The sequence below is a fragment of the Molossus molossus genome, unplaced genomic scaffold, assembly GCF_014108415.1.
Source record: "Molossus molossus isolate mMolMol1 unplaced genomic scaffold, mMolMol1.p scaffold_m16_p_8, whole genome shotgun sequence".
NCBI lineage: Eukaryota > Metazoa > Chordata > Mammalia > Chiroptera > Molossidae > Molossus > Molossus molossus.
In genome coordinates this window covers 1,068,420-1,138,175 of record NW_023425402.1, presented here as the reverse complement: position 1 = coordinate 1,138,175, position 69,756 = coordinate 1,068,420, and the positions used below count along the sequence as shown (strand labels likewise).

The 69,756-nt window shown below is 51.1% G+C and overlaps 1 protein-coding gene across 3 annotated transcripts; it reads left to right on the top strand.

Annotated features, from left to right (window-relative positions):
• The first annotated feature begins 33,010 nt into the window (after positions 1-33,010).
• Positions 33,011-61,628, top strand: GABBR1 (gamma-aminobutyric acid type B receptor subunit 1). 3 transcript variants are annotated; one of them, XR_004957624.1, is made up of 24 exons: positions 33,011-33,316; positions 33,716-33,797; positions 34,450-34,653; positions 35,394-35,579; positions 36,879-36,899; positions 38,305-38,465; positions 41,671-41,805; positions 42,122-42,292; positions 45,165-45,266; positions 45,651-45,716; positions 46,158-46,349; positions 51,404-51,646; positions 52,229-52,292; positions 54,423-54,500; positions 55,685-55,835; positions 56,409-56,541; positions 57,654-57,770; positions 57,859-57,966; positions 58,324-58,417; positions 59,005-59,132; positions 59,688-59,816; positions 60,002-60,145; positions 60,616-61,117; positions 61,449-61,628. XR_004957624.1 is itself a non-coding variant. In XM_036248396.1 (23 exons), the coding sequence occupies exons 2-23, from the start codon at positions 33,716-33,718 to the stop codon at positions 60,787-60,789; spliced, it is 2,883 nt and encodes a 960-aa protein (XP_036104289.1). In that variant the 5' UTR covers positions 33,011-33,316; the 3' UTR covers positions 60,790-61,628. The 3 variants fall into 3 exon arrangements, 2 of the variants coding, with proteins under 2 accessions (XP_036104289.1, XP_036104290.1); XM_036248396.1 differs by having other exon boundaries at positions 60,616-61,628; XM_036248397.1 differs by lacking the exon at positions 35,394-35,579 and having other exon boundaries at positions 60,616-61,628.
• The last annotated feature ends 8,128 nt before the right edge of the window (positions 61,629-69,756 follow it).

Sequence of the window (69,756 nt, the reverse complement as noted above, 5' to 3'; positions counted from 1 at the left end):
TCCCCGCCCATCGGGTGGACTTGGGGGAGTTGTCTCTTGGATCCAGGAACTCAGCTTGACTTTATTTGAACTGTATTTTTTTAAACCCTCAAGGTTAAGGGTTGACAGAACCCAGGCTAGGGTGAGATAGGACAAATGGGTGGCTGTTTTTTAACTGGCTTTTCTTTTTGTGTGTGTTTGGTACGTGCCCCTAGCAGGAACCGAACCCGGCACTCTCTGGTCCGCAGGCCAATGCTCAACCACTGAGCCAAACTGGCCAGGGCATATGTTGGCTTTTCAATTGGAACTGCTTTCTGAGAGTCTGAGCAAAACCCTTCGCTGGATAAATGAGAGCTGAACTCTTTCAACTTTGAAGGGGCACACCCTGCCTCCAGCCCGAATTTCAGGTATTCTTAGGTGACTAAGAATCTTTGTGGAGATATCAGAGGTCATTCCTCAAGGAGCCCGTCAACTGTAGTTAACTGACCGGCTCATGCAAAGGAGCACCTAAGGTTTGGTCAACTCCCCCACCCTGCCCCGAGCTCTTCAGTTGTTTTAGATGCTGGGAGAGGTTGAATGCAACTTGAGGGGTGACAGCCTCATGGAGCTCAACCTATAAGCAGCACACTTCGACCTGCTACATAACATCCCTTGAAAATAGCTCAGACACTGTAGATATCCAAAGGGGGGGGGGACCCTAACATTGACATGGGAAGTTGTGCTCCAAGGCTGGGAACCTCCAGACCCCAGCCCTCATTCATGCTCCTCATAGGAAGCCTGTACTTGCAAGTGAGTTACAGAAATGGGAAGATTTAACTAGAAATAATACCAACTTAAAAAGGAGAAAATGCAGTTGTCTTTGGTGCCTAAATTAATTTTTTTGCATGAAAAAAAAAAAAAGAAAGAAAGAAAGAAAGAAAAGAAAAATAAAAGAAAAATGTTGGCTCTAAAATTAAACTGAATGAGTGAATGGAAAGCCTATCTTGATTATAAATTAGAAGCTTCTAAAGAGGAGCACAGATAAATTCTTAAGAAAATTAATAAGAAAGTTTAGAGACTGTCTCTGAACCATTCTGAAGCTAATAAGCGCCCACACCCCATTCCTCCCCTTCAGTCCCTCCTCCACCACATCCTTTGTCTCTGAGCCTCCTTGCCCAGCCGGCCGGCCCCTCCCTCCTTCCTTCCCCTGCTGTCTCCTCCACGACCACTCCTGCTGACCTGGGGGAGGAGACTGGGAATCTGACAGCTCCCTTTGGAGAAAAGCTCGGCTCAGCCAGAGAGGAACCAGCAATCCTCCCGATTTTATCCGGGACCCTGATGGTTCACCAAGAAATTTAACTGTTAGAACATGTAGCCCTGGCTCCTCTAACCTATTCCAATCAATGGACCTACTGGTTTCTGGGAGCAAAAGCGACAGGATTACTAAATAAGGTTCTCAAGAAAACTCCTGCAGAGAAGTCTGTCCACGTTAAGGACTATAGGAAACTGAAACGGGATTTAGAAAACAAACAAAACAGAAACAAGCACAGGGCTGCTCCAAGGACTATGAGATGTTTCCCCTTCTCCTTAGTAATAGTTTAGGAGGAGTTAAAATTACCATAAATTATAATTCCATATACAAGCCCCTGTAATTACCTAGTAAAGAACCCAAAAGGGGAAAAAAATAGAGATTTGTACAAAATCTCAGAGTTATAAATAAGCTAGTTATTCCCAGACACCCTGTGGCTCCAAACCCTTACACCTTATTTTCAGCCTTCCCTGTGACCGCCAGGATCTAGTAACACATCTATGTAGTGTCTTTTTCAGCATTCCAGTAGAAAAAGGCAACCAATATGTCTTTGGTTTCACCTGGGAAGATTATAGATTTACTTGGACAATAATGCCCCAGGGATATAGGAGGAGTCTCACCTATTGTCTTAGATACTAAAAGCTAATTTAAATACATTAAATTTCTTAAATATTTCATTCTAATCTACATATGGTGATTTTGTTTTATGTTCTAGAAAATTACTAAACTCCCAAAAGTACACAACATACCTATTACAGCAATTAGCTATAAAGAGACATAATTGAAGGTTCTTATTTACCTGAATAAAATCTGCCCAATAAGCCTAATTATTCTAATTGGGGCTTGTCAGTTGGCCAAAGATCAAACAGCCAGTGTTTACCCTGACAGGAGCTGTGCCTTGGTGCAGCTCGCAGCTTTAGGAGGCTGTGGAAGCAGCCAGTCTTCTTACTTTTCTAAGGCAGCCCATAAAAAATAAAACATAGACTGCAGAATTATTAGATGTCACACAGAAATTAAAGCAATTGGTAATTATCAAAATTCTAGGACATTCTACAGCTGCCACCATGGAAGCAAAAGGAATTTGTTTATTTAAATTTTTTTATTAATTAATTTTTGTTACAGATGTTTCCTCTTTTTCCCCCATTGACACCCTCCCCCGACCCCCCCCACAGCATTGTTGTCCATGTCCATGGTTATGCGCATACGCATATAAGTTCTGTGGTGTATCTCTCCCCCCCACCCTCTCTTCTGAGGTTTGTCAGTCTGTACCCTACTTCTATGTCTCCGGGTCTGTTTTGTTCATCAGTTTGTTTTGTTCATTAATTAGCTGAAAGGAAATTATTCAGCTAATGCTACAGCTAGACCTGGTTTACCATTCCCCAGGGAAATGGGCAGAGCTTCCCCGGACCCAAGCCTTTGTGCTCGCAGAGGCGACCCTGAGCTGTGTGCTGTCTGCACACTGGGAAACTACCCAAATGGGGAGAAACAGTCCAAAAATGGGTGCATGGATCTGTCAGTCTATTATGAGCTATTTAAACAAACAAACAAACAAACAAACAAACAAACAAATAAAATACTGTCCTTGTTTTACAAATACAATCTTCACAGGGCCAGAGGTATGGCTCCAGAAACAAGTCAAAGCCACCAAATCTTATCTTTGTGTGTGTGTGTGTGTGTTTGTGGTACGTGCCCCTAGTGGGAACTGAACCCAGGACTCTCTGGTCCGCAGGCCGACGCTCAACCGCTGGCTGAGCCCAACTGGCCAGGGCCAAATCTTATCTTTTTAAATGCAAGTTTCTGAGAGGTAATTCTTATTGAAAGGGGGGAAAAAATCTTAGCCTTCTAAGCAAGTCAATTTAACTTATTTCAGCTATTCCTTTTCTAAATTAGTAAATTTAATAAAAGTTATTAAATATCTATATATCTTGAAATAACATGAAATACGAAAACACTGATTGTGGAGTTCCAATGACAGGTCTTGGATTCACCTGCTTTTGGCTTCTGTTGCAGAGTCTGTGGAGTTCCTGTGGGGCTGTGAATGAATGTCTAGAGCTTTGTTCAAGGTGTGTTTCTTTCTTTTTTTTTTGGTACGTGCCCCTAGCGGGAACCGAACCAGGGACTCTCTGGTCCACAGGCCGATGCTCCAACCTCTGAGCCAAACCGGCCAGGGCAAGGTGTGTTTCTTAAAGGTGTGTTTGACAAGAGGAAACTGTTTCCAAAGGTTATGAGATGTGTTCATAGAAGTCAATCTAGGGAGTACTGGTGTCAGAACAAGGTTTTGGTTTCCTGGAATGAGAGGCTTAGGGCAAGGTTAAACGATAAGAGGCTTGGGGCAGTGATATGGAAGTTAGGCCTAACATTTCCGACTTAGTTAATATAAGTTGGAATAAAGTTTGTGTTGATTGGAACTTTGGGTTGACCCCTAGGGAGGGCCTCTCGGGCAAGAGTGTTCTTCTGTAGCTACTTCCTGCTGTTCTCCCTATGGGTTGCTCCTCCTGGGGGGTCATCCTGGGGTAGTGGGGTGTAAGTTTGGAGTAATAGTTGGTAGTGGGGGACCCTGGTGAGCACGGTCAGCTGTGCAGGTAGAAATTTCAGAGAACACGGGAAAAGCAGTAAGAGGAGAGAAATTACTATTAGTGGATCTGTAAGTGGGAGCAGGATGTTAAAGAGGGGGTTTGACCACCATTGGCTTAGTGGCGATGCTTCCTCGGGCCTGTGATCGCGGAGCCTCTCCTGGAGTTTTCGGAGAGAGGTAGTATTTTCCTCTACGATACTGATTCGCTGACATAGTAGCAGCATTTTTCTTGGAGGAAAAGGCAGGTACCTCCTTTCTCAGAGGTCCAGAGCCTGTCGGTGTTGGAGGGCGACCTCTGCTAGGGAGGTGAGTTGTCATTGTAGGGAGGCTAGGGAGGCAGCCGAGTTTTCAAAACCTCTTTCTAGATCCGCCTGAATTTGTTCAGTCATTTTAAGGCTGCAGCCGAGTCCAGCTCCCCTGATTCCTGGGGCGGCTCCGGAGGAGAAGGAGGAGAGGCCCAAGAAAGGGAGAAAGAGGGCCCGCTTCTGGCGGGGAGTTTGAAGGGTTCCGGCTCCCTCATCCTCAGTGTAACATAGAAGCTGTGGGGCGAGAACTGCGGGGATATGGGCCTGGCGAGGGGGTGTCGATGTGGCTGGTTAGAGTGTGGTTAAAAGAAAGTTCCCCTCTAGTTACTTCATACAGGGACTTTGCTAGGAGGCTGTAGTTAGGATCCATGACCGGAGGAAGCCCGCGATTCCTTGCAAAGAAAGAAGTTCCTCTTTGGTTGAGGGAGTCGGCATAGAAGCAATGACATGTTTTCTATCGGTGGTGATCGCCTTTTCCCCCGGGGTCAGTTGTACTCCTGGGTAAGTGACTTGGGGTAGAGAGAGCTGTACTTTGGAAGGAGATACCTTGTAGCCTAACCGACCAAGGAAGTTGAGAAGCTGGGTGGTATCTGACTGCGAGGCCTCCAAAGACAGGCTGCAAAGGAGGAGACCACCGACATACTGGATGATGGTGCTGTGGGGAGGGTGAGCTCGTTAAGATCTGCTGCTAGGGCCTGGCTGAAAAAGTGGGGGCTGTCCCTGAGTCCCTGAGGTGGGACTGTCCATGTTAGCTGCTGGGAGCTCAGGGTGTCTGGGTTGGTCCAAATGAAAGCAAAGATTCTGGCAATCTGGATGTAGGGGGATGGTAAAAAAAGGCATTTTTGAGGTCCAAGACAGTGAAGTGGGAGGTGTTAGCGGGATGGTAGAGAGAATAGTATATGGGTCGAGTATTACTGGGGTGATGGGGAGGACGGCCGAGTTAATAGAGTGCAGGTCCTGTATGAGTCGGTAGGTCCCATTTGGTTTCACGACAGGGAGGATTGGAGTGTTGTAGGGAGAGTTAGTGGGGATTAGGAGTCCTGAGGCTAAAAATTTGGAGATGAGGGATTTTAGGCCCTGTAGATGTTTTCGAGGAATGGCGTACTGGGGTACATTAGGAAAGAGAGAGATGTTTTTAAGGGCTTTTTGATGGGGGTCTGGTGAGTAGCTATGGAGGGCTGGCCAGTGTCCCAGACCTGAGGATTAACAGAGGGGGAAATGGGAAAGGAAGCGGAGGAATCGGAGGAATTGGGGGTGTGGCTATCGTCCAGCAAGCAGAATATTCTGATATTTTGAGAAATGATGGTAGGTCTCTTTGGAGGGAAGAGTTGGAGGGTAGTATGGAATTTGCTTAAGATGTCCCGTCCTAGGAGAGGGTGGGGCATTGGGGCAGGACTAGGAATTGATGTGTAAATGAAGTTCCTTCTAAGATACAAGTTACAGGAGGGGTAATAAGGGGGTAGGATCTCTGACCTGAGACCCCCACTACGAAGGTTTGAGAAGAGCTGAGAGGGCCATTAGATTCCGGGAGGGTGGAGAAGGTGGCCCCAGTGTCTATGAGGAAGGAGATCTCCTTTCCTGCTATGCCCAGGTTTACCCTGGGCTCCCTGTGGGTGATGTGTACTGGGGCCGGGGTCCCAGGGCCGCCTCAGTCCTCTGCCCCAGTCCCAGAAAGCCTGTTACTGTCCTAGGCGGGCCATTGTTGGGGATGGTCAACCCGAATGCCCTTTGGCGCTCGGGGCAACCAATTCCCTAGTGGCCCTCGTGGTGACAGTGCGGGCAAGGCCCCGGTGGGGGGCGAGGGTTTGGGCACTGTCTCACCCAGTGGCCCGGTTGTTTGCATTTGCAGCAGGGGCCAGGAGGATTTGACTGAGGAGGTTGTCCCCTCGAGCCTCGGCCCCTCGGGCCAGTGTTCCCTTGAGGGCCTTCGCCAGCACAAGGCAGTTCTCCTGTTGTCTTTCTGTTGCTCTTCCCTCTCCGTTCCTCCCGGTTGTTACGGACCTTGGAGGCAGTATGTAAGAGCTCTCTCCGAGGTGCCTCAGGTCCATCCTCAAATTTTTTGAGTTTGCGCCTAATGTCACAGGCAGATTGGGAGATGAAATGGGAGTGGAGGAGGGTGGTCCCTGCTGGGGAGGTGGGGTCCATACAAGTGTATCTACGAAAGGCCTGGGAGCGTCGTTCTAGGAATTCTCCCGGATTTTCTTGGGGCCTTTGAATGATTTCTTTGATTTTGTCATAATTGACGGCCTTATTGGCTAGTTTTTCTAAGGCCTGAAGAAGGTAGTTTATAAGATGGTCATGTTCCCTATAATTAGCACGGCCAATTTGGGTCATTGGGGGGGACTGCTTCTCCCCTAGAGGGAGGTTATTGTCCTGGGCATGTGCCTCATCTGCTACTTGCTGGGCAGTCACCCACACCCGATCCTTATCATGTGCAGAAAGGGAGGAAGTAAGGATGACAGAAAGATCGTGCCAGGGAAGATCATACGATTGAGTGAGGTATCTGAACTCCTTGATGTAGGTGTTGGGATCAGAGGAAAAGGAGCCAAGGCAGCCTTCAATTTGGGCTAAGTCAGAGAGGGAGAAGGGGATGGCTACATGCACTATTCCCTCGGCGCCAGCTACTTCACAGAGTGGATATAAACCAGTCTGGGGAGGTTTACGAGGGCGGAGCAAGGGGGAAATGCGGGGGAAGGTGCATCTGCTGGAGAAGAGGCATCAGATAAGGCGAACGGGGAGCAGCAACGGGAAAGGGGGAAGTATCTGGGGCAGGAGGAGTATCGGGGAAGGAGGAGGAAGAGGAGAAAGAGGTGTGGCCGAGTGGTCTTGAGGGTCAAAAGAATCTGTGGAAGAGAGGGGGGTTGGGGATCGGGCTGGAAGGACTTGGTGGGCGAAGCGGGTAGAACAGAGGGAAGGGTGAGAGTGGAGAGAGAAGAAACCTGCACGTCAGGAATTTCTGAGGCCTTGCCTGTCCGGTGGCAGAAATCGTCTAGGTCCCTTAGGATATTGAAGTCAAGAGTGCCATCTTCTGGCCATTGAGAATCATTGTCGAGTTTGTATTGGGGCCAGGCTGTATTGCAGAGGAATACGAGTTTGTGGGGCCTCAAATTGGAGAGGCGGGATTTTTAGGTTTTTCAGTAGGCAGCCAAGGGGGCTTGAGCGAGGCGGTTTCAATTGAGACGACCACATCTCGTAGAGGCAATGACAGGAGAGGGCGTCCCGTCTCCAATCAAGGCCTCGGGAGGACAAGTCTGTAGGAAGGACAAATCAAGAAGGAGTCGTCACCCCAACTTGAATGCCCGACAGTAGCGAGAGACCCAACTAGGTACCTAGATTTCGAGACGAGAGAAAATGAGCGGGCCACTCAGTAGACAGGGGTGAGTCAAAATCGAAACCGTGCGTAGGTGGAAAAATAAGGGAGAATTTCAAGATGAGAGCGAAACAGGCCGGCCACCTGGTAGCAAATCTAAGCGGAAGAATAAGGAAGCACAGGGAAGGAGAGAGAGTGTGAGACAGGGACGGTGAGCGTGCCTAAGATTTGGAAGGCCAACTGGAGAGGGGAGGGCAGGTAGGAGGGAATCAGCCAATCAGCCCAGACCACAGTCCACCCAGAATCTGGGAGTTAGCCCGGTGAGCTGCCACAGCCCACTGCTTCCCAGGTAGTAAGGGTGGTCTGTGCCGGGGATCGTCCAGGCTACCAAGCTCCCATCCCGGGTTTCGGCACCAAAATGTAAGAACGAGGCGGTGCTGAGTAACCAGAGGGTGCAGGTTTATTGAGGGAAAGACCTGCCAGGCTACCTCTAAGGAGAACATAGCAACCGGCTGGTCCAGACTAAGGATTTTTAAACTTAGGGCTGGGGTGGGTGGTCATTCAGCCGAAGAGTCATGGTCGTCCTTGATTGGTCGGGGCTGGGGTCTCCTGAAACTTGTTTTTCTTGTCGAGCGACCATTTGCAGTTTGGGTGGGTTAGGGTGCTTCTGTCATTCTGTTCCGCCTGACTGGAGTGATGGGTTTTGGTTTCCTGGAATGAGAGGCTTAGGGCATCAATATGAAAGTAAAAGATTTAAGAGGCTTGGGGCAGTAATATGGAAGTTAGAGCTAACAACTGGTTGCTTACTTTTTTGGTTATCATTGAAATAGAGATTTCTAAAAGTTAGAAGTTCTAATTATGTTGGAAAGAAACTATGGTTTTGGTACTAGAAGGCATCAGGTATGGAGATTTATTTATTTTTCTTATCTTTATTGTTGAATTACAGCTCTTCTCCTCACTGACACCGCTCCCCCACCGCCTTCACCACACTGCTGGTGTGACCATTGGTTACGGACCTTCTTTGGTTTCTCTCCCCACCCCAACACTGCTTCCCTCTGAGGTCTGTCAGTCTGCTCCCTGCTTCCATGTCTCTGGATCTATTTTGTTCATTAGCTTATTTTGTTTATTATATTCCACACATAAGTGAGATCATATGATACTTGTCTTTCGCTGATTGTCTTATTTTGCTTAACATAATACTCCCCAGGTCCCTCAATGTTGTCTCAAAGGGTAAGAGATCTCTTTTTCTTATAGTTGTACAGTATTTCATTGTGTATATGTACCACAGCTTTTTTTGTCTACTCATCTACTGATGGACACTTGGGCTGTTTCTAGATCTTCGCAATTGTAAATAGTGCTGCTATGAATATAAGGGTGCATATATTCTTTCTGATTGGTGTTTCAGGCTTCTTAGGATATATTCCTGGAAGTGGGATCCCTGGGTCAAATGGTAGTTCCTGAAAGGCCTGAGTGGTGGGAGGTCACATCCACAACGCAAGGCCAGTGTAGAGCAAAGTGGCTTTATTGCATGCGCTTGGGTGCAGGCAGGCTGAGCCGAGAAGCGTTCAGCCTCGAATTAGGGTTGGAGTGTTGGTTATATTATCCTCTTTTTAGCTTCCAGTAGTTCTTATGTATTTTATCTGGCCCATTGTCTACCATGTAGGGCTGGTCTGGTATCTCGTCTGCTGGGTTATCCATTGCCTTGGGGACAATCCAGATAGAGCTCATCCATACTCAACAGAAGTCTGAGCCAAGGTCATGCAAGCAACACAATTTCCAAAGTTTCTGCCTTTTGCAAACTTTTACTTTTACCCTTTAAGACATTACTAACCTGCCCTGGCCGGTTTTGCTTAGCGGTTAGAGTGTCGGCCTGCGGTTAAGAGAGACCCAGGTTCGGTTTCCGCTAAGAGCATGTAACTCGGTTGCAGTTTGTCCCCGACCCTGGTTGGGGTCATGCGGGAGGCAACCACTTGATGTGTCCCTTTCATATCGATGTTTCTCTCTCTCTTCCTCTCTCTCCTTCCCACTCTATCTGAACAAAAAATGAAAAAATATCCTCAGGTGAGGATATAAATAAATAAATAAATAAATAAAATCATTACTAACCCTTTCAGTTCCATGTTTAATTTTTTGTATATATTTTTTTTTTATTTATTTTTTATTTTTTAATCCTCACCCGAGGACATTTTTCGATATTTTGTTCAGATAGAGTGGGAGGGAGGAGAGAGAGAGAGAGAGAGAGAGAGAGAGAGAGAGAGAGAGAGAGAGAGAGAAACATCGACGTGAAAGGGACATATCGAGTGGTTGCCACCCGCACAACCCAACCAGGGCCGGGGACAAACTGCAACCGAGGTACGCGCCCTTAGCAGGAACCGAACCCAGGTCTCTCCAGACCGCAGGCCAACGCTCTAACCGCTGAGCCAAACCGGCCAGGGCATCCATGTTTAATTTTTTGAGGAAACACCATATTGTTTTCCATAGTGGCTGCACCAGTCTGCATTTCCATCAGCAGTGTACTAGGGTCCCCTTTTCTCCACACCCTTGCCAGCACTTGTTTGAAAATTTGTTGATGGCGGCCATTCTGACAGGTGTGAGGTGATACCTCATAGTCGTTTTAATTTGCATCTCTCTGATGATTAGCAATGTTGAGAATTTTTATATATATCTCTTGGCCATTTGTTTGTCCTGTTAGAAGTATCTGTTCAGGTCCTCTGCCCATTTTTTAATTGGATTGTTTGTCTTCCTTGTGTTGAGTTGTATGAGTACTTTATATATTTTGGAAATTAACCCCTTATGCAATTATCATTGACAAATATTTTCTCCCATATAGTGGGTTTGCTTTCCTTTTTTTTTTTTTTTAAAGGGGAAATCTGCTGAGAGATTTTATTTTTTATTTTTTCGTTTTTTGTTCAGATAGAGTGGGAGGGAGAGAGAGGAAGAGAGAGAGAGAGAAACATCGACGTGAAAGGGACACATTGAGTGGCCGCCACCCGCATGACCCAACCAGGGCCGGGGACAAACTGCAACCGAGGTACATGCCCTTAGCGGGAACCGAACCTGGGTCTCTCTGGACCACAGGCCGACGCTCTAACCACTGAGGGAAACTGGCCAGGGCCCCTTTTCATTTTGATGCTGTTTTTTTTTTTTTTTGCTGTGCAGAAGCTTTTTAGTTTGATGAAGTCATATTGATTATTATTTTCCTTTGTTTCTCTTGCTCTAGGCAATGTATTGGTGAAAATTCTGCTTTGTGTGATGTCTGCAATTTTGCTGCCTACATTTTCTTCTAGGATTTCTATGGTTTCATGACTTTTAAGTCTTTTTATCCATTTTGAGTTTATTTTTGTGTATGGTATAAGTTGGTGGTCTGGTTTCATTTTTTTTGCATGTACCTGTCCAATTTATTGAAGAGACTGTCTTTACTCCATTGTATGCTTTTACCTCTGTTGTCAAGTATTACTGGAGCATAATGTCTTGTGTTGATTTCTGGGTTCTCTGTGTGCTGGCATGTTTATAACCCCATAATTGATGATTGGTAAATTATTGTGCTGCTCCATAATTGATGATTGGGAAAGTTACTGTGTGCCCTCTAGCTGAACCTGTTTTGTAAAGACCCCCTGAACCAAGAAATTGTTGGGAGCCGGCTACGTGTCTGACAGAGTCCACAGAGCCTGAAGGTCTTGAGTCAGAGACTCGACCTCCCCCACAATCTCAAGAAATTAAGCTTGCATTGTGATTGTGCAGCTCGGGGCAAAGTGTGACCCCATGTACCTTGAATTACCTGAAATACTTGGGTGTTCCTGTTATCCGTAAGGCAAACTAATTCTGTACAGCATTGCTGTGGTCCAGGGCATTATATCAAGAAAATCCTATTTTCCGTAAGGTATAAAGGCATGTAATAAAGCATATCGGGGCTGATTCTGAAGACTCTGTCACAGGGCTGTTCGGAATCAGACGCTGGTCGGCTAATAAACGGCTCTTATTTGGACTTCAGTTCTCTAGTGGTCTTTCTTTGACTCTGTTGCGCCACAACATTTGGCGGCCCCAGGGCTGGTCTCTGAGAACTTGGGGTCAGTCGCCGGCCTGCTTTGCTCTCTATTTGGCTTTAATTTGGCTCTGGTGATCTTCGGTTCTCTTGCGCCACAACATCTGTTCTGTTCCATTGGTCTATCTGCCTGTTCTTGAACCAGTACCAGGTTGTTTTGATTACAGTGGCTTTGTAGTATAATCTGAAATCTGGTATTGTGATCCTTCAACTTTGTTCTTCTTTTTCAAGATTGCTGTGGCTATTCAGGGTCTTTTTTTTGTTCTATATAAACTTTTGGAGATTTTGTTCTAACTCTGTGAAATGTGCTATTGGTATTTTAATAGGGATTGCACTGAATCTATAGATTTCTTTGATGGTATGGACATTTTAATGATGTTGATTTTTCCAATCCATGGACATGGTATATGCTTCCATTTTTTATATCTTCCTCTATTTATTTCTTTAATGTCCTATAGTTTTCTGAGAACAGGTCTTATATCTTCTTGATTAAGTTTATTCCTAGGTATTTTAATTTTTTTTGTTGCAATGGTAAATGGGATTGTGTTTTAGTTTCTCTCTCTTTTTTTTTTATCCTCACCCGAGGACATTTTTTCTATTTTTTGTTCAGATAGAGTGTGGGAGGGAGAGAGAGAGAGAGAAACATCGACGTGAAAGGGATACGTCGAGTGGTTGCCACCCACATGACCCAACCAGGGCCGAGGTACATGCCCTTAGCGGGACCCGAACCCGGGTCTCTCAGGACCGCAGGCCGACGCTCTAACCGCTGAGCCAAACCGACCAGGGCTAGTTTCTCTTTTTGAATGCTCATTATTGGTGTGTAAAAATGCCATTGATTTTTGGATGTTAATTTTGTATCCTGCTAATTTGCTGAATTTATTTATTAACTCTAGTAGATTTTTCATGGAGTCTTTAGGGTTTTCTATGTATAATTTCATGTCATCTACAAATAATGACAGTTTTATATCCTGCTTTCCAATTTGGTTCCCTGGAGCGTCCGGCAGTGGGACTCCGATGTCTGTGGTGCACACATCGGACGTTTATGGATTGTTTCCAGTGCTCAGGGCACACTTCCGAGAAGCCATGTGCAACGTTTTAAAATCTTGCAATCATTTGTTCTTTATATGTTAAAATTGTGAATTAAATCTAAAAAATATATCTATATATATGGACTTTATATTATTCTCTATGTCATTTTACAATAATTATTATTTACCAAGAAATTATTGCCTTGGCCGATTTGACTCAGCGGTTAGAGCCTCAGCCTGAGGACCAGAGAGACCTGGGTTCAGTTCCCGCTAAGGGCACGTGCCTCGGTTGCAGTTTGTCCCCAGCCCTGGTTGGGATTGTGTGGGTGGCAAACACTTGATGTATCTCTCTCTCTCTCTCTTTCTCTCTCACTCTCTCTGCCGCTCTGTCTGAAGATAAATGCAAACATGTCCTTGGGTGAGAATTAAAATAAAAGAAACTGTTGTCTTGGAATGTAATATCTTTTTGCTGTTTTTTTTTTTTTTTTTTAATTTTAACTACCACAGCTGGAAGTCTTTTTATTTATTTATTTATTTATTTATTTATTTATTTATTTATTTATCTATTTATTTATTTAATCCTCACCCAAGGACATTTTTTGATATTTTGTTCAGACAGAGTGGGAGGGAGAGAGAGAAACATTGACATGAAAGGGACACATCAAGTGGCTGCCACCCACACAACCCAACCAGGGCCGGGGACAAACGGCAACCGAGGTACATGCCCTTAGAGGGAACCGAACCCGGGTCTCTCCAGACCGCAGGCCAACGCTCTAACCACTGAGCCAAACCAGCCAGGGCGGAATGTAATATCTTATAGAACAGTAAAGTTTTTTAAAAAATCGATTACCTTATCATCAAATCTATAACCATGCCACCTTAAGTTCTGTCATAGACAGTGATTGTTTAACTCGGATGCATTCGCGGATGTGTTACATCTTTAGAAAAAGCCATGGAAGGGACTAACTTGCTCTAAAGTACAGATTTCCAAGCAGGTCATATTTTTGAACAGGATGAAAATTTATAGAACTCTAAGGAATAATTAAATTCAGAAAATACTGGCACATAATCAGGGTAAAGAAACAAAAAAAGGCTATGGAACTAAATGAACTGAGAATAATTATTATCCTTATGACCCTGTTTTAAATATTGCTGATTTTTAAATCTTTTAGTTTTCCAAATATAAGAAAAACTAAAATGAGACATTCTGCATTATCATCAATGGCTCATTAACCAGGTTACAGGGACTGAAAATCAGTGACATTCACTCACAGAGTGCTCCCAGGAGACGAAGACGTCAAAGACCACAGCTCACAAGCTATTAGACCTTGTCCACTGGGTCTAGATTAGATTAGATTTTGTCCACTGGGAAAGGCATTGATTAAAAAGTCTCTCCCACAGCCCTGGCCGGTTTGGCTCAGCGGTTAGAGCGTCGGCCCACGGTCTGGAGAGACCTGGGTTCGGTTCCCGCTAAGGGCACGTACCTCAGTTACAGTTTGTCCCCGGCCCTGGTTGGTCATGCAGGTGGCAACCACTCGATGTGTCCCTCTTTCACATCAATGTTTCTCTCTCTCCCCCCCCCCCCACTCACTCTATCTGAACAAAAAAATGAAAAAATGTCCTCGGGTGAGGATTAAAAAATAATAATAAAATAAAAAATAAAAAGTCTCTCCCACAGTGCCACTGTGTTGGACCAGTCCAACTCTGTGTTGGAAGGGACCTCACCTGAGCAGGTGCCTAACTCAAATGGACACCTACCTCGTCCCCCGTCCCTGACACTCGCCTCCCCTGCAGTGGACAGCAAAGACTTCAAGGATGAAGGAGCCACGGACCAGAGAGGCAGACAGCGATCCCAACACGTCAGCAAGGCCCGTGTGCTCACTAATAGTGCTGCTCAAACCTGTCCTTATATCACCTAATTGTTATTGATTGAATGTACATACATGATTTTTTTTTTTTTTTTATCCTCACCCGAGGACATTTTTCCACCCTTTGTACAGACAGAGTGGGAGGGAGAGAGAGGAAGAGAGAGAGAGAGAGAAACATCGATGTGAAAGGGACACATCGAGTGGCTGCCACCCGCACGACCAACCAGGGCCGGGGACAAACTGCAACCAAGGTACATGCCCTTAGCGGGAACCGAACCCGGGTCTCTCCGGACCGCAGGCGGGCGCTCTAACCGCTGAGCCAAACCGGCCAGGGCCATACATGATTTTTATATTGTTATTATCCTCCTTATGGCTTCCTAGCAGAAACAATATCTGTCTCTCAAGGCCCCCTCCCTTATTAGATCCTAATTGGCGTTACTGGTTTATTTTTTTTTATCCTCACCCGAGGACATTTTTCCATTTTTTTTTTTGTTTAGGTAGAGTGGGAGGGAGAGAGAGGAACAGAGAGAGAGAGAGAAACATCGATGTGAAAGGAACACATCGAGTGGCTGCCACCCACACAACCGACCAGGGCCGGGGACAAACTGCAACCGAGGTACGCGCCCTTAGCGGGAACCGAACCCGGGTCTCTCAGGACCACAGGCCGATGCTCTAACCGCTGAGCCAAACCGGCCAGGGCGCGTTACTGGTTTAATATCGTTGCTTTTGTTCCTGGTATGTAAATGTTACACTAGATGCAGGAAAACAAAACTTAAGACAAGCTAGAAATATCATTGTGAGAGTGACATATAGATTGGTTGCCTCCTGAACAGGGATTGAACCTGCAGCCGAGGTCATCTGCCCTTGACTGGGGAGTGGAATCCTGGACTCTTTGGTCCATGGGCCCATGCTCTAACTGCTGAGCCAAATCAGCCAGGACCAGAACATTTTTTAAGAAGGACATATAGGATCTGCTGCCTCCCATTCACCTGCCTTTGTCTTTTGAATAATAATGATAATTTGACCTTGAATGCCATCCGAGGTTGTGGTCTTGCCCAGTACCCAGTGGTGCACCCTGTCCAGCAAGACAAACACTGGCACCGAGAATTCCCAGGAGTGAGCCTTCCCCGCGCAGTGGGGCCTCGGCATCCAACCAAAAGGGTGGTCATCAGCGCATCCTCTGGAGTGACTTATGTCCGAAAGGGGGACGTGTGGGTGAGAGGGGCCACATGAACCTGACAGGCTCAGGGGAGGCCTGCATGGTGGCCTTGCAAACTCAGAGACCTAACGTCACCACAAAGGTGGTCTGGAATGAAAACCTTTGAACTAAAAGCAGTGTGTGGGAGGCAGTCTGTCCTAGGCTGGCATCTTCCCTGACAAAGGTCAACATTTCCATTAACTGAGCCTGTCTATTGTCTTTTTGCATCTATGATAACATATCTGTGGAAGGTCGGGGTACTTTTCCTTTCTCTGGCCCCTCAGATCACAGGCACCAGTCTGTGGAGACCACAAATCCCCTCATTGATACTGAGTTAATTGTTGACTGTTAACCTGTACCCACCTACATAAAAGATGTGTGTGTCTATCATTGTACCTTTTACCCAATCCCACGTGTCCCTGCTTTACTTTCTCCTGCCCCCCTGATCCGTCACCAGTGGGTCTCACTATGCCTCCCCCTGTGATGCCAGGTATAAAGCACGGAGCAGACAGCCACTCTGCGGAGCATCATCTCAATCTGCTGGGGCTTGGCTTCTCAGCAACTGTCGCCAGTTTTGGCTCAAATAAACTCACAGAAATGCTTTGCAGGTTTGAATGTTTCTTATGTTGACCAGGATATTATGTAGTCTGAAATTCCTGGGGCTCTTTCAGAACTCGTAATAGTATCCCTGTGACACAGACGGAGGACCCTGCGTCTTCACATATAATAGAAGCTCAGACGCCAGGTCCAGCTCCACCCGAGACTGAGGCTCACGTCAGGCTCTAGGTGACTGTCCTGTGGGGAGACCTGCGACCTTGGGCAGAGAGCTTAAAGTAAGCTCAGTTTCTTCAACTGTAAAGTGAGGATTACACCACCCACATCATGGGGCTGACATGAGAATTACATGAAACAAGGTGCATGAACTGTTAGGCCTGTGTCTGGCTCTCTGTCAAAACCCACAGTCACACCCGCTGTGCGGGGACTGTGCACAGTCAGGCTGTGAGGCGGGCGCCATGTCCCCAGCACCCTCCTTGGGGTGCAGCGCGAGGGATGCATCGAGAATAAGTTCGGTAAAAGAAAAAAAAAAAGAATGAGAGACAAAGTAGACCCCATCTCTACATCCCCAATCTTTATACTCCCCTCCTTCAGGCTCTTGGGTCTGCACCCCCCCCCCCCGGGGCTTTCTTGCAGTCTAATCCCCATAAGTCAATATTCACACTTCTACTTGATCAGCCAAGTTTTAAAATTTTTTTTTCCAATTTTTATTGATTTTAGAGAGAGGGAGAGAGAAAAACATCCAGGTGAAAGAGACAGAGGGACCCATTGCCTCCCTTATGTGTCTCAAGTGATCCCCAATGGAGGTGTGCACCCTGACTGGGAATCGAAGTCACTAGCCCTTGGTGTACAGGATGACGCTCCAACCAACTGAGCTACACTGGCCAGGGCTCAACAAACTTGGTAACTCACAAGTTAGAAGTTTTGACTTTCGCTCTGGAATTCTGAATTGTGGGCTTTGTGTCCTGCGGAGGAACTTCAGGTGTCTGTAGGCTTAGAGGGAGCTACCCCAGGGGCCAGGGTGGCCTACCGCGGTGCTGATAGCTGGCTTTGGTTGCTTTCCTGGGGCCAATGGTGGGTTAACTTCAGCCGGGTCTTCTCCCCCCTTCTCCTCACCGTTCACTTCTCTGAATGCTGCTCCCAGGCCACAGCTGCCACAAAGCACAGGACCCCAGGCCTCCTGGTCGGCCAGCTCCTCCCGCTCCAGGGAGGCTTTGCCCCGGGCAGCGCAGCTCTGCTGCGCCAGGGAAGGCGCGGTGCCCACGCGGTGCTGCTCAGGGCCTGCTGGGAGAGAAAACCAAGGTCCAGAGTTTAAAATAATGAGCCCAATCAAGTAGAATTAGACTTCCTTTGTTGTTGTTGTTAACTAAACTTTTTTTTTTTATCCTCACCCGAGGACATTTTTCCATTTTTTGCACAGACAGAGTGGGAGGGAGAGAGAGGAAGAGAGAGAGAGAGAGAGAAACATTGACGTGAAAGGGACACATCGAGTGGCTGCCACACGCATGACCAACCAGGGCCGGGGACAAACTGCAACTGAGGTACATGCCCTTAACGGGAACCGAACCCGGGTCTCTCCGGACCGCAGGCCAATGCTCTAACCGCTGAGCCAAACCGGCCAGGGCTCCTTTATTGATTTTAGAGAGAGGAAGAGAAAGGGGGAGAGTGAGAGAGAGAAACATCTATGAGAGAGAACATCGATTGGCTGCCTCTGGCATGCCCCCCACTGGGGACTGGGCCCACAACCTGGGCATGTGCCCTGACCAGGAATCGAACCAGTGACCTTTTGGTGCATGGGTCTTGGTGCATGGGTTGATGCTCAACCACTGAGCCACACCAGCCGGACTCTATTGTCTTTTTGGTTTCATGGTGGCAGCTGTAGAATGTCCTGGAATTTTGATAATGCCAATTGTTCACACTCTGTGTGTGATCTGTGTGTGACATCTGACATCTGATAACTGCACCTGTTTTCCATTCTTTTTTTTTTTTTTTTTAATCCTCATTCAAGGACATTTTTTGTTCAGATAGAGTGGGAGGGAGGGAGAGAGAGAGAGAGAGAGAGAGAGAGAGAGAGAAACATCAACATGAAAGGGACACATCGAGTGGTTGCCACCTCCCTCACGACCCAACTGGGACAAACTGCAACCAAGATACGTGCCCTTAGCGGGAACCGAACCCAGGTCTCTCTGAGCCGCAGGTCGATGCTCTAACCGCTGAGCCAAACCGGCCAGGGCGGTTTTCCATTTTTTACAGGCTGCCTCAGGAAACAGAAGCCTTGCTGCCTGCACCACATTCTGAAGCTGTGAGCATCTCCAGAGGCTCAGCCCTGTCACTGGGCATATCGGCTGCTGGGTCTTTGGCCAACTGACAAGCCCAGAGTAGAATAATTACGCTTGTTGGGCAGACTTTATTCAGATGAATAAGAACCTTCAATTATGTGCCATTATGGCTAGCTATTGTAATAGATATATTGTGTTCTTTGGGGAGTGTAATAAATTTTCTAGAGCATAAAACTAAGTTAGCCACATGTAGGATTAGAGCGAAATATCTAGAAAATTTAACATCATGTTAATTAGCTTTTAGTATCTAATAGGTGGGACTCCTCCTATATCCCTGGAGCATTACTGTCCAAGTAAACTTGTCTTCCCAGGTGAAAGCGAAGAGGTATAGACTGTCTTTTTCTACTGGAATGCTGAAAAAGACACTACATAGATGTGTTACTGAGAAATCCTGGCGGTCACAGGGTTTGGAGGTGTGAGGGTTTGGAGCCACAGGCTGTCTGGGAATAACTGACTTACTTGTAACTGAGATTTTGTACAAATCTCTACTTTCTTTCTTTCTTTTTTTTTTTTTTTACTGGTAAAATAGAATTACAGGGGCTCATACATGGAATTATAAGTCCCCCTTTTATGGTAATTTTAATTTCTCCTAAACTATTAAAAAATTTTTTTTTCTTTATTGATTTTAGAGAGAGAAAGGGAAAGGTAGAGAGAGATGGAAACATCAATGAGAGAGGATATCAATTGGCTGCCTCCTGCATGCCCCCACTGGGGATCTGGCCCACAACCTGGGCATGTGCCCTGACGGGATCGAACCAGTGACCTCTTGGTGCATGGGTCGACGCTCAACCACTGAGCCACACCAGTGGGGCACTTCTCCTAAACTATTACTAAGGAGAAGGGGAAACATCTCATAGTCCTTGGAGCAGCCCTGTGCTTGTTTCTGTTTTGTTTGTTTGTTTTCTAAATCCCGTTTCAGTTTCCTATAGTCCTTAACGTGGACAGACTTCTCTGCAGGAGTTTTCTTGAGAACCTTATTTAGTAATCCTGTTGCTTTTGCTCCCAGAAACCAGTAGGACCATTGATTGGAATAGGTTAGAGGAGCCAGGGCTACATGTTCTAACAGTTAAATTTCTTGGTGAACCATCAGGGTCCCGGATAAAATCGGGAGGATTGCTGGTTCCTCTCTGGCTGAGCCGAGCTTTTCTCCAAAGGGAGCTGTCAGATTCCCAGTCTCCTCCCCCAGGTCAGCAGGAGTGGTCGTGGAGGAGACAGCAGGGGAAGGAAGGAGGGAGGGGCCGGTCGGCTGGGCAAGGAGGCTCAGAGACAAAGGATGTGGTGGAGGAGGGACTGAAGGGGAGGAATGGGGTGTGGGCACTTATTAGCTTCAGAATGGTTCAGTCTCTGAAATTTCTTTAAGAATTTCCAAATCAAGATGTGCTTTTCATTCATTTATTCAATTTAATTTTAGATTGCATGCAAAAAATAATTTCAGCACCCAAAGAAAACTGCATTTTGGCCATTTAAAGTTGATATCAGCCCTGGCTGGTTTGGCTCAGCGGTTAGAGCATTGGCCTGCGGTCCAGAGAGATCCAGGTTCGGTTCCTGCTAAGGGCATGTACCTCGGTTGCAGTTTGTCCTCTGCCCCGGTTGGGTCGTGTGGGTGGCAGCCACTCAATGTGTCTCTTTCACGTTGATGTTTCTCTCTCTCTCTCTCTTCCTCTCTCTCCCTCCCTGTCTGAACCAAAAATGGAAAAATGTCCTCGGGTGAGGATAAAAAAATAAATAAATAAAGTTGATATCATTTCTAGTTAAATCTTCCCATTTCTGTAAATCACTGGCAAGTACAGGCTTTCTTTCAGGAGCATGAATGAGGTCTGGGGTCTGGGGGTTCCCAGCCTTGGAGGCACAACTTCCCATGCCAATGTTAGGGTTTTTGTTTTCCTGGATATCTGCAGAGTCTGAGCACATTTTCTAAGGATGTTATGTAGTGGGTTGAAGTGTGCTGCTTATGGGTTGAGCTCCCCGAGGCTCTCAACCCTCAAGTCACATTCAACCCTCTTTCAGCGTTTAAAACGATTTAAGAGCTCAGGGTGCTGGTTGACCAAACCTATGGGCACTTGCCCTGGACAAGTCAGTCGGTTACCTACAGGTGAGTTGGAATTCCCTATGGGGCTCCTGCAGGTCATGAGGTGACCTCTTTCATCTCCACGAGGATTCTTAGTCGTAAGGTATCTGGCCGAGGAAAAAAGAGAAACGGAGCCACAAAAGCGGACAAGAAAGTTTTAGTGAAGCTTCCCAGGCGAGGTTCACTGTCCACGTGGTGGGGCCCAGGGAAGTCGCCTGCTTCCCTCACCGGGGAAGCTTTATAGGGGTGTTAGGGACCTGGGTGGGGTGATTGGGCGTGGCGGCAGGTGACTGGCTGGCTGCTGGGGAGACTCGGGTGTGGGAATGCTGATTGGCTGGGAAGGTGGTGGGCCGTGACCGGGAGTGTCCCTCAGCCGCATCCGGGTAAGGCGGAGCCTCCGAGTCAGGTTCCGATTTCGCCTCTGGCCGCGCATTTCCCGGTCATGCGACTCCGCGGAGCCTGGTGACCTTACATTAGTCACCTAAGAACACCCGAGATGTGGGCTGGAGGGAGGACCTGCCCCTTATCTTCAGAGTTGAAGGAGTTCGGCTCTCATTTATTCAGTGAAGGTTTCTTTTTTTTTTGTTCCAACTCTCAGAAAGCAATTCCAATTGAAAAACCAAAATTATAAACCAGGCACCCATCCGGCTAGTGTGGGTTAGTGGCAGAGTGTCAACCCAGGCACCAAGAGGTCCTGGTTTGATCCCCCGTCAGGGCCCAGGCCCAGGTTGTGGCCTGATCCTCAGTGGGGGGCGTGCAGCAGGCGGCCCATCGATGTTCTCTCTCATCCATGTTTCTGTCTCTCTCCCTCCCCCTCTCCCTCTAAAAATCAACAAAGTAAAAAACAAGCAAACAAACAAATACGTTTTAATTTCAGACCACCCTGTGGTTACTCTAGGTCTCTGAGTCTGCAAGGCCGCCACACGGGCCTCCCCTGGCTTGTCAGGTTGGCATGTGGCCCCTTTTTGTCCACATAGTTATAGTTTCATCACAGAAAAAAGTGTGGTGAGGAACAACTATTATGTTAATATAGGTGACTGTAAGATTTTTAACATGCTTCTTGAAATTGTTCGGCTACTGACTTACTAACACCAGCTCCCTCAGTTAGTCGCTCCCTCAGAGAAGCTCTTTGCAGGGAGCCAGTGAGCTCTAAAGGGCCTGGGGCCTTCAAACTGGTGCAGCGGAATCGCTTGCGAGATGTGTGGGTCGGGCGTGAGGTGGGCAGCGTGGGCGCAGTGGCTTTGTGGTCACATCTCCCCGGCGGCCGTGGGTGCGCCCAGCGGGTTCATCAGGCTACACACTTGCGTTCCAGTCGGGGCGGGAAACCGCCTGCAGGCCCAGACACAAGGGCGCTCCTCTTTATGGCAAACACTGTTTGCTATATTCTCACAGTGAGCATATGGCTTTTATAATAATGATTTTCTAAAAAGTCACAAAACAAACAAACCTGGAAAATCTCCGTAGTCGGGCAAAATGCTCAGTTTCCGAAGGGATCCAAGCTCGCCTGGTGACTAGTGCCACCTAATGGTCCAACGCGGTTACTGCTCTGCTCTTGAACTCGGAGCAAGCGCAGGAAGACCCGCGTGAAGTTCAGCGCGGTGGTCAGAGGACAACTCACCACTGTCATTCGCCGAAGTTCTGAAATATTAATCCATCAATGAACTTACATATCAGGACTAGGGTAGGTAACCTACCAATATCGAATGCCAATCAACGAAGGAAATACTAATTTGCATTCATGTGGAGTTTTGAACCTCCTTAAAACGTTTTCTGTAATTGTATTTGTTCCTCACAATAGTATTTAACATAAGAACATCAAATACTTTAGTCTCTTTTACAGAGGTAAAACTGACGCCAGAGGGGTTGTGCACAGCCCAAGGTCAGCCAGATGACCACTGTCCGGGCAAGGCCTAGACGTCCGGACTCAAGGTTACCACGTGGTGTTCCTTTCCAGGTGCTGCGGCCCTGAGGCTGGGCAAGCTTCATTCTACATGTAGATGTTCTATGGGAAACATGACCTGGGTTCTCCAAGTTTCTCACCATTTCTGTAGTTTTTGTTTATTTTCTATCCCTTTTTATTACTTGCCATAATAAGAACTCTGTTTGGAGAGGTGATTTTTAGCAACAGAGCTAAATTTATGTATATATTTTTTCTTTTTTCTTATCAATCAAACATAATTTAACTTCCTCTAATCTTCTAGTCTTCTAGTCACCACCACATGTGTATGTGTTGAGTAATTCTACCCCAGAGTGAGGAAACTTGATATCGTTAAATTAGTGCTCATAACAAATATTGTATCTGTTTTTATTTTTTATTTATTTATATATATTTTTTATTGTTGAAAATATTACAGATGTCCCTCCTTTCTCCCCCCATTGACACCCTCCTCACGCTGTCCCCACCCCACCTTCACCACACTGTAGTTTGTGTCCATTGGTTTTGCATATGAGTTCTTGGTTTGTCTCTCCCCCTACTTATCACCCTTTCCTCTGAGATTTGTCAGTCTGTTCCCTACTTCCATGTGTCTGGATGTACTTTGTTTGTCAGCCTATTTTGTTCATTGTATTCCACAAATAAGTGAGATCATGTGATACTTGTCTTTCTCTGACTGGCTTATTTCACTCAGCATAAAATACTCTCCAGGGCCTTCCATGTTGTCTCAAAGAGATCTTTCTTTCTTATGGCTGCATAGTATTCCATTGTGTATATGTACCACAGCTTTTTTTTTTTTTATCCTCACCTGAGGACATTTTTCCAATTTTTGATCAGATAGAGGGAGAGAGAGGAAGAGAAAGAGAGAGAGAAACATCAATGTGAAAGGGACACATCGAGTGGCTGCTACCCGCACAACCCAACCAGGGCCGGGGACAAACTGCAACCAAGATACATGCCCTTAGCGGAACCGAACCCGGATCTCTCTGGACCGCAGGCTGACGCTCTAACCACTGAGCCAAACTGGCCAGGGCTGTACCACAGCTTTTTTATCCACTCATCTATTGAAGGACACTTGGGCTGTTTTCAGATCGTAGTTATTGTAAATAGCACTGCTGTGAACATGGGGGTACATATATTCTTTCTGATTGGTGTTTCAGGCTTCTTGGGACATATTCCTGGAAGTGGGATCACTGGGTCAAATGGCAGTTCAATTTCTAATTTTTCTGAGGAAACACCATATTGTTTTCCATAGTGGCTGCACCAGTCTGCATTCCCACCAGCAGTGTGCTAGAGTCCCCTTTTCTCCATACATACCCTCACCAGCCCTTGTTGTTTGATGATTTGTTCATGGCAGCCACTCTGGCAGGTGTGAGGTGGTACCTCATAGTCATTTTAATCTACATACCTAAATTAGAGATGTTGAGCATTTTTTCATATGCCTCCTGGCCATTTATATGTCCTGTTTGGAGAGGTCCTCTGCCCATTTTTTAATTAAATTTTTTGTTTTCCTTGTGTTTTGATTTTTAACAATAAAGACAGAGCCTGGGTTTATTTTGCGATTTTTCTGGATTCCAGTTTTTTAATTACCTTACCAGACTGTAAGGACTATGAATACTGACACCATGTCTCCGTCATGTGTATGAACCCAAAATGCCTGCCATTGCACCTTACTACACATATTTATTGAATGAATGAAAAAATAAAACCTATGGCCCACTCAGTGTTCTTTTTTTTTTTTTTTTTTAATCCTCACTTGAGGACATTTTTCCATTTTTTTGTTCAGATAGAGTGGAAGGACGAGAGAGAGAGAGAGAGAGAGAGAGAGAGAGAGAGAAACATTGATATGAAAGGGACACATCCAGTGGCTGCCACCTGCATGACCCTACCAGGGCCAGGGACAAACTGCAACCGAGGTACAAGCCCTTAGTGGGAACCAAACCTGGGTCTCTAAGGACCGCAGGCTGACGCTCTAACTGCTGAGCCCACTCAGTGTTCTTTATACACCTCTGACACTTTCAGTGGTGGTTGTAGAAGGTACAGTCAACAAATACTATTATATATATAACTTTTTTGGGGGTTATTCCTCACCTGAGGATATTTATTTTATTTTATTTTTTCCCCTATTTAGAAAAGTTTATTGAACATTATTCCTGCATCACACTCATTAACAGAAAAAACTGAATTTTACCTGAAGGCATCCTGTCATTTCATAAGATCTGTGCCCTAATCTTTTTGTATTAAAAATATAGGTAAAATATGAAATTAGAAAAATGCAGCATACAAAACTTCATGCTGAGCAAAAACAAGTCCAAAAAAAAGTTATCATACATCAATAGAACAGTTCCCACAGTAATTAAGATGTTTCCTATGTAAATCATATTTGAATACAATTTTTAGAACCATATTTAAATATGTTTTGCAATTTGTTAACTGCAGCATCCACATTTTCCTTCCACCACGTGATCTGTGCCTTTGATTGTGCTGGCCCCATCCGCCAGGTCCACAGAATGCAGCTATTTCTCCAGATTTGAGAAATCTGGTCCACCTTTAGTTTCCTGAGGTTTCTGCTCCACTGAAGTCAAAACCAGGATTTTTTTTCTGGAATCGCTCTAATGTAAGTTTTCTCTACATTTGGTCTTGTACCCAAGGATCAGCTGCATATTCAGGTTCTAGAAGAGAAGTCAAACAATTTGCTGCATCTCCTTTTGTCTTTGTAAGAACAATACAAACCATTTTTCTGTCCTCCAAAGTCCATGTTCCCTCATCAGCTATTGTAGAATCGAAGAGTTTGTCCTGGTTTGGGGCTCCATCCCCAGTCTGCGGCATGCAGGGGGTGGCTCCATCAATAGGGCTTATACCAGAAACAACTGCTATCTCCTAACTGAAAGGTTCACATAGCAACATCCTATTATTCATGTCTTCTCATGGAAATCAAGAAAACATAATGTTTGACTGTCTCTTTGCCCTTCTCCACCAAAATATACATATGAAAAGGACTATTTAGAAATAAACAAAATAGATTATAGGTGAACCTCACAATATAAAATAAAAATGTTCTTACAGACTATGTTTTTAAAAAATATGTTTTTATTGATTTTTTTAGAGACAGAAGAAGGGAGTGAGAGCAATAGAAACATCCATGTGTGAGGGAAACATCAATCGGCTGCCCCTGCACGCCCCCTACTAGGGATCAAGTCCACAACCTGGGCATGTGCCCTGACCAGGAATCAAACCCGGACCTCTCAGTTTATGGGATGATGCTCAATCCACTGAGCCACACTGGCTGGGCATAAACTATGTTTTTATAAATTGAACAATTCATACATTATTAAATACATCTAGTCTAAATTGATTCTATTCTAAATCCTTTTGAAATAAGGTAATTTTCTTTCACATTTATATTTATTGAGCTCACTCTAAGAAAGGTATATCCATTCCCCCCACCCCAATAAATAAAGGGAAGCCAACATCCTGAAAAAAAACAAAAGACAAAAAAACCCCAAAACGCCCAACCTTTTTATTCTCTAAGGCTGAAATAACTCCAAGACATAATTTGGAGTGTGCATGACCCTCAGTGCCCAGAGAAAGAAATTACTCAGGGATTCAAGTTGAAAGGAATGGTGAGAGCGTGAAGCCCTTCCTAGCTGTGTCTTCGTCTGGCGCCTTTTCATCCTTCTCCCTGACCAGCTCATCCATCCCCAGTCCCTCCACATCCGCCAGTTTACTCTGTACTATTCCCTCATAGGCTCCTAGAGTTTGAAGCTACATTACTGTACCTCAAATCGCCTTAGTAAAATGTTAGCAAGAAGCTAAGAACCTCAAGGATACTGACTTGATACATTCCTCCTGCAATTTCCTTCCTTCCTTCCTTCCTTCCTTCCTTCCTTCCTTCCTTCCTTCCTTCCTTCCTTCCTTCCTTCCTTCCTTCCTTCCTTCCTTCCTTCCCTCCCGCGGCTCAGGCTCACCCTGCTCACCCTGCGGTTCCATCTGCAACAGCCCCGCTGCTCCGCAGAGGAGCCCGGGGACAGGCCCTGGTGCCCGGGGCTGCTTCCCACAGCTGGTCATCAGGCTGAGCAGGGGCTGTGGTGTCAGATAAACAAATGTTGTCATCTTGGCTTATTATATGTGAGACATTGGGCGAATTATTAAATTTATTTCAGGTACAGTTTCCCATTTACAAAATGGAAATAAAAACAGCTGTCCGAGAGTGCTAGGAGGCGCGGGCCAGGCAACTGAGCGGAGCGCACCGCCCACACTGGGTCCAGAGGGACAAGCGCTCCTATCACGACTGGGCGCCGCCGGCAGGACTTGGTGTGGAGGGTCATGATCACGGCCACGGAGCAGAGCACCCCGCTTCCCCAGGACCTAGAAGGCTTCCGCAAACGACAGAGGCCGCCCCGAAGCGGATGGGCTTGCAGAGTGATTGGCCATTCTGTGCGGCGGCCACGACTGCCCTTCCAGTCAGAAGACGCCTTCGTTGATGCCAAGCGTCCAGCCAGGCAGCAGGCATGGCGGCCCTCGAGTGGGGAAGCAACGAGCTCAAGTTCTTGTCAGGAAAGCAGATAGTAAATAAATGGCTCCATAGTTATTTTCACTACGAACGAGATAGGTGTCTGAAATGATGCCTACAATGTCTAAGAGAGACCAGCAGGTTGAGGTGCGGGTCTAGGTTAGTCTGAGGAATTCAGGGAAGGCTTCCCCTGAGGAGGTGACACTTAAGCTGCTAATGAGAGAAAGATGGCATGGGGCCCTGGCCGGCTTGGCTCGTGGGCCCGCAGATCAGAGGCCCAGTTTGGTTCCCGCTAAGGGCACGTGCCTCAGTTGCTGTTTGTCCCTGGCCTGGTTGGGGTTGTGTGGGTGGCAGCGACTCGGTGTGTCTCTCTCATATCAATGTTTTTCTTTCTCTCTTCCCCCTTCCTCCCTCCTGCTCTGTCTGAAGATAAATGCAAGAAAGTCCTCCGGTGAGGATGGGGAAAAAAAAAAAAAAAAAAGCGTGGGGTGGGAGCCAGAGGGCCAGCTGGCTGGGGTGTGGTGAACAGGGGAGGACCTGAGGCCTGGGTCTGAGCCCAGCTCGCTTACTGGCTGCGTAACCTTGGACAGTTCATTTAAACTTCTTGAGCTGCAGCTTCCTCATCATGGAGATAGTACCACATAGAAATAATTGAAAGCATAAAGAGAGATACCAGTAAGGTCTTATGTTTCTGTCCTGATCTAAGGGTAGTAAATACTGGAAGCATCTGAAGGTCTATGTTAGTCTCGCTGGCTCTTGGATTTCAGAGTGGTGGCTCGGGAAAGACAGGGAAGGCCGGCTGAGGCTCAGGGCACGCTTGTTCACCGGGACGCTGAGGTAGAGCTTGCTTCCTGTCTGCTCTGGGCTTTCCTCCAGGGGCGCCGGAACCAGGGTCCAGGGACCCGGCCGAGCCCCTGTAAGGGGGCATGGTTTTCATACAGGGTCCCTGTGGCAGTCCTCGCTGGGGTTTCTATGGCATTTCCATGAGTAGGATTTCTATTCTGTTGCCGCAGATTTGTTCATTTGACTTCTAGAACATCTGTTTTTCTCATGTGTATACCTTCAGTTCCACACACCTTTTTCTGTAATCCCCAAATCCACAATGCCCTGGAAATCAAAAATTTTGTTGCCAACTAATGTGCTGGCAAACCTGCCCTGATTTGCATTCATTTGGTGGCAAAACCAAATGAGAAGCTATTTATAATCTTTATTTACTCCACCTAATCCATGCACTTTTCTGCGGAAACACACCGTGCTTATTATGGGCGTTAGACCTGTATGTACATATCAGATAATGGGGTTTTCAGCTTTCTGTAGTTTCTAATACAAAAATGTGGGTGATGTGTCATTTTTACTGCATTGTTTGGACAGTGTACTATGTGCTTTGAATAAATGTGCAATCATTACAGGTATCTGACTTTGACATAGAGGCAAAGATAATTCTCTGGCAGCCAAATGAACTCCCCAAAACCCCGAGAACCACTGCACGCAGATTACTGTGCAAATGCTTCTCACATTGGTCTGAGTAGCTGTATAGATATTTAAATTCTATTTAAATATAATTATATGTTTACTTAAACATAATACTTTATAGTTTGAAATCCTTTACAATACTTTTCTTTTGTAGTTCCAGGAGTAGAAATGTTCACTGACTTTGTTTGTGAGAACTGAATCTTTTCTAAATTTATTAACCTGACCTCACGTACCCTCTAGAAGAAGGGACAAACAAGTCTACTATTTTTCTTTTTGTTGCTTAGGTTAACCTAGCATTGTATTACATTGTGTTCATCCATTTGTTACAGAAGGGCAGATCCAGGGAGAAGTCATTTATGGAGCCAACTCACAGTGCGGATTTGTAATCCAGCTCTTGGCCCGGAGCCTCTGTGAGACTGTCCTTGTGGGGAGGGGAGGGGAGCAAAGGAACAGGCATTTACAGTGTGACTGTTATTTTTTATTTTTATTTCTTTTAGAGAGAGAGGAAGAAAGAAGGAGAGAGAGATAGAAACATTGATGAGAGAGAACATTGACTGGCCACCTCCTGCATGCCCCCCACTGGGGATTTGGCCCACAACCTGGGCATGTGCCCCGACTGGGAATTGAACCGGCAACCTCCTGGTGCGTGGGTTGACACTCAACCACTGACTCACACTGGGCAGGCTACAGTGTGATATAACAGAAATAGCTTTGCAATTTTCCTCTTTCCTTTTCCTGACACAAAGAATCAAGGCCAGAAGTGTCAAGAATGTACAACTAGAATTGTGTGTGCAGAGCAATTGGAGGATCTGTTAAAGATTTTCCCTCAGCTCTGGTCGGTTTGGTTCAGTGGTTGGAGTGTTGGCCCACAGACCAAAGAGTCTTGGGTTCGATTCTGGTCAAAGCCACGAGCCTCAGTTGCAGTTTGGTCCCGGCCCTGTTTCTGGTCCTGTGGGAGGCAACTAGTCAATGAGTCTTTCTCATGCCGGAAAAATAAAAGATTTCTCTCATCTCCCTGCCTTCTTCTGGCCCTGTGACTCTGAGTGCCTGCTCCTATCAAGAGAGGAAGAGAGAGAACCAATGAAAAATAAGGGGAAGGGTCAAACAGGGTCTTAGTAGCCTATGATGGAAAGGATTCAAGCCCTCACTGAAAAGCCAGAGTGAAGCCCAGCATGTAAATAATTTCATGTTTTGATTTTAAACCATTGTTCCTTACATTTTTCTAAACAGCAAGAGCTGTGCCTGACAGAAAGCCCTCCTTGAAGACAAGTCTTTTATCCCAACAGAAAAGGACATGCACACCCTCCCTTCACACAATGACCGACTTCAGAAGAGAAAGGGACCTTTGAGAAAGGCTACATCGGGCTGGGGCTGGGTGCCTCGAAATCAAGTTTCTGGATGTGGCAGAAAGTACTTGGAAATGGACTAATAGACTTGAATTCAAATATTGGCTTGCCAATTTGATAGCTGGGTGACCTTTGAGCTGCTTCTTACTTCCTCTACATTACAATTTACTCAGCTCAAAAATAAGGACAATAATACCCCTTTTTCATAGCCGTGTGAGAATTAAAATAGAGAGTCCTCGAAAACACCTGGCATCTAGCAGGCCATCATTATGTTGAACTACTTTGGTTAATGTTTTCAGGGCTTGTGGGATGTTGAATTCTGGACAATGGCTCTTAGGATTGGGTTGAAGATGAAGAAGAAGAGAGGAAAAGAAGTGGAAGTATGGGAAATAAAATAAATAAGAAGACTGGTCATTCCTTAGGTAATCTGAGTAGGAACTCCGCGTCTCTATGAAAAACAGTCAAAAACTGCAAAAGTAGGTGGTGTCACCAAAGGCACAGAGATGACAGGAGTGGGGGCAAGGGGCATGGGATCCTTCCGGGAGGAGAGGAGTTTTTGTGTGTAAGGCGAAGAAGGAAGTGAATTGACTGTGGGGAGGATGGGGTTAGGCTCCTCAAGCAGTGGTGGGGAAAAGACCTCAGTAAATGTCCCTAGAAATATATGGGCCAGGAATCTGGAAAGTGACATCAGAGGAAGTTGTTGCTACTGGTGGAAAAAGCTGAGCATCTGTATAGTAAATATGATTAGAGCTTCTGTGCACCCTCAAAGGCCTCCGCCCAACTGAGTGACAGTGTTGGGATACTGTTTCAATGTGCTTTGGAAGATTCAACAAAACCCACAACTGAAAAAAAAAAAAAAAAGACTATAAAGGTAACACTTGTAAAACATTTGAACAACAATGGAACCGATACGACAAAATCAGCTGCCCAATAATTCAGGGCCACAGAGGCAATCCCACTAACATTTTGAAGTATTTTCCTCCAGTTTTGTAAACATGTATATGCCACAGCTCTCCTTTTTTTACCCCTTAAATTCTCTCTCTTTTTCAATGTTAACATCATTGGCAGATACTCTTTTAAACAAGTTTTCATAGTTAATTCTTTGAATAGATACATTTCAATGTACTGAATCAGTATCTGTGATTTGGACATTAAGATTGTTTACTTTTCTGGTTTAGCATCAGCAATGTGGTAATAAATATCACCAAGATAATTTTAAATTTCCTAGAATCATAGATTCTTCTTTTCCAGGGACTTCCATCCTTCTGTCCCCTTCCTTTCAGGCTGGACTCCAGGGAAGCCAGAGAGACAAGTTGCCAGAATGAAACACCTTGGAGCTTGTTTTAGGTTCCCTGGAGAGCCCCATTCAGGTACTGCTGACAAAAACCCTGTGGCTGGGCACTCAGCCCTGCCAGGACCACACAGAAGCACAGAGGGAGGGTGTCCCACTGACCAGGCAGCTGAACTAACCTGTAGATGAGGCACAGAGGCAGGAAACTTTTCTTTCCAAAGTAGTCTAGGAAACTTCTCGTCCACATGGCATTTCCCTGGTGTCAATAACTTTCAGTCCACACCCACACATTTGGTTCTGCCCGCCAGGAGGACAGGCCCTGGGAGGAGAGGTGGCTGGCATCCGGAGTGGCCAGAAACCCTGCTCCACTCTGCTCCTCTTTTGCCCATTTTCTAGCTGAGTGGTTCTCAACCAGTCCCTAGAGAACATTCCGAAAATGTGTGGGCTTTCTTTTTGTAATTACAACAATGGAGTGGGGTGCAATTGGCTTTCATGGGTACGGTAGGGGTATAAGATATTCTTCAAAGCACAGCCTGCACAATGAAGAATTATCTCTTACCTAGATTCTCAAATGTCCCCTAGGACAACCATGTAGGTGAAACCTGTGTTTAATTATCCGAGTCTAAAATTTAGTATGGTTAAAAAACGGTTTTAATATACAGTGAACTTTCTAGGAATGCAATCACAGTTCTGTGTAATTTAGGGAAGAATGACTTTGCTAGGAGAGTTGTCCAACACTTCGTGAAGTCACTTCCCTGACGCTGCTGGAGGCTCACCCGGGCCCTGTGCCCGTGAGCAGTGCGCGGCCCCGCCCTGCTCCTCGGCCTCACACTCACGTCTTAATACTGTGTATGCTATTTTACTACACATTACTTTTTTTCATTTCCCTTTATGTTACAGACAGGGAAGCTTGTTGGTTCTTTAAAAGTTGTATGTATGTAGGTAGGTTATATTATCGACGGATTTCAAATCAGCACAGTAAAGGAGTCATTACAAAATGTTTGTTGTATAAAAGATTGAAGATTGAAAACCTCAGTTCTAATCGGTCTCACAGTATTCGGTTTTCCCAGGATCAGCCAGGAAGAAGTGCCCCCTACCCCCAAGAAGCCCGTCTCTCCTCACAAAGTCACTCCCAAGAGCAACGTACACGCAGGCAGACCGGCGGGCACACGCGCACACATCTTCCGCCCCCCGACGCCAGGAGCCCCTAGACCCGTCAGGAGGCCTGCACTCCCCCACTTGTCTCGAGCTGCCAGCTCTTCCCCGTCAAGGAATATTGATTGCCAGGCCCTGCTAGACACAGATGTTGAGGCTCCAGCCCACTTCTTGGAGGCGCTTTAGTCTTTGCTTTTCCTAAGCCTCCTACTCTGTCATTTCCTCCCCTTGCCCGCCCTCCCGGTCTTCGGCTCCCAGCCCCCTCTCCTCCAGGGGCAGGCAAGTAGCGCTGCTCGCTGCTGGGCCCAAGGAGCCACTCTGGTCTTCCGACTCTCTCGTCCCCGCCCAGCTCCTGTCCAGCTCTGGGCCTTCATCCCTCCGCAGCCCTCCTCTCCGCTGTCTGCCCCTGGCTGCTCTTTTCTCTCCCGCCCGTCTCCTTCTCCTTCTGGCCCTTCACCTCCGCCTCTCCCCTTCCACCCACATCCAGAGCTGCCTTCTCTCTGTGCGGCCGTCCTTCTCCACCTGCACCCCAGTCCCTGTCTCAGCGCCAGCTCCTGCGCCTGGGGCGCGGCTCCGCTCGCCCTCGCCCCGGGGCCCAGCTGCCGCGGCGGAGGGTCCCTCCGCGCTCCCCCGCCCCGCCCCGCGCTGTGGGCGGTCCAGGGCGGGGCCCGAGTCCGGGGCGGCTCCCGGCGCTCGGGTTGTGGGAGGGGCCCTCCTCCCATTTCCCCAGCTCCCCCGCGCCCCGTCTTCTCCCGCACCCTCCCGCTTCCCTCCGCCCGGGAGCTTTCCTGGGTCCCCGGCGCCGCCTCCTTCGCTCACGGCTCCCCGCTCCCACGGCCGCCGCCGCCCCGGGGAAGGAGAGACGGGGGTGGGGTCGGGGGAAGCGTGAGAGGAGGCCGAGACCCTGGCTGGGCTGGAGCCCGGATTCCAGGGCCGGAGGGTCGGGAGGTAGAGGGAAGGTGGAGGAGAGAGGAGGGGGAGCGGGGAGGAGCGGCCGGGCCTGGGGCCTTGAGGCCGGGGACCGCCGGGGCGCAGGGCCGGCGCGCCGAGGTAAGAGCCGGGGCCCGGGGAGCAGGGCTGGGAGGGAGGCGGGGAGGGCCGAGCCGGAGACCCGGGGCGAGGGGAGAGCAGGGGCGGCGGGGAGGCCGTCGGGGACCTGGGTGAGCAGGGCCAGAGCGCCTCGGGGCCGGGGGAGAGGAGGTGGTGAGAGGTGGAGTCCCGGGAGGGTGGGGGGCCGAGGGAGGCAGGAGGAGGGTGGGGACAGGCTTTCTCTCCTCCTCTCCCCCCACCGGCCCGGGCTCCGCCCCCGCCTCCCTCGCGGGGCGCTCTCCGGTCCCCAGGCTGAGCCGGGTTGGAGCCTCGGAGGCTACGGCAGAGAGGCCGGGCCTCCTCCGGATCCCGGCGGTGCCCGCGGGGCTCGGTCGGGTCCTCACGGCGCCTCTCACTCAGATGCTGCTGCTGCTGCTGGCGCCGCTCTTCCTCAGCCCACCGGGCGCGGGCGGGGCGCAGACCCCCAACGCCACCTCGGAAGGTGCATCCTCCTCTGGCGACCTCCGGCACCCCTCCGCCCCACCCGCCTTTCCTGGTCCTCGTTCCTATCCCGTCAGCCTGGCCGCCCGTCTGCGCGGCCCACTGGAGTACCCCAGACCGCCTCTGTCACCCCACATCACTGCACCAGGCCACCTTTCCGTGACCCTGCGTTATTGTGTCAGCTCCACCCCTCCTGGCCCCACATCACTACCCCGGCTCTGCCCTTTCCTTGTTCTACGTTTCTCCCAGGTGGCCTTATAAGACCCGTTCTCCTCTCATCCGAATTCAACTCAAACGTCCTCCTTGAGCCTTCTCGCCCTGCTCACTCGCATATCACCCCCCCCCCCACGATCTCAGTTACTTTCTCCTTGCCCCCAACCAGCACCCTTCCCTCCCGACTTGCAGGCTCTCTCATCAGCCTTCACCGCGGCTCATCACGCTCTGTCCAGAGTTCTCTGTGCAGAGAGTACTCTGAGCAGAACGTTACTCTGTGCAGAGTTCTGTTCCCTCCCCAGCCCCCCCTCCCCATCCCATCCCCTCGGTCCTCCACCGGCCCCTTGACCACGCCCTAGGCTCTCGGCCTCGCTGCTGACTATGCCTTTTCCTTTCCTCCCGCCATTCCTCTCTCTGCTCCTCCCTGACTCACCCCTCAGGTTGCCAGATCATACACCCGCCCTGGGAAGGGGGCATCAGGTATAGGGGCCTGACTCGGGATCAGGTGAAGGCTATCAGCTTCCTGCCGGTGGACTACGAGATTGAGTATGTGTGCCGGGGGGAGCGCGAGGTGGTGGGGCCCAAGGTCCGAAAGTGCCTGGCAAATGGCTCCTGGACAGATATGGACACACCCAGCCGTTGTGGTGAGTAGCCTTCCAATGCCCCTCTCTTCTTCAAGACCATCCTCTTCCTGCCTCAAATTTAGCATTATTATTTGCAAGTCAGCACTTTAAATCCACTGTAACTAAACTCACAAGTACATTTATGGTAAGAGGGACTTTGCTGTGCACAGTGAGAGGCATTCAAGTTCGCTGCCTGCATATTTCATTTCATCCTTCCTTCCTTTTAGGCCACTGACCATTGATAAAATAACCTGATTATTCATCTTGTAAATTATTCTCTTAAAGGATCATTATTGGCAGATTATGCAGAAACATTCTAAAATTATCTCATTACATTTCTGAATACCTCTGTCTCTAATGCGAGAGGCTGCATGCCCAAGAAACAGAATCTGGTTAACATTAATACAAGCCAGCTAGAATGAGAAAGGCAAGACCAAGTGTGCATCCACAGTCACATACATCCACCCATCTCAAAGCCAGAGAACGGCTCACTGAAGAGATCAATCCATTTTATGTGCTTATAGCTCCATCTTGGGTTCCTACATGGCAATACTTTTTCCTTTTTCCCCCCTGTGGGAATGTGTGGATGCTTCAGGACTAAGGGAGGACTGCAAGCTAGAGAGACCAATCCTCTTTACACTGGATTTCCTGCACTGTCGGATGCTCGTGGGCCCAAACCCAAAGCTGAGCCTCCTGCTCTTTAAGGAGAGGGAGCCTTCTCCAACCTGCTTCTCTTTCTCTATTTCCCTGTCTCTCTACAGTCCGAATCTGCTCCAAGTCTTATTTGATGCTGGAAAATGGGAAGGTGTTCCTGACGGGTGGGGACCTCCCAGCCCTGGACGGAGCCCGGGTGGATTTTCGCTGTGACCCTGACTTCCATCTGGTTGGGGGCTCCCGGAGCATCTGTAGTCAGGGCCAGTGGAGCAGCCCCAAGCCCCACTGCCAGGGTGAGGGGAGCAGCTGCCTGCATGCAGTCAATGAGTCTGGGAGTGGGCTGGACATGGGCGGCAGGAAAGGATGGGTGCTGTACAGATGGAGGCTTTGGGGAGGCAGAGGTGGGAGCCCAACTCCTTCCTCCATCCATCTGCCTCCAACTTCCTCCTTCAGTCCCCAGTTTGCACTTTACCTATGTTGGGTTGGGGCTTCCTTTCTTTACCCTTCTCTCTTTTTTTGTCATCTTCTCCCTGCTCCCAGTTCTTGGGTCTCACGTTTTCTCTTTTCCATTATGAATTTCACCCTCCATCACCCTTCTTAAGGTTTAAATACTCCAGTTTTCCCTCACCCCAATCCTCTTCTCTACACTTAGAACTTTCTATGCATAAACCTCATCTAGAACCAATCCCTCTCCATTCACTGTATAACTGAATTATTGTACAGACTCAGAAATAATGTCATACTTAGAAAAGTTGATAAGATTGGAAAGACTGTCTGGGGTGGAAAATTATCAGGGTAAAATTAAAAAGTCTTAAAACTGGTGACAGAGCTGCCAGAGCATTAAGACTGCCAGGGACGAGGGCAAGCGGCCCTCTCTCCCTCCCAGACGACCACCTTCATTCCCAGAGGGAATCTACTTGTGTCTGTCATCTTTTCTGCCATCTAGTTCTGCAAAATGTCCCTTTTCTTGGGCATACAGATTTTCCCTCTGCAGCTTCCTCTCCTGGGATGCAGGCATATCTTTCGCTTCCTCTACCCTTGTAGACTCTTTCAAGATCCTCATATTCTCAATTATTCTGCTTGTAGTTTATCATTCCATTTTAGAAATTAGGAGTCCTTTGGGGAGATTATTCCCCATTTATACAGGCCTCTTCTTGTGCTTTAATAATGTAGAGGGTCGTAATAATGTGTTCACATGGTCATAGTGTTTTGTTTTGTTTTTTGTAAAAATTGCATAAGTAAGCTATTTTAACAGCAATAGCTTAAAACCATTTGTATTTATAATTGTTTTCTTTAAAAGAGAGACCCCACATTTGATCATATTTAGGCTCCACAAACCAGGATATGCCCGTGTCTTAGCTGTAGGCATTTCTGTCTCAAATTCTGTTGTCCTATGAAAAATAAAAGAAGAAAACAAGTCCTGACCCACAGTCCGCCTTGCTCTTATCCCCAGGCACCCTCCCTTCAGAAAGACAGGCTTCTGCTGTCGCCCGTCTTCAGCATGGACAGGTGTGGGAGGGGGCTGGGGATGAGGCCAGGGAAGCTGGGCGCCAGTGGTAACTCTTCTCTGATCCCGTCTTTCCTGCTGCCAGTGAATCGAACGCCACACTCAGGTGAGATGAGAAACCCTTCTCGTGTGCACTGCCATACCCCGCCCCTCACTCTTCACCCTCCACCCCCAGGAGTTCTGCCCCGAGGCTATGGAAATCGGTATCCTTCTCCCACCTTCCCCACCCACCCCAGTTAGCAGCCGGCCCTTTTCCCTACCTGTTTCCTGCCCCAGTCCCGGTTTGCCAGGCCGTGGCCCCTCCCGTCTCCCCGCCTGGCTGCACTTCCCCCGGCTCCCAGACTCAGCTTTGGCCACATGGAAGAGCCCAGCAGGGGGCGGCAGGGAGCTGGGAGGCCCCAGCTCCCCACTGGTCTTTCCTGTGGGCTTCCTTCCGACCTGCCGAGAACCTTTCCTGCCCGCCCTTCCCTAGGATTTCACCTGAGGACTCCGTCGGCCCCTCCTACCCTCCTCACCCCGGCCCAGCCCCATCTGCCTCCTTCAGCCCCTCCCTTACCCGTTTCTTCCCTACATCCTTTTCCTTCTCTTTTATCTCAGTTCCTTCTCCCACCACCTTTTCACAGCCTCCGTCACCGAGCCCCTTGTTCCCGACTTCTGTGCCCATCACTCCCCTTTGGACTCCCCCACCCAACTACCTCTTTCCCAAACCGTTCCCGCCGCCCTCCGCCTCCAGCTCGCACCCGCGCCCTTCACCTTCGATTCATTCCGCTGGGAGCCGCTCAGGCCCAGCCCCTCGCGCGCGCCCCTCTCCTCCCCTGCGCCCCCTCTCCGCGGTGCTCGGCCTCCCGCCGCTCCCTCCGCCGGCCCGCACGCCGGCACGCCCCTCCCCCTCTCCCCGCCCCCCACTCCCAAGGCCCCTTCCTCGGCTGTCCCCTCCCCCAGGGGTCCGATCTCCCACCCCTCTCCGCTCGGTTCAGCTGTCGTTCCCACTGTTGCGCTCGCCTCCATCCCCGCCCCCTTCCTCCTCCTCGACTCCTGCCCCCACCCCTGCCGCGCGCCTCCCGTGACGTCAGAGCCCCCTCCCAGCCCGCATCTGCCTCCTCCTCCCCTCGGTCGGTCAGTCAGTCCGCGAGGAGGGTCCGCGGTGGCTGGAGCAGGCGGAGGCGGTGGCGGTGGCGGTGGCGGGAGCCGTGCGGGCCTTAGGAAGCCAATCTTCCCTGCTTCCCCGAGGCCCTAGTCTCCTCTGCCCCACAAAACCAGGGATGGAGGCGCCTCCTCGACACCCCCTCCGCAGCCCTCCCCAGGACAAGTGTCCCCCTTGAGCTACCCCTCCCCAAGCAGCTACCGCCCGCCCCTCCCTGCCATGGGTCCGGGGGACGCTGTTCCCCGGGTGGGGTGGCCACTGCCGCTCTTGGTGGCGATGGCGTTGGGGGTGGCCCCGGTGGCGTGGGCCTCCCACTCCCCCCATCTCCCGCGGCCTCACCCGCGGGTCCCCCCGCACCCCTCCTCAGAACGGCGCGCAGTGTACATCGGGGCGCTGTTTCCCATGAGCGGGGGCTGGCCAGGGGGCCAGGCCTGCCAGCCGGCGGTGGAGATGGCGCTGGAGGACGTGAACAGCCGCAGGGACATCCTGCCGGACTATGAGCTCAAGCTCATCCACCACGACAGCAAGGTAGCTCCGGACGTGGGAGTGGGTCGGGGGTGGGGGCTTGGGGAGCAGGGCCAGCCGGCTGGGTCTAAGTGACTTCTGGGCTTTCCACACGGACCTCCCGTGAGGGACGAACAGAAGTGCTGGGGGTGCAGGCGCTTGGGGAGAGGCACAGGGGCTGGAGGTTCGAGATGGGGGTTCAGAGGGCTGGAGATGGTTAATCACGTTGTGAGGCAGACCCTTCTGCTCTTAGGAACACGTGGAAGTACTTGGATTTGGGGAAACTGTCGATGGATTTAGGGTAGAGCTGTTCCCGACCCCCTGGGAGTAAACTAACCCTGGACTGAGTTGGGGGATGGAGGGGATGTCAGAGGGGAACTGGATCGGTTTATATCGACCATGGTAGCAAGGTAAATCTTGGCATCAGGTTGGAGCTGGAACGAATAGGGTCCAAATGTGGGACATTTTGAGGGAGTTGAGCCATCGACTTTGTTTATCACAAAAAAACAGAAGGGTAGCCGAAAGCCCCGTCCGACTTCTCATCCTCCATTACCAGCCCCCGCAGAGGACTCCTGGACTGTGGGGCTATGTGGCATATGTGATTGGGAAAGGCTAATCAATGAATGGTCAGGAGATGGGCAGAGACACTGGGAAAATGAACTGAAGTAGAGGCCCACATGGGAGCCCACAGCGGCCTGAGGATGGAGAGGAAGCAGCAGAAAGGGATGGGGAAGGGTGTCAGTGGGGGAGGGGCAAGAAGGAGGGCTGGGCAGTGAGAGACCCTGGCACATCCTGTAGAACTTGGGTCTTGAATTCATCTTCTTTACCGCATTGTGGCCTCTAAGATATGAAAAGGGAAAGGGATGTAGGGTTAGAGAGGTGAGGAAGAGGGGGAGAGGTAAGAAAATATGGGTCCAAGTGTAGTTGGGAGGTCCTACAAGGTCCTCCCTACCCCTGCTGGAATAATTCGGTGTGTGGGGAAAGGTGTGTCACAGGGAGGAAGGACTTTGGGACCCCACATTTATCTTCTCTGGCCTGTGGCCAGTGACTTAAGGGATGGGGGAGTGAAATAAAGTCCAGAGGAGAGGATTTGGTGACCTCACCCCTGGGGTGAGCTGAGCATTTACAGTCCTGCTGTAGAACAGTCATCTACACCTAGAAATAGGCATGTGAGGGAGGAGGGGCAGAAGTGGGGTTGAAGAGAGGGGCTTGGAGAGGGAGCTTCAGGTCCCTTCTGACACTTTCACAGTGACTCTCAAACTTGAGTGTACATAGGAATCACCACAGGACTTTGTTGAACTCAGATTCTGACTCCTGGGTTAGGATGCGTCCCAAGGAGCTGCGTTTCACCAACACAAACCCTGCCCTGGCGTTCGCCATGGAGCTAAACCCAATGTGCCGGGAAGAGCAACAGGGCGCAGGGAGAGTTAGGTGTTGGGGTAGGAGAGCAGGGTGGGAGGAGGGCCGGCTGACAGGAGGGTCCAGCTCAGGACAACAAGAGGAGTAATTGGCTGTGGGAGGTGGGACGACAGGGAGAGACAGGGAGGGATGGGTGCAGCTTTATAATGGGGCATCACAGGGAGCTCAGGCTCATCCACCATGACAGGTGAGTCCCTGGAGGTGTTGGGGAGCAGATGGGGAACCTGAGAGAAGGGAGGAGAAAATAGCAGAGGCAGCAAGGGGAGATGGAAAGGCAGACTGGAATGTGTTGTTTCCTGCCTGCAGATCTGATCCTTGCAGAGCAGAGGCGAGGGAGGGGAATGAGGAGGTGTGCTGGGGAGGGTGGGGATCACGCGGCGGGGGAGTCTGCAGGACCGCTTTGGGTGTGGAAGGGGAAAGGCAGTGCGAAGCAGTAGGGAGGGACGTGAGCACAAAGGAAGAGACATTGGGAAGCATACATTGCCCTCTTTGTTACATGTTCTTATATGTCTTCATTGTTGCTAAGCACCTTTTCTTTAGAGGAGAAAGGGAGGGGGACTGAGGGGCCTCGGGGGAAGCGGGAGCAGGGTCCGGAGTCGCAGACGCTGGGAGAGAGCAGGCAGGTGGGCCCTGAGAATGGAAAGACACTCAAAGATGCCCAAGTGGGAGGGATGAGGACCCTTCGAAGGGCAGTGTTGAGCAGACACTGAGCGCTGTCCTTGGCAGTGGGGCGGGGGCTGTTCAGACTTTGCCAGCCTCCCCGGCCCCCCCTTCCACTGCCCGCAGTGTCCCAAATGTCAGGCCTCAGTGGGGAGCAAGCAGGCTTTAGGGGGCCTTCTTTATTTCCTTGCAACTTGCCCCCCTCATTTCACTCTCCCCTGTCCCCTGTGTTTGCTGTCTGTGTCCTCTCTGCCCTGGCTCCCCACTGGCTCCCATTTCATCTCCACTTCCTGTGGGTCTCCAGCAGCTTTTGAAATGTCATCTTTCAGCAGGAGGGCAACAGGCATTGGGAGACCCGAGCTCTTCTTCTCCACTCCCCTCCTCCCAGCATGCCTTTCCTGGCCAGCTTTCTGCAGTCTCCTTCCCATCTCCATGCCTCTCCCCCAGGCCCCTCTAAAAGTCTCTAGGTTTTTCAGTCATTCTGTTTCTTCTTCCCAGTTCTTTCCTCATCCTTGTTTCTTCCCTGACATCTACCCTTGAGTGTCTCTTCTTCTAATGGACCCATCAAATGTCAGGGCCCAGCAGGAGGGGGTGGATGCTGAGCTGGACCCCCTAGTGGACTTGTTCCTGTTCTCTCTTGTTTATCACTAGCCCTGTAAAAGAGAAGAGGGAGGGAAAAAAGGCAGGAGGGGAGAGAGAGTTTGCTGAGGTGAGGGAGGAGTTTTCATAAACGGCTTTGAGGAGGCTGTCTGGGGACTTGGGGAGGGTTTATTCTTATTCCCATGGAATCTGCTCCACACAGATGTTTGATGCATAGAAACATGGTGAGAAGCAGGAGTGATGGATGGAAGGTGGTAGGGTGTCTGGATGCGCTGGGGGGAGGGAAGGGGTACGTGCATTGGTACTGATGAGGGGTGTGGAGGAGAGGGTATGGGTAAGCACCAGCCGGAAGACAGAGTTGTTTATTGAATGAGGGGAACTGAGAAGACAGGAAAATATGCCAGGAGGGAGAACGTGGCAGTAATGACAAAAGGGTTTCGTTAGAGGGGTGGGTAGTTGGGGAAAGTAACTAGGTTTTTGGTAAAAAGTAGTTGTAGGGATAGGAGAAGAGCTAGGAGAGCCTCCCCTCACCCTCCCACACCCCATTTAGTGTGACCCAGGCCAGGCCACCAAGTACCTGTATGAATTGCTCTACAACGACCCCATCAAGATCATCCTCATGCCCGGCTGCAGCTCTGTCTCCACGCTGGTGGCTGAGGCCGCCAGGATGTGGAACCTCATCGTGGTAAGTGGGGCGTGGGGGTCAGAAGGCAGGCTGTGCTCTTTTGGTGTATTTAAGAGGACGACTTCCAAGATTCAGAGCTTTGCAGACCTGAGCTAATGGGCCCGCCCACAGCCCAGAGGAGTGGGGTCGGACAGGGAGGGAGCACCTGGTTGTGAGGGTATGCGGGCCTTTCAGAATCCCTTTCTGAGGGTGGAAGTGGAGACGCTTGGAGATAGTGGGAAAGGTTGGAAGCTCTCTTGGAAGCTCTTGGTGGGGTCCACGGACGGTGTCCCCTGTTGCATGGCGTCCCCCATCGCCCTGTTCCTGTCCCTTGTAGCTTTCCTATGGCTCCAGCTCACCAGCCCTGTCGAACCGGCAGCGCTTCCCCACATTCTTTCGAACTCACCCGTCAGCCACACTGCACAATCCTACCCGGGTGAAGCTTTTTGAAAAGTGGGGCTGGAAGAAGATCGCCACGATCCAGCAGACCACCGAAGTCTTCACGTCGGTGAGCAGGGATGGGGCAAAGGGCGCCGCCCACTCGGAGCGGAGATTGGGGGGTCCCTTCTGGGGGGACATTGATGCTTTACCACGGGAGAACACATTCTTTCCAGGTGGGTTAGGTGCGTGTTCTCTCTATGCCAGAGGCATGAACAAGTTGAATTTTCAGGATCCTCTCCAACTCTTTGGTTTTAGGGTTTCCCCAACTTTGTTGCTTTGTTCCCCAGGCAGGTAGTCCCCAAATGACCCAGTTCTATTAAAGTAGGTTTACTCCAAAGTCAGGACACAGTAAGGGAGAGACTAAGCCATAGGAACCCAGGGAGGCAGCAGGTTCCAGAGGCACTCAGAGGGGTGCGTGTGAGTGGTGTGAGTGGTGTGAGTGGTGTGTGTGAGTGTGGATGGTGCGGGTGGGTGGTGTGTGTGAGTGGTGTGAGTGGTGTGAGTGGTGTGTGTGAGTGTGGATGGTGCGGGTGGGTGGTGTGTGTGAGTGTGGATGGTGCGGGTGGGTGGTGTGTGAGTGGTGTGAGTGGTGTGGGTGGTGCGTGTGGTGTGAGTGGTGTGCGTGAGCGGTGTGTGTGGTGTGAGTGGTGTGCGTGAGTGGTGCGTGTGGTGTGAATGTTGTGTGTGAGCGGTGCGTGTGGTGTGAGTGGTGTGTGTGGTGTGAGTGGTGTGTGTGGTGTGAGTGGTGCGAGTGGTGTGAGTGGTGTGCGTGAGCGGTGTGTGTGGTGTGGGTGGTGTGCGTGAGTGGTGCGTGTGGTGTGAATGTTGTGTGTGAGCGGTGCATGTGGTGTGAGTGGTGTGTGTGGTGTGAGTGGTGCGAGTGGTGTGAGTGGTGTGTGTGAGTGGTGCGTGTGGTGTGAGTGGTGTGCGTGAGCGGTGCGTGTAGTGTGGGTGGTGTGCGTGAGTGGTGCGTGTGGTGTGAGTGGTGTGTGTGGTGTGAGTGGTGCGTGTGGTGTGAGTGGTGTGTGAGCGGTGCATGTGGTGTGAGCGGTGCGTGTGGTGTGAGTGGTGTGTGTGAGCGGTGCGTGTGGTGTGGGTGGTGTGTGTGGTGTGAGTGGTGTGTGTGGTGTGAGTGGTGTGAGTGGTGTGCGTGAGCGGTGCGTGTGGTGTGGGTGGTGTGTGTGGTTTGAGTGGTGCGTGTGGTGTGAGTGGTGTGTGTGGTGTGAGTGGTGCGTGTGGTGTGAGTGGTGTGTGTGAGCGGTGCGTGTGGTGTGGGTGGTGTGCGTGAGTGGTGCGTGTGGTGTGGGTGGTGTGCGTGAGCGGTGCGTGTGGTGTGAGTGGTGTGTGTGAGTGGTGCGTGTGGTGTGAGTGGTGCGTGTGGTGTGAACGGTGCGTGTGGTGTGAGTGGTGTGTGTGAGTGGTGCGTGTGGTGTGAACGGTGCGTGTGGTGTGAGTGGTGTGTGTGAGTGGTGCGTGTGGTGTGAATGATGCGTGTGGTGTGAGTGGTGTGTGTGGTTTGAGTGGTGCATGTGGTGTGAGTGGTGCGTGTGGTGTGAACGGTGCGTGTGGTGTGAGTGGTGTGTGTGAGTGGTGCGTGTGGTGTGAATGATGCGTGTGGTGTGGGTGGTGTGTGTGGTTTGAGTGGTGCATGTGGTGTGAGTGGTGCGTGTGGTGTGAACGGTGCGTGTGGTGTGAGTGGTGTGTGTGAGTGGTGCGTGTGGTGTGAATGATGCGTGTGGTGTGAGTGGTGTGTGTGAGCGGTGCGTGTGGTGTGGGTGGTGTGCGTGAGCGGTGCATGTGGTGTGAGTGGTGTGTGTGAGCGGTGCGTGTGGTGTGGGTGGTGTGCGTGAGCGGTGCGTGTGGTGTGGGTGGTGTGCGTGAGCGGTGTGTGTGGTGTGAGTGGTGTGTGTGAGCGGTGCATGTGGTGTGAGTGGTGCGTGTGGTGTGAGTGGTGTGTGTGAGTGGTGCGTGTGGTGTGAGTGATGCGTGTGGTGTGAGTGGTGTGTGTTGTGAGCGGTGCGTGTGGTGTGAGTGGTGTGTGTGAGCGGTGCATGTGGTGTGAGCGGTGCATGTGGTGTGAGTGGTGCGTGTGGTGTGAGTGGTGTGTGTGAGTGGTGCGTGTGGTGTGAGTGATGCGTGTGGTGTGAGTGGTGTGTGTTGTGAGCGGTGCATGTGGTGTGAGTGGTGAGTGTGGTGTGAGTGGTGCGTGTGGTGTGAGTGGTGCGTGTGGTGTGAGCGGTGTGTGTGGATGGCAGCAGGGCGGAGCTATGGAAATGGACACAGGGCTGGGGCGGGGGAAGACGGGACAGAGACAAGACAGGGAGGTAGGGAGGGAAGGAAAGGCAGAGGGACAGACAGAGGAGAAGGGCAGAAAGCTGGGCGTGTGAATGAGGATGCTGACCAGGCGAGGCGGGGCAGGCTGTGGAGGTGGAGAAGCAGCACGTGGTCCACCTGAAGCAGACAGTTGGCTTCCTCTCTTTTGTTCTAGTCTTTGAACCCTCTATTCACTCCCGTGTTCGGTGACCCTTTCATCCTCCCCCACTTTCTCCTAGTGATTCCGGACATTCTCCCTCCGGTCCTTTTGTCTGTCTGCTCACTTGCCTCTTGAGGTTGACATCATCCTGTCTATACTAGGCCCTGCTTTGTCTTTCCTGTTTCCTGTCTCCTTTCCCCCCATGTTTGCTGTTTGTGGTAAGAGGGCGTGAGTGGGTGACTTGTCTGGACACAGATGCTCAGGAGGGCCCCCATGCACCTCCTCATTTGGAAGCCACATCCTGAGGCCCCAGGTGCCTTCCTTTGAACACTCTCCACTCCAGACAGAACATGTGGAAGGAGTGAGGTTCACACCACTGCTCCTTTGCTGAGTGTGCAGTCCTGGTGAGATCGCTGGTCTTCACCCGCTGCGCACCCCATGTTTCCTCTATCCGTACCCACCGAAGACTCTGGATGATCTAGAGGAGCGAGTGAAGGAGGCTGGGATTGAGATCACTTTCCGCCAAAGTTTCTTCTCGGACCCCGCTGTGCCTGTCAAGAACCTTAAGGTGGGACGCTGGGGGCGGGGCAGTGGTGGGTGGGAGAGATGAGCCAGATGGGGGATGTTGTTGTTTGGTGTTTACATTGAGATGTAAATGACACATGGCACTGTGTAGGCTGGAGGTGCAGCGTGCTGGTCTGACACATCAGTTTGCAGGGTGGTCGCCACCCTAGCGCGAGCTGACGCCTCCCTCACAGTCCCATCACTCTGATTCCGTGAGGCAGTGACATCTCCCGGGGGAGTTGACCTCCACTTCCCAGTTGACATTCATCCACTGCCTATTGACCATTGCACACGATGCCCTTCAGGACAGGAAGTCGGGGGGTGGGGGGCGCTGGGCGGAGCCCCTCGGCCTCAGGTGCCAGGAGTTCTGTCTTTCTCCATTCTGCAGCGCCAGGATGCCCGGATCATCGTGGGACTTTTCTATGAGACCGAAGCCCGCAAAGTCTTTTGTGAGGTGGAGTTGGGATCTGAAGAGGGGGGGCACTGGAAGGCTCTTTGCTAGGGTGTCTCATGGGGTCTCCTCTCCGAATCCCTGCTGAGGTTGATAGCAGATGATCCGAGGTGATAATTGACATGATGTTCACATCTGTTGGCTCTGACTCCGTCTCTTGGCTTCTCACACACATGGGGCTTTCTCCAGATCTCATTTTTCTACTGCTTTGTGTTTCTGGAGGAGGCTGTTTCCCTACTGGCTAGAAGGAGCCCTTGAAAATAGAGGCTGGGGAGAAACGTAGGAGAAGTAACTGAGCCTTTCCTTCTATCCATCCTCAGACCTGCAGCTTTCTCTCTTCATCTCTCTGCCCTCTCTGATTGCCCCGAGATAAGTACATAGTGGCATGTGAGATAAGGCAAAAAATGAAACAAAGACCCAGTCCTCCTCCTCCTTTGCACTCAGGTGTACAAGGAACGGCTCTTCGGGAAGAAATATGTCTGGTTCCTCATCGGGTGGTATGCTGACAATTGGTTCAAGACCTATGACCCGTCCATCAACTGCACAGTGGATGAGATGACCGAGGCTGTGGAGGGTCACATCACCACTGAGATTGTCATGCTGAACCCTGCTAACACCCGCAGCATCTCCAACATGGTGAGGGTGTGGGGACTGTCAAAGCTGGCACCTGGGCAGGTGGGGAGGACCGAGGGAGCCTCGAAGGGGAGGGAGCAGGTGTGGAGTTTAGAGGTTCAGGGGCACGGGGCCTGTGCCCACTTTGAACTTGTTTACATCATGTTTCCTGTGGATTCCACTTCTGCTCTGCCTTCCTTGGGCAGGAAAGAGGAGATGACGAGTGGAAGGGCTGTTACCATGGAAATGAGGAGCAGTTGACAGGAAGCGGGATGAGGGAGAGGTTTGCTGTAGCAAGCACCCCTTTACGGGAGCACTGTCCAGGGTGTGTTCTTTTCTCGGTTGGTACTCAATCTGCAGGTCTCCTGGTGCTTTTCTGATGATCCTTCTAGAATTTCAGATGTAAAGGGGACTTTTGAAATCATTTGGCCCCAGCCCTGCAGCCGAGGGCACAGGTGAGGAGGGTGTGAGGGGAAGAGGTACATCTTAGGGAACACAGAGTCTCGGTGGTGGAGAGGACCAGCCCAGGTCTGGGACACCTGCTCTGCACAGCACGCTGTGGTGAGTTCGGGTATAAAGCCCCTGAAGTATCTCATGAAAGCAAAGTTCTGGTAATTGCTTTGTGTCGTAAACCAGGAGCTTGGACACGTAATTTCAGTGCTCTGATGTAGATTTCTCATTTCCGTTTTATACATCAGGAAACCGAGACTTGGAGAGGTTAGGTGATTTAATTGTCCCAGGCCATGTAACTAGGCTGGAAGTCAGTCCTTGTTGACTCTAAATCCGAACCACTGTGCCCCGTCACCTTCCAGGGAAACCATGACGTCTGACTAAAAAGTTTCTACTTTTATTGGCTAACACTATTTTTGAGCAAGAGAGAAAGCAGGTCCAGGAAGTTTATCTGGCAGTGGGCTGTGATGGAGAGGTCAGCTGCCATGTGGACTCTGATTATAGACAGGGCCCTGGGGCATTCTCAGGGACTCTGTGTAAGGTATCTTGGTTGAAAATGCCATGAAAAACTTCTGGAAGTCACTTGACAGGTGAGTCATCCTGGAGAACCTAGGGAAGTGGAGGACCCAGTAACCGAAGTCCAAAAGGTTTGTTGGTGCCCTGAGCCCAAGACCTTCCTCTCGTGGCCTTTGCCTCCTAACGGGGAGCTGAAGGAGCCCCTGACAGGAAGCAGGGGTGTGGTTAGTGATGTGAAGGGACTTCTGGGCTTTGGAGCAGAATGAATTTGTGGAGGTCTTCTTCTGTGTCTCGGTCTCTAGAGAGAGATGTGTGCCTGCCTTCAAGCTCATAAGGCTTTGGTGACCCTCGGCCTGCTGGGTCCCCTAAGTGCCAGAGGTAGAAGCAGCCTTAACAGCTAACTGGGGAAGAGACTATAGGTGACTTGAACAGGACCAAGTGACGTGGGTCAGGAGCAAGGGTTGGTCTTGGGGCCCAGAGCCCTGGCAACTCAGAAAAGAAGCAGAGGTGATGGCCTTGGGTTTAGATGAATAGTTCTCAAACTGAGCTTCCGTGAGAACCACCTGGAAGGTCAGTGAGTGTGCAGAGTACTGGCCTCTTCCCTTGGAAGTTCTGATACAGGAGGTCTGGGGTAGGCCTAGGCATTTACATGTCAGACAAGTTCCCTGGGACGTCGATGCTTCTGGTTTGGGGACCATATTTTGAGAACTGTTGGTTAGAGCAGTGGTTTTCAACCAGAGGTTGCGATATCTAGGGCTGACTTGCTGGTCACCACTGCTGCCTGGTGGTAATCCAGGATCCTTCGAAGGTGTCCTGCAAAGGACCAGACAGTCCCCCACAAAAAGGACCCCTGCTCCAGGGTGTAGAGCAGATGCGAGAAACCCTGGTTTGGAGCCTCCAGGAGCCTGGTCAGCGCGGGTCTGGAGAGGTCGTCGCTCGGGGCTAGGGGCCGGTGGGTGGCGGGGTGGGATTGTGAGTGAAATGAGTAAGTTCTGATTGGAATGGAGGTCCCGTCAGATCTGGGGACAAGACAAAATAAAACCTACCTCAGTGAACACATCTACGTCAGTGTTGCGTCCCTTCTCACACGCAGAAACAGCCAGACAGGGCTGCTAAAAAATCAGTGTCATAAATTTACACTTGGTTAATGTCACTAATTTCTATGGATTATGGACTTTTTGTTGCTCTGTTTTCCTCAATTTGCCTAGTAACATTTCCAGTTGAAAACTGACAACCATGTTGTTTGCTGACCTGAGGAGGAGAGATGCTTCTGGGACTGTCGTCATGTGGGTGTGGTGCCGCCCGCGGCTGAGCGTCAGTGGTGGTGACCTGGAGCCAGCGGAGCGGGGGTCGGGCAGGGCGACCTCCAGCAGAGCTGAGTCCCTGCCTGTTGGGGTGATCTTCTGATGTTGGGTTTACTTTGAACTGCAGATTGGGTAGAGCTGGAGGCCGAGGGACTGCTCATCAGAGAGCCTCAGCTGCCCTGGCTGGTAGCTCAGTCGGTTAGAACGTTTTCCTGTTACATCAAGGTTGTGGGTTTGATCCCCGGTCAGGGCACATACAAGAACCAAACAATGAATGCATAAATGGGTGGAACAACAAATCAATGTTTCTCTCTCTCTCTCTCAAAAAATCAATTAAAAATTATTAAAAAGAGCCCTGGCCGGTTTGGCCCGTGGTCCAGAGAGACCCACCCGGGTTCGGTTCCCGCTAAGGGCACGAACCTCGTTGCAGTTTGCCCCCGGCCCTGGTTGGTTGCGTGGGTGGTAACCAGTCGATGTTTCTCTCTCCCGCTCTGTCTGAAGATGAAGGCGAATATGTCCTTGGGTGAGGATAGAAATGAGAAGCCTCGGCCTCACTGCTCACCAGGTGCGCTCGGAGCGGGCGGCCAGGGCGGTTCTGGGGGGTCAGGGCTCCTGGCTTGGAGCCCTGCCACACACCAGCAGTGCAGCTTCAGACAGGCTCGACTTTTCTGTGACTCAGTTTCCTCATTTCTGAAATGGGCCATAAGCCTCATTGAATTATTTACGGATTAAATAAATGGATATCTGTACCTTAGAAAAATGCTTGGTACATTGTACAGATAATATAATCGCTAAGCATTGTTATTACTATTAACGTTATTCTGTGTAGGGAGGCTTGATGTTAATGGAACATTTCAACAAAAGAATTAGAGAACTTGGTGATTTGAAAGAGTCTAAGGTGATGTGAAGGATTCAGTCTCATGTACTGGGAAGTGTTAGAGTGAAGGAAATTGAGCTTTCACTCTTAGGTATTTTTAATTTGAGCTCGTTGATCATGTAGTTACAGATGCAATATCAATGATATTTTTTCCATTGATTTTTAGAGAGTGGAACAGAGAGAGGAAGAGAGAAAGAGAAACATTGATGTGAGAGAGACACATCAATTGATTGCCTCCCGCATGACCCCAATAGGGGCCTGGGGTTGATCCTGCAACCCAGGTACAAGCCCTTGACCGGGAATCGAACCTGTGACCCTTTGGTCAGAGGGCCGATGCTCTAACTGCTAAGTTCACAGCAAAGTTGAGAGGTAGGTGTGGAGATTTTGCATATGCCTTGCCCCTGCATATGCATAGACTCCCGCACTAGCACCGTTTTCCAGAGCGGTTGCAACGGATGAGCCTTCCCTGACATACCAACCCCCGGTCCACAGTTCCCATGGGCTTGTCTTCGAGTTCTGCATCTGTGTGTATGTAATGACCATTATAGTACCATGCAGAGTATTTTCACTGTGCCAATCCAATGGACATCCATTGCGGGCTGGGCACAGTGCTGGGTTCTAAGAGTGGACAGAGGCGTGGAACCTGACCCTGTCCACAGGGCGGAGAGCTTGGCCGTCTGTCCTCAAAGCCAGGCTGTTCTGCTGCGTCGCACTGCCCGTCCTCTGCAGTTTCTCCTCCTCTGTGTCTCCAGACAGTTGAATAGAAAGAAAAGTGGGCAGGGCATAGGGAATGAAGACTTTTGCTTTAAATCCTCACCCAAGGATATGTCTTTTTTTTTTTTATCCTCCCCTCAGGACATTTTTGCATTCATCTTCAGACAGAGTGAGAGGGAGAGAGAGAGAAACATTGATGTGGGAGAGACACATCGACTGGTTGCCTCCCACATGACCCCAGCCAAGGCCGGGGACGAACCACAACTGGGTACGTCCCTGACCAGAATCGAACTCAAGACTCTTTGGCCCACCGGCCGACACTCTAACCACTGAGCAAACTGCCCGGGTGGGAATGAAGACTATTATTCTTCATTCATTTTTTTATTTCTTCATTAGAGTGTGTTTATGTTTATATTTAAAATGCAAACAGAGTGTGCCCGTGTCTTCTTTGTGCTTTGCCAAGAGGTGGCACTGAGCCTTTTCGCGTGTGGTTTCTGGGAGGGGAACAGGCAGGTGTGATGTTCTCCATTAGGTGGAGGACAATGCCAAACACAGAGCAGTTCACCTGTGGCCATTTAGCTAGGTGACTGCCAGGACGGAGACCCAGGTCCCCGGACTCATTCCATGACAGAGGTAAGGGAGCTTTCTTAGAAAAACCAGAGTGGGGGTTGGGAGCGGTGTGGGTAGGGATTGATTCCTAGACGTTCAGCTGCTGGGGCTATTTCTGCGGTGCTCAGTCTTCTGAAACCACCTGAAGTCGGTGAGCTGAAAGCGCACGGGATGTGGGAAGTCAGCACACTGAAGGACCGCGCTGGTGGACAGGTGGAGAGAGGGGGGTGCGGTGCCACCTCCTCTGGGGTCTTGGCGAATCGGAGGAACTGCTAGGTCTGGGCCAGCCCCCCTGGGAAAGTCAGGCTGTGCACACGGCCTCCCTCTGGCCTTTCTCCATCCCTGCTCTCTGTCCTTGCCATTTATCATGCAGCGTCTGTTCACTGACCCTCTCTGTTTGCAGCTCGGAGACCATCGGTCCCAGCTGCCCCGCTCCAGTCCAGTGGCTTCTGATGTGCAGCTGGCACCCAGGGGCCGTCAGGGGCCTAAGTGCTCATGTGCTCAGCCCTGACGACAGGAACAAAACTGTCTGTTCAAGTCCAGTGTCAGAGCCAGAATCTGGTGCCCCCACCCCTCACCTTCCCACACCCCAATCCTTTCCTCCGCAGACATCCCAGGAGTTTGTGGAAAAACTGACCAAGCGACTAAAAAGACATCCTGAGGAGACAGGTGGCTTCCAGGAGGCGCCGCTGGCCTACGATGCCATCTGGGCCTTGGCACTGGCCCTGAACAAGACGTCTGGAGGGGGTGGCCGTTCAGGTGTGCGCCTGGAAGACTTCAACTACAACAACCAGACCATCACCGACCAGATCTACCGGGCAATGAACTCCTCGTCCTTTGAGGGTGTCTCTGTGAGTTCCGGGGATCTCCTTCACACCCTGCTGCCCTCCTGTTGAGAGCGAGTCCCTTCTGGAAACAAGCGACTGCCTCTCAGCTGCCTCCCGAGTCATCAGTCAGGCCAAGGAGGCAGGGACTCCCAAACCAGAACAGCCCACCAGGGGCTGGAAGGGGAAGTGGCCGGTTTCATCCCTTTCAACCCCTCCCCTCATTTCTTTTCAGTCCAGATATTTATGAGTCAGATAAGAATCCTAGGGTTTTGAAAGAGGAAACAGATCATCTCTATATTCCTTTTAAAGTGGGAAAATCGCATGCTGAGGGGTGTGGCGGCCTGCTGAAGGTCACACAGCCAGAGCCAGGCCCCCCGCTCCGGTGCTCTTTTGGGGATTCTTCTGTTCAAATCTCATGGGTGAAGCTTCTCAAAAGAATGATGTTTCTGAAATCCAGGGTATGGGTATCTGGGGTATGTCCTATATGCGGGCCAATGCCATAAATAGAATCCATTGAAAAGCTCAATTAACATCAAGAACAAGGATTCAGAGTCCTTGGTGTCCCGTCACTCGCGCACCTGCCTCCTCCGCAACTTCTCTCCGCAGGGCCACGTGGTGTTCGATGCCAGCGGCTCTCGGATGGCGTGGACGCTTATTGAGCAGCTCCAGGGTGAGCACAGGGGCAAGAAGTCAGGGGGCCGGGCCAGGTGGGGACCCCAGGGGACATCACAGAGGTGTGAGGTCAGGGGGACGGGCTGGGCGGGGACCCCAGGGGACATCACAGGGGTGAGAGGTCAGGGGGCCGGGCTGGGCGGGCACCCCAGGGGACATCACAGAGGTGTGAAGTCAGGGGGCCGGGCTGGGTGGGGACCCCAGGGGACATCACAGGGGTGAGAGGTCAGGGGGCCGGGCTGGGCGGGGACCCCAGGGGACATCACAGGGTGTGAGGTCAGGGGGCCAGACTGGGCAGGGACCCCAGGGGACATCACAGAGGTGTAAGGTCAGGGGGCCGGGCTGGGCGGGGACCCCAGGGGACATCACAGGGGTGAGAGGTCAGGGGGCCGGGCTGGGCGGGGACCCCAGGGGACATCACAGAGGTGTGAAGTCAGGGGCCGGGCTGGGTGGGGACCCCAGGGGACATCACAGGGGTGAGAGGTCAGGGGGACGGGCTGGGTGGGGACCCTAGGGGACATCACAGGGGTGAGAGGTCAGGGGGCTGGGCTGGGCTGAGTCCCCAGGGGACCACAGGAGGGCCTTGGTGCCTCTGCACCCCCCTTCTCTTCTGTGTTCATCAAGCTTGTAACTAACAGCGATGGCAGTAATAGTAAGGACTGAGTCGCAGGGTTGTGTTCTTGCTTTCTGGAAACTGCACTGTTTCCCCATTGGCATTCATTCAATCCCAGAAAGTCCCTTTTGGTGGCTTGGGTTGAGGGTTAGTGGCTTGTCACCTCATACCCACGGGCTCAGGGAAAACTGGATCTAGGAAAACTATTTTTAAAAATAACTTTAGAGGACATTTGTTGAAGCTGGGACAGCGAAACAGGGAGGGGCTGGGGAAGGAGCCCAGGCGGGCTGCCTGGCTCACCGAGAGGTCGGAGAGGGGCCTGGGGCCTGGGGCCGGGCTCAGGTGCCCAGGAGGGACTAACACCCACTGCTGCAGTTTGCGGGCCTTGAGGGGTCTCAGCGTCCAGGAGGGGCTGCCTGCGGGGGAAGGGGAGGAGGTGGGGTGTGCTCCTGGGAGGAGAACACTCCTAAAGGGAACTTATAGAATGTTCTTGCTACGGAAGGAAGCATTCTTTATTTTTCTGTAGTATGTGGAGTCTGGCTTTTCTAGGTTGTATTTTAAAAAATACTTTTTTTTTTCTTTATTGATTTTAGAGAGAGAGGAAGGGAGAGGGAGAGATAGAAACATCAATGAGAGAACATAGATAGGCCTGCAGGCCCTCGTTGGGGATCCGCCCACAATCTGGGCATGTGCCCTGACCAGGAATCAAACTGGCGACCTCTTGGTGCAGGGTTGACGATCTTCCACTGAGCCACACCGGCCGCGCTGTACTTCTTTCTTCTTTTTTTAAAAAATAACTCAGCACACTTACATATTTGCAAAACTTTTGACTTAATTTTTCAACTCTACCCCACTCAGCCACTTGTAGCATGGCCGAGAGAGACACGTCTTGGCTCCTGTGAAGAGTTTCTTTCCTTCTGTCTGCCACCGCCCACGCCCTCCCAGACGCGTCTGTGCCCAGGAGGCGGAAGGGGCTCTGCGGGGGGAGGGGTGGGAGCGCCAGGGGGGAGGGGTGGGAGCGCCAGGGTAACGCGGTTCCAGGGCAGAAATCTCGCGAGCGCCTGCATGTCCCTCTGCGGTCCTTTAAGAGGCCAGTGCAACTTGTTTAAAGAATTAGAGCCCAAGCCAACCAACACAGAAGACATTTATAAAACTAAAATGAAAGCCACTGGGGAAGAGATTCTGTCTATTATGAGAGGAGAACAAACAAGTGTTTAAAACTTTAAAGCTAGAATCAAAGTGGAGGCCTCTAGCCGAGGTGGGGCCGCGGAATGAGCCGCAGACACTGGCTCTTCTTTGCCGAAGCGCTTTCCTTCCCCACACGACCTGCCCACACTGCTCTCAGTCAGACGCCTGCATTCAGGACCTCTCCGGCCCTTCTAAGTATCTGCAGGGGCCCAGGGTGAAGGGAAAGTCAGGCGCAACCTCAGAAAGCCACTTGGGGAAGTGGAAGGTTGAGAATGCCCAGGGTCGGCTCCGCACTTGCCCACGGTCACTCCTGTGTCATCTGCCCAGGTGGCAGCTACAAGAAGATTGGCTACTATGACAGCACCAAGGATGACCTTTCCTGGTCCAAGACAGATAAGTGGATTGGTAAGTGGGTCCTTGATATTTTCCTTCAACCCCTCTGAACAATCACGGAAAACAGTCAAGCATTTGAATGAAGGTGGGGTGGTAGGTACGCTAGGTTGAAATGCTCCAGGGACGTGGACCAGGGTCCTGGGTTAAGAGAAAGGGAACACCCCCAAGGCGGGAGACCGGTGTGGGGAGGGCGGGGCAGTGGGTAGCACGCACTATCAAGAGGAGTCACTGGGGCTGGCAGGGCAGCTGGGGCAGGAGGCAGAAACTCCATCTGGGTCTCGTAGATGTTCTGGTGCCTTGATGTATCAGGCCTGGAGTTGCCTCTTTATCTCTGTCAAGAGAACAGTTGCTTAAACTATAGGACAGGATGGAAATGGTCTCCTGCTAAAATGTGCGTTTTAAGGAGGGAAAGTAAGCAACATTGTGTGTGTGCTTGGTGGGCTAACATAGCAGGAAATGGGCAAGAGGAAGGTCCTTCTGATAAAATAAAGGCTCGGCATCTTCAGGAAGGAGAGAGGCGCAGCCGCGGGAGACCCCTGCCCCCGCCGCCCCGCTGGGGTTCTGCAATGTTATGTAACTTGAATTTGGGGCAGTGTTCTGTACCTCTGTAGATGCTGCCTGGCCTAAATTACACTTTCCCCCCAGCTAAGGAAATCAAAATTAGCTTTTTTCCCCCGTGAACTCTGACCAATTTAAGCTTCCTCTTAATGATAACTGGAAAATACCTTTGGGAATATCACCTACCAGGGTTAAGATCATAGATGAATTTTTGTTTCTTCTTTTTGTAATGTTCAGAGGCCAGAGTGATACTTGGAGGCTCTTTAGCTTTATGATTCCACAGTCATTACACTTTTTTGCAGCTTTTGATTTGAGTTATAAGAAACCTCATAATTTTCTTAGCTATCCCCTTCTTCCCCTTCCCATTTTCCTTTACTATAAGAAACACAGAAAAACAGAAAGAACAAACAATAACAAAAAAAGACTACAGCCTCAGCCTTTGACAGCCTCTAGGTCGGACGTTCTCCCCGTCTGGGTGCCTTTCGCGCTGCTCCCAAGGGCCCTGCCCTGCAGCGCGGCCCAGGGCGCCCCGGCCTCCTGCCCACGCGCCCGGAGGCCGGTCCACTACAGCTCCGTCTGCAGCCTGCCCGACCCCTCACCCCTTCCTTCTCTCTCCCTTCGCCCTCCCCGTGCCACAGGAGGGCTGCCCCCCGCCGACCGGACCCTGGTCATCGAGACGTTCCGCTTCCTGTCACAGAAACTCTTTATCTCCGTCTCGGTTCTCTCCAGCCTGGGCATTGTCCTAGCTGTTGTCTGTCTGTCCTTTAACATCTACAACTCTCATGTCCGGTAAGTGTATCTTCTGACAGTTTTCTTGTCGTTTCTGTCTTTCCAAGATAGTGGTCATCGAAGGGACGGAAAATCAAGTCTGTGACTCTGAGGCCCTATATCGTTGAGGTTTTCACTCTGATTTACCGCTTTCTTTTTTTTTAAATATGTTTTTATTGATTTTTTTAGAGAAAGAGGAAGGGAGAGAGACAGAAACATTGATGAGAGGACACGTCAATTGGCTGCCTCCTGCACGCCCCCCACTGGGGATCGAGCCCTCCCCCCGGGCATGTGCCCTGACCGGGAACTGAACCGGGCCCTCGCAGTCCATGGGCGATGTTCCATCCACCGAGCCACACGGGCAGGCTCTTTCTTAATGATCAGAAAATGGAAGGAAGGAAGCCAGAGAGAGCTCCCACCGCTGCTCCAAAGCAGTTACTGAAGCAAAAAGAAGCCTCTGGGCCAGGCGGCCAGTCAGGGCTGCGAGCGGAGAGTGCTGGGCCTGGGCGCCCTCGCCAGCCCTCCCGCAGCCGGCCTGTCCTGTGGCCCCGCAGGGGATGACTGCTGGCCCTCTCCCGCCCGCCTCTGCCCTAGGTACATTCAGAACTCACAGCCCAGCCTGAACAACCTGACCGCTGTGGGCTGCTCGCTGGCGCTGGCTGCCGTCTTCCCACTCGGGCTGGACGGACACCACATCGGGAGGAGCCAGTTCCCCTTCGTCTGCCAGGTGAGGGGCGGGCGGGCGGCACCCCCTTGGGAGCGCCTTCTGTGACCGCTGGCTCCCTGTGCTAACGCCGGCCAGGCTCCGTCGCTTCTCTCTGCATCTCCAGAGCTTCCATTCTGTGGCTCACTTGTCAGCTCCAAGGTTGCCATGGCTCCAAGGTTGCCATGGCACGCCTTGCAGAGAAGAGGGGGGGTTAAAGACGAAGGAAGGGGGTCTGCACAGAGGAACAGTGGTGGCTTGTCTGTGGTGTGGGGACTGACAATAAGAACTGGGTTTCCTGTGGGAGCTTAGTTGGAGCTGGGAAGGACAGAGGCAGAAATCTGAATTGACAGCTGGGACAGTGGGGGAGGGACACTGTTACACAGGGAGGAGGCCCTGCAGGACTCTTGATACTTGGAAGATTCTGGAGCTGTGGGGAAAGGCTGGTTTCAACAGTGATATTTGTGTGGTTCTATGTTATGCTGGGAGGAAACACCCACTGTTTTCCTGCCCACCTTGCTCCTCCCGCTCCTCTGCCTGGTACCTGTCCCTGGCAGGCACCTCTACACAAGTGTTTGCACACGCACATCGGGCGAGAGGGAGGCCTGTCTGCGGGAGGCAGCTTGCTGCGGTGCACGTGAGGGTGTCAAAGAGGGGTCCGTGCAGAGTGCTGTGGGAGCACATGGGCAGCTCAGAGCTGTTGGGGGCCTCAAAGAAGGGGTGGTATTTGAATACTGAAGGGTGCATGGGACTTGGTCAGCTGGAGAAATAAAGGATTGAGGGAACATCCTGTGGCAAAGGCACAAAAACAGCAGGGGGAGCCAGCTGCGCAGCATGGGCCGGCGCGGGCCGCCGAGGCCTGGCGCTGAGCCTGGAAGGCAGGTGAGGCCGAGCTGCCATGCCCTAGGTGTCTGGGCTGCAACCTGTAGGCATTGGGGAGCAGTCAGAAGTGGCTGGTGGTTACAACCAGGAGGTTTTCGCCAGATCACCTGGTGGCAAAGTAGAAGGTGAATGGGAGGAATTTGTTGAAGGCAGGGAGACCCTTCCCTGTGGGCTCTCCCTCCCCCTCCTGTCCCCTGCTGGCTGCCCCTGCTGCAGCCCCGCCCAGTTCTGCTTGTGGCCCTCTCCTTTTCTAGGCCCGGCTCTGGCTCCTGGGTCTGGGCTTTAGTCTGGGCTATGGCTCCATGTTCACTAAGATCTGGTGGGTGCACACAGTCTTCACAAAGAAGGAGGAGAAGAAGGAGTGGAGGAAGGTGAGCTGCCTGCCATCCCTCGGCCCCGGTGCTCCGCTGTCCGCCTGAGGGGACTTCCTCCACTTGCCTGTACTCCGTGTTTACCCAGACCCTGGAGCCCTGGAAGCTGTACGCCACCGTGGGCCTGCTGGTGGGCGTGGACGTCCTCACTCTGGCCATCTGGCAGATTGTGGACCCCTTGCACCGGACCATTGAGGTACCGCTTGGGTCAGGAGGCCGAGGTCTCCTTGGGGCTGCGTGTGGTCTTGAGGAGGAAAGCCCCTCTCGGGAGGCCGCCTTTCTGCAGGTCACAGCTTCCCCTCCTTCCCAGGAGGGGCCCGCCTGAGGCCTCTGGTTCTTCTGAAGAACAAGTGGTGGGGGGCTGGGAAGGGTGAGCACACTCTCCAGCATCATGGAGAGGGGAGGAAGCATTCCTGAGGTGTTCGGGAGAATGCTTCCGGGCCTGGGGTGGAATTTGGCCTCAGTACGAGGGGGTCTTGGAGGCAAAAGGGGCAGAGTTAGAAGTTAGGGGAGAATGACCAGCAACATTCCTGTGGCCTTATTTCTCCCTTAGACGTTCGCCAAGGAGGAGCCGAAGGAAGACATCGACGTGTCTATCCTGCCGAAGCTGGAACACTGCAGCTCCAGGAAGATGAGCACCTGGCTCGGTGTGTGGCGGGAGGCCCGCGGGCACGGGCAGGTTCCGGGAAAGGTCTTTGGGAGAAGCAGCAGAGGTCTTCTGTCAGGCCAGTGGATGTCCTTTCTGAGAGCGGGCACCGTGGGTCTGACGGGCTTCCTGTCTGAAGGAGGGGTCAGGGCTCGTTCTCCTCTCGGACCTGATACCGTCTGTGCCTGGACAGCTCCCTGGAGTGAGATGGGCTGTGAGGGTTTAGGTCCCTTCTGGCCTTTTAAAACCACTCTGATCTGTGACCACAAACGGCAAACCTACCCTTAGTCTGGAAAGCTGGCTTCCCGCCCGGAAGTAAGGGGTGAGACAGTGTGGCCCAGGCCCCGGCCTGCCCATCACCTTCCTGTGTGACATGGTGCCCAGGCCCAGGAGGAGTGGTGAGGTGGGGTGTGCTGGGTGCACCCTGGGCACAGTGAACAGGGTGGGGTTGCAGGTCAGGGGTGATTGGGGGGAGGCCCCCTTTTCGTTGCGGAGCTACAAGAAAGGGCAGCGGAGGGCAGCTGGCACGGAGCAGGGTGAGGGGCGCAGAGGTCTTGGTGCACAGGTGACCCTTCCCTGCTGTCGCAGGCATTTTCTATGGCTACAAGGGGCTGCTGCTGCTGCTGGGCATCTTTCTCGCTTACGAGACCAAGAGTGTGTCCACCGAGAAGATCAATGACCACCGTGCTGTGGGCATGGCCATCTACAACGTGGCGGTGAGCTCCCTGGGCTCCTGGCATCGACCCCAGGGGCTGACGGCCGCAGCGCAAATGGGGGGCCTGGGAAGGATCAGGTGCTGGATCGAGGGTCAGTTGGGTGGAAGTCTTAAAGAGCTTTTTAATCTTCGGATTTGTCAAGTACTTTACAGTTTCTAAAATATGCACAGCACTATCTCATCCGCCTTCAAACAGCCGCCCAGTGCAGTGGATGCGAGTGTCTCCGCCTTGCAGACCAGGGGCGAAGGAAAGGCTGGTCTGTGCGCAGGCAGGATCTGGGTTGGGAGTTGCGGCCAGGTGTGCCAGGGACGCACTGCCCAGGACTCTGGCTGTGTGTCTGGGACGCGAGCTCCTGCCGCAGGGACGGGCTGACTTAGGGCTGGAGGTGCTTTGGACAGTCTGTTTGCCATCCTTAAGCTGGAGTTGAGATGATCCCAAGTTTGGATCCTTTCCACACGGAAAGCACCAGGAACCTGACCTCACAGGGTTCCCCTGGGGAAGAAAAGCCCGGACCTCGGGAGCCTGCAGATCTGACCCCTCACACACTGTGCGCAGGTGCTGTGCCTCATCACTGCCCCCGTCACCATGGTCCTGTCCAGCCAGCAGGATGCAGCCTTTGCCTTCGCCTCTCTAGCCATCGTCTTCTCCTCCTACATCACCCTGGTGGTGCTCTTTGTGCCCAAGGTGAGCTTGGGGTGCTCCTCCACCCCACCCCTCCTGCCAGGATCTACTCCCCTGCTTGCCCCCTATTCCCTTTGTTTGAGGCCAAGCTGGTTCCTCTTATTTTCGTTCCTCCCAATTCCATCCCACCATCAGCCAATTGCTAACAGTCCGTGCTTGGTTCCCACACCCCAAACATTTACCCCCAGATGCGCAGGCTGATCACCCGAGGGGAATGGCAGTCGGAGGCCCAGGACACCATGAAGACAGGGTCTTCGACTAACAACCATGAGGAGGAGAAGTCCCGGCTGTTGGAGAAGGAGAACCGGGAGCTGGAGAAGATCATTGCCGAGGTGTGCCGACGTGGGGTGCGGTCAGGGTCCGGGGCCCCATCACAGGAGAACCTGCCAGGGAGTGAGTGCAGGCGGCCAGGGGGTGGCGGCCTCAGCAGGCGGGGGCCCTGCCCTGCAGCTGCAGGCATTCAGTCCCGACGCTGAGCACAGCCTCCGGGAGGGGTGGCAGGTACGCGGTGTCCACTGGCCCCTGGCTGTGCAGTGACCCCGCACGGGTTCAACTAGGTCGACACGAATCTGAGTTACTGGAAGCTGTGTTCGCTGACCTAGTCCGTTCCCCATTTTCTCTTACCGGATTTTTTTCCTCCAACGGTGCCCCCATATGGCCTTTGGCTTTCTTGTTCTTTCTGGATTGCTCATTTTAATTTCTTTAGTCCACCTACCTCTCTATCCTCACCTGTTTTTTCTCTGCCCCCACCCCCGTCCGTGACTGCCCTTCTCCCGCTACCCCAACTGTGTTTCTTCCCCAGAAAGAGGAGCGAGTCTCCGAACTGCGCCATCAGCTCCAGTCTCGGCAGCAGCTCCGCTCACGGCGCCCCCCTCCGACACCCCCAGACCCGTCTGCGAGCCTCCCCAGGGGCCCCCCTGAGCTCCCGGACAGGCTTAGCTGTGATGGGAGTCGAGTCCACTTGCTGTACAAGTGAGGGGTGTGGGGAGGGAAGTGGAGATGCCGGCCCCACTTGGGGTAGAAGCCCCGTCGGTCTCCTGTAAATACAGCCCTGTGTGTCCCGGGTCTCTGGGTCTCCCCGCCCCGGGACCAGACCCTTTGTCTCTGCTCGTCCACGTGGTTTCATGTCACTGCTTCACAACCCAGTCGGTGGGGCTCGGGAGCCCTGGCTCTGGCTCCCGCACCCACGCACGCACCCCTCCCTTCTCTGCCCCGCCCCCAGGACTCCCTGCCATTAGTGGTTTTCTGGGGAGATCAGAGGAGAGGAATGTGGGCAGGGTCGGGAGCTGCTCGGTGGACAGTTGGTGAGAACCTGGCCAGAGGACCTATGGGGCAAGAGGTGGTGTCGCTTTCACAGTGTGGTGTCTTTTGGGGACGGATCTCCCTGAATTCAATAAACCAGCGAGCAGAGTGGCTTCGGTCCCAGCACAGCCGGGAGGACTGCGCGGCCCTGGGGGGCAGGGAAGGGGAGGGCGGCGGGCATGGCTCTGGGCCGTGCGATGCCGTCGGTTCCCTGTGCGTCGAGGACCCGAGTTCGATCCCTGCACGCAGGCGCCCGGCCGGGTCCTCGTTCCAGACCGTAACAGGATCATGTCCCATCGCCACCGCCGTCACCGCCACGAACTTCCTCCGTAGGTGGCTTCAAGGACAGCAGCTTAGGTGGTTCTTGGCCCAAGGAGACCGAACGGAGCCGCCGTGGCTGCTGTGTAATGAGCTCACAGCGACGGGGCGGGGCCTTCCCCAGCACCCCGGCTTCCGGCACCGGCGGAGCACCAGCCAAGTGAAAGAAAGTATTGAATGTCCAATGGAGAAATAAACTAACTTGCCTAGGACTTTATAATAATTCTTTCTGTTTTTTTTTTTTTTTTTGAGAATTTCTGACAGTTTATTTGAGCCACACCGAACACGTATGCCAGGGAGCAAGACTCAGATGCTCCGTGAGAAGTGCTTTTTGAAGCTCAACTTTTCTCTTCCCCTTTGGCACTGATTTTTAAAGCAATTTTTGCCGAAGAGCCGCGCGGTTGGAACGGGCTCTGTCATTCCGTCAGCCTGTGGGAGCCGGGTCCTGTGGTTCCGTGAAATAGCAGTGGGTAGCCTCTTAGACCGGGGCTTGGAAAGCCTCCTGTGGTTATCTGCCTTGGACCATTGGGACTTCATTTGTGTGTCCTCCCCGCCGTGGGACGTGGGAGGAGAGGGCCGGTCCCGGCACAGAAGCTGCCCGTGGATAAGGAGCAGCGTCGTCAGAAGCAGCCACAGGAGCTGCGTGCGAGCCCTGGGTAGGACCTAACACACTGCGGTCACCAGCTCACACTTGCTTTGCACACAGGTGCAGTGCCTGTCACCAAGGAGCAGGGTTCCACCGGGCCAGGAAGAGCCGCACTGCTGGCAAAAGGGCAGGACCCAAGCCAACGACAGGGCTCGCAGGGGCTCCTGGTGGCTGGAGAGCGGTTGCCTGGCAGTGAGCCCACCTCACACTCTGCCTTTAGAGGGCGCCACGCTGGACTGCCGGCCAGGCCCTTGTGGCCTCCCTGCCTGCCTGGTCACTTACTGATGCCATTTGTGAGCACTGCTGCTCTGTTAGGTTAGTTATCTTTTCAGTCAACACATTTTGATAGGAAAGTGGCCGAGATGGTCACTCTCACAGGTGGTGGGGTGGCGCGGTGAGCAAGGTGGGCCCTCCTGAGGGTGTGTTTTCAAGTGGGAAGTTGAAGCAAGTCCACGAGCAGGTAAAAGATAAACAAGATAGCTGGAGCGGCCGGGACTTAGGGCGCCTCCTAGTCATCAGCGCTCATGCTCACACCTGTCACCTGGTGAGGAGAGGGCTCGGGTAGAGGAAGACTCCTGTCCAGGTAGAGCCAGCATCCAGGCTGCACATGTTGTCTTTTGCTGCATCACCTGTTACCCCAAAAAGTGGCTTGAAAAACAATCACGGCTCACAGTCTGGGTCAGAAACGCAGGTGGGGCAGCGGGCGAAGTCTCGAAGATGTGAAGGCCGGGGGCTGGGGGCGCCTGAAGGGTGTGAAGGTGGGTGTCAGCCGTGAGCTGTCAGCGGGGATCCTCTGGTGACCTTGCAGTGGGACTCCCCATGACATGGTGGCTGGGTTCCAAAGGCGGAAGTCCTGAGAGAGGAAGAGGAGCCAGCTAGGTTGAAGCTGTATCTCTTCTGATGCAGACTTGGAGCTCATAGCACCACTTCTGTTGTTGCCATGGTCTGGGCTTCACGAGGCTGTGTCCAGATTCCGGGGAGGAGATGTGCCCCCACCTCTTGATAGGATGAGCCTCTACCAGGTTGTGGAGTGTGCTGGGGTGGGAGCGTGCCCGCTCCGGAGCAAGTGTCCCTGCCCGTGTCCCCGGGCCTGTCTCTCCACTGACTTCCAGCTCCCACCGGGCCTTTGGCTCCTGGACACTTCAGGGCCAGCTGTCATCACACGCTAGCCCTTTCTGCAGCTGTGGGTCTTCCCACAGAGCTCTGTAATTTTAGGCTGCTCTGGTTGGCCACCAGTTTTTATTCACGCAGGCTTTCAGAGCAGGGGATTCTGTTACTGGCACCTCACGGCCCGTTAACCAAAGCGGCTCCGGAGGAGCGTCATGCCAGGTGCCCAGGTTGGGGTGACACTTGACACATGTGACCAGTATGGTGTCCACTGAGTGGCCCATTGCAGCGAGAAAGGAAATGCTAGGCTGTCCTAACCTGTGCAGAGTTTCTGAGTTTATTGGAACCAAACTGACAGTTGCCAGGAAGCAAAATCTCAATGGATTGAGGAAATGCTCCAGAGAATGGCAATTTTACAGCTTATTATTATTATTTTTTTTATCCTCACCCGAGGACATTTTTCCATTTTTTTGTTCAGGTAGAGTGGGAGAGAGAGAGAGGAACAGAGAGAGAGAGAGAAACATCGATGTGAAAGGAACACATCGAGTGGCTGCCACCCGCACAACCGACCAGGGCTGGGGACAAACTGCAACCGAGGTACGCGCCCTCAGCGGGAACCGAACCCGGGTCTCTCAGGACCACAGGCCGACACTCTAACCGCTGAGCCAAACAGGCCAGGGCTACAGCTTATTTTATATGTTAGAATCAAAGGAGGAGATGGGGTGACATGAAATCCATTGGTGATGGATCAGGGAGGTGGGAGAAAGCAGAGTGGGAACCTCTGGGAGTGGATGAAAAGTATAACGATTGACACACATCTTTTATATGGGTGGGTGCAGGATGGTTAACAGTTGTATTTATAGCACATAGAGACAATATGCAGGGAACAAAATAACAATGAGGGGTTCTGTGTCTCTGCTCTGGTGGGAGGTGGTGCCTGAGGGGTCTGGAAAAGGGGATTACTCTGGCAAGGGTATGTTATTGTAGATGCAAAAAGACAACAGACAAGCCAAAGAAGATATGCCTACAAGATGACCACCCATGGTGACCTGTTAGGAAGCTTTAGCTTCAGCCATCCTGTGTGGTTACTTTGGGTCTCTGAGTCTGCACCCCCTGCCATGCGGCTCCCCCTGAGCTTGTCAGGCGTGGCCCCCTTTTCTTTCTTTTTTAATTCTCACCCAAGGATATTTTTTCATTTTTTAAAAAAAATCCTCAGATAAAGTGTGTGTGGGGGGGACATTGATGTGAGAGACACATTGACCGGTTGCCTCTCACACAACCCCAACCAGGGTCAGGTACTGAGCTGCAACTGAGGTATGTACCTGCAACTGAAATCGAACCTGCAACTCTTTGGTCCACAGGCCAACACTCTGACAGCTGAGCCAAACTGGCCAGGGTTGTGTGGATCCTTTTTCATCCACAAAACTATGTCATGGAAGATGAGCTCCAGCACCACTGGTCCACCGGGGGAAACTGATCAGAGAAATGCGAGTACTGTCTTTCTCCATCACCAGTGGGAGTGAGGTTCTTGGGTGCCACTGGATAAGCACTTCCAAAGGCCCCGCAGGAAGATGAGATGTGGTAGAAAGCTTTATTTGTGTAGAATCACATCTCTTGGTTTGCAAAGTCCCATTTCCCTTAGTTTGGTCCTGGAAGATGTGCAGCTGGGGACTCAGCAGAGCTAGAAACAAGGCCAGTGTCCAGAGTTTCTGTTCCATGGTAGAGCTGGGTTCACTATCGCATCAAGCGAGTCACAGTCTATTAGTCCATCATGTGGGGTCCACATGGCTGTGGGCCATGTTGGTGAGTGCAGAGTGTGAGAGCCCACAAGCCAGGAGTCAGGAGTGAGCAGCAAAAGAGAGACTCCCTTTGTTTAGGAGTTTTAATATCAAATCTTCCCATGCCTGCAGGGGCCACATCTATTCTGGCCAGTGACCTATTCCATATGTAACTGGCAGCCAAGCACCTTTCCTGTGTCACCCAGACTTTACTGGGAACACATCTATTTAGCCTTTCCTTTGCTCCTTTCCTGTTAAGTAATAACTGAAATGTGAAAGTTGGTGGTTTGAGGTGCACGGGCATGCTAAATAGCAATCTCAGATGGTGACTATAGAACAATTGGGCTTATTTAAAGGAAAGGGGGGGGGTGGGGATATCCAAAGAGAAGGGCTACACATCACCGAGCCATGGGTTGTTGGTCAATGATGGCAGCCCCTGGGAGCTGGAGTTTCATCCTTATATGTGTCCACTGGTGGGAAGCTCATCAGTCCGTGGGTTTTGGGGTTTGGTTGGTGAGTTTCGGCAGGGGGTTGGGTCTACAGGAATGTGGATGTGCCATCGGGTGCTTCCTTGGCTCTTGGTGTCTGGTGGCATTTCTTGTCTGGCCAGTTCTCCTGTGATGGGAAGTTTGGTCTTTGTTCTCCTGGGGTGGGGAGGCCTGAAAAATGGCCTTTGGGAATGATATTGCCTGTGTGAATCTTACAATAACCAGGTTATGTATAATGGTATCAAAACATTGTGGCCTACGTGGACCAGGGACGGTGCCAGGGACGGTGCCAGGTGGCTGAGGGAGACAGACACGCTGGAGTCACACTCCTGTGACACAGGCGCCTTCTCCAGGTGGGTGTGGAGGGTGGAGGGGAGGAAAATGTTTTCCCCGTACCCGTCTTGGGGTCTCCAGCTGGAGCCCGGTAAACTAGACTGGCAAATGAATGTTGGTTGACCCCTTAGGCTAACCAGAGGGAAAGGGTTCCTAATTAAAGGTTGTCAGGAAAAGCGGGAGAACAAAGGTTCTTGAGTAAGGATTGTTACAGAGTTAAGCCCCGGCCTCTCCTCCCTGCTGCGGGAGCGAGGCACCTTCACCAAGGGCTGTGCCGTGTTCCAGGGCTTTCCCGGAACCTGCCGGTTCTCAGCAGCCTTGAGCTCGAAGTGATCCGTATGCCAGAGAAGCCTATTTTGGGGTGGTATGTTCTGGTGTCCTTCAGGGTTCTGTGATGAATTCTGCAGAGGGGACGTCAGAAAGGCTGGCTTCACTTGGTGCAGGAGCCATACCACAGGGTCGAGGTCTCGGTTCCCTTCAGAGGGAACTGGTCACCATGCTTGAGCAGGCGACTAAGATCTGGGGCTCTAGATGGTGTCCCTTAATGCTTTCGACACAAGTGCTGTACTGAACGCAAGTGCTCTCTCTGTGGGACCTCAATTTTTTTTTTAAAATTTTAATCCTGGAAGTACTTAAAAAATGTTATCATTTATTTAAAAAAATTTTTTCAATTACAGTTTACACCCAGTACTATTTTGTATTAGTTTCAGGTGTACAGCATAGTGGCTGGACAACCATGTACTTTACCAAGTGTTCTCTCAGGTATTTCGCTTCCCATACGGAGCCAGTTTTAATAAAGCAAAGGGGGCAAAGGGAATGGGGCACAGCCTGCTTCATCAGGAGCCTGCAGCTTCACACACTCCAGGGGATCACAGCTCCCCGCCAAGGGTGAACACCCCTCCTCTCCCGCCTGGGGTACCGCATGATCGAGGGGAGCAGGGGCGGTAGGCACCTGGGCAGTGCAGTCCGTGTGGCCCAGGGGGAGGGGCTTCTGAGGCAGAAGCAGGAGGCGGAGCCGGCAGCAGTCCCGGAAAGCTTGGGAGCTGATTGGTTATTTTGAAATGGCACCTGGTTGAAATCCCAGGGCAACAGAGAAGCCCCCTCAGGCTCTCCTGGAAACGCCGCCTCTGGCAGCCCCTCGGGCCTGCGCCGGCCTGCGTGGGCCCCACAGGACTACGCTTCAGTAAGACGCTCAGGACGGTGGCCTTTGTTTCCGTTTCGCTGAGGACAGGATTGGATTTTTTCCATGGCAGAACGGAGGAGGGTGGAAAACCTAAAACTCAGGGGCCTCCTTCCTCCAGTAGACCTTGCCACACCAGTGTCCCGTGCGTGGGTCTTGGGAATGCTTTTCTATGACCCTGTGGAACAGACGTTTCCAGTACCACCTGCCACAATGTTGCCGACTACATTTCCCACGCTGCACTTTACATCCCCACGACCGAAATCTTGCAGTCACTTAAAAATTTTTTTATTGATTTTAGAAAAAAAAAATTTTATTGGGCGTTTCCTGCATGCCCCCTACTGGGGACTGAGCCCACCACCTGGGCCTGTGCCCCCACCAGGAATCAAAGCGGCGACCTCTCGGTGCCCGGGTCCACGCTCAGCCACGGAGCCACACCAGCCGAACTAAATCTTCGTCTTAAAGCGTCCGTAAAGGACCCCCCTCTCAGCTGTAGTCACTTCAGCATCTTCTGAGTTTTCTAAAATAAGCTACAGTGAGAGCTGGCAGCAGGCTGTGCAGCGGGGAAGACGAGCTCTGTCACGTGGCGCGCCAAGGCCCCGCGGCTTTACAGAGCGAAGCCACAGCAGTCACGAGTAAGGGGTAGGGACTGTGGGTCTCGCCCGCGGGGCCTTCGCCGGGTGAGCAGCCAATTCCACCTCCAGTCATCCGCTTCCCTCTGGTGCCGGCTCGGGGGTCGTTCCGCTGTGGGCTGAACAACCTTAACGTGTGCCCGTAGGTTATCTTAGCGTGCAAGGGAGGAGGCTACAGCTGTGACTCTTACTCATTGCATGCTATTAATATTTCTGCCGTCTTGGTTATTTACTTTTTCCACAGTCTAACAGGCTCTAGGCTAAGTAATTTCTATTGATTTATTTTTTAGAGAGAGAGAGGGGAAGGGAGAGAGAGAAAAAGTCATGTGAGAGAGCCTGGCTGGTGTGGCTCAGTGGCTGAGCGTCGACCCATGCACCAAAAGGTCACTGGTTCCATTCCTGGTCAGGGCCCATGCCCAGGTTGTGGGCCAAATCCCCAGTGGGGGGCGTGCAGAAGGCAGCCAATAGATGTTCTCTCTCATTAATTTTTCCATCTCTCTCTCCCTCTCCCTTCCCCTCTGTCTAACATCAATAAAAAAAACCACAAAAAAAAAACACCTGATGTGAGAGAGAAACATTGATCAGCTGCCTCCTGCACACCCCTACTGGGCATCGAGCCTGCAACCTGGGCATGTGTCCTGACCAGGAATCAAACCAGGACCTCTCAGTCCACGGGACAGCTAAGCCACACCAGTCAGGCATAATTTCTGTTTTGGTTCACAGGGTGCTATGTGACTTTCTTCTTGTGACTATTAGTCCAAACTAGCTCACAAACCTGTTTTATATTAAATACGTTTTTCTTGGGATATTACTTCTCTGGCTTCCCTGGTGTAACCCCTTCCCCCACATCTTCTCATGCTTATGCACGACGTGTTTTAACTCTTTTCACAGTAAGTCAGCAAATATTTCATATTAGTTTTGTTCCCTCTGCCGTGGTTCAAACCTCGAGGAAGAATTCTCTGATTTCAATGCCTCCCAAACACTCCTACACTGACCCTTCCAACTCAGCTGTTACTCAGGCTGGAAATGTCTCTGACAATCTGCATGTTCTTTGGACATGTTGAGGACTGAGATCGAGTAACCTGACATTCGATTTTCCCCTTGAGCATCAGATAATAACTGTCCACATAGAATTAATTCATAATGACATTTTAGTTCTAAAGCTGATGTTAAGTCATTTATTCAATAAATCAGGTTACAACAGATTCGTTAGATTGCTTCATTTAATTGTTGTATTTCCCTTAGAGTCTGTCTAGAAAGGATTTTACATGAACATTAGGGCCCCTGGGCTTCGGGAGCTGATAAGCAGGCCAAGAGAACAGAGGTTTTCAGGTCAGTGAGAGAGGGGATAGAAGTGGTCATGAGAAAAAGGTGTTACCGAAGTTATTTGAAAAGTGGAATTAAGTTCAGTCTTGTATACCCGGTGAGGTTAGGGTTATCGAATGGGGTCTACATTAAGATCAGGACACCAACAACGAGGCTAAAGAGACAGTGAGATTACTGCATGGCTGGCTAAAACGAAGACTAGAGTTAAAACAGAGCTGAACTGTGTTCTGTGCGAATAACAGAGTTAGTGCCGAATCAAAGCCATTTTGTGTTGAGACTAGAAAAAAACTAGGATTTTCCTTTTCTCTTTTTTATCAGCATGTACCCAGTTGCATTGCCATGGAAAAGCTGGGAAAAGGCAACTGTGGGATTAGGACCTCCAGAGCCCTTTACGTATTCTTTGGAAAGACTCATTCATTTATTCACTCACCCACTCATTCCTTAATTTGTAGAACTGATTGGGTGCCAGTTTTCTGCAATATTCTGATTCTTACCTCAGGGGAGTGTGAAATCTAGTGGAGAAAGTAAGCCAAGAAAACACACCATAAGCCGTAACAGAATTTCTTTCAAGTGGACTATTGTTTCTTGTGTCCGTAGGACACTTTGGGTCATTTACTAAACTCTTATGCCAGGGAAGCAAACCTCCTTTGGCTGGAGGATCAAATTAGATGTATTTCTGTATGATTTCCTCAAAGTTCACTGAGAGGTTGAAGCCCCTTAGCTAGGCTGGGAAGGCACTCTTTGTACCAAAAGGCATGGTTACCAGCATGGAGACTGAGTTAGTCCTTCTGGGTCCAAATCTCTGACATGTTAAAGCTTCAAGCCCTGGCAGG

What these genes read in the sequence shown, in the direction of transcription:
- GABBR1 (XM_036248396.1), top strand. Translation starts at nt 33,716, where the DNA reads ATGCTGCTGCTGCTGCTGGCGCCGCTCTTCCTCAGCCCACCGGGCGCG. An exon ending in AGTTCCCCTTCGTCTGCCAG is followed by an intron (nt 56,542 to 57,653) that starts GTGAGGGGCGGG and finishes CTCCTTTTCTAG; the next exon opens with GCCCGGCTCTGGCTCCTGGG. An exon ending in GAAGATGAGCACCTGGCTCG is followed by an intron (nt 58,418 to 59,004) that starts GTGTGTGGCGGG and finishes CTGCTGTCGCAG; the next exon opens with GCATTTTCTATGGCTACAAG.